The following is a 72,089-nucleotide window of genomic DNA, read 5'->3' as shown; positions in this document are numbered from 1 at the left end:
TTACAGAAGCTTAAGGCAAGACTTAAGAACAGAGAAGAAAGCTTGAGAGCTCTTAGAATGATCAGTAGTTGAGTGTTTGAGGTGTGTGTTGGTTATGAGCCAAACATGCCTATTTATAGTGTTCAATTTGCCTTAGGATCATTACACATTGGTCTACCACTGATCATGGATGATGGGCAGGTGTCCCATGGTACTATGGGTCGAGTAGAGGGCGCCCATGCCTCATTTATTGGTTGTTTGATCGTTCACTAGCTCAAAAGGCATGAAAATCCAAAGTTTCTGCATCTGGGCGTCCCACGCAGCCCGCATGGAGGATCCATGCATTTTGTACGCGGGCCGCCTGATGTTTAAAAATCAGGCGCGTATCTTAGGGGGCTCGCGGCCCGCCTTCACTTAACCCAGAACATAACGCGGGTCGCGAGAGGTTAGATTTTCAGGTTTTTTAAATCTTTTGTAATCATGACGAAATCCTGGTAATTAATAACGAAATCTTTCGTAATTATTAACCTGACCTTTCGGTTTTGAAGGGGTAACTTTGCGATTTGGCCCTCGATTATTTACAACTAAGGGCCTCGAGTTATTTACCCGCATTGCTAAGTCCCCAGTTAGTTTATTAATTATTCGGAAAGCCTTAACTTTCATTGTTGACGCTTTTAACCCTTCTCATACGAATTCGATCATAACTTTCTCGTTTTAAAACAGAACTTCGCGGAATTTATACAGTATATTCTAGTGAGCGTATAATACTGTTACAAAGCCTCGGGAGCGTTAAAGGGTCACTCAGAGGTATAAAACATGTTGACACAGTTAACCCCTGTAGCTTGTAATCTCTCACTTTCTTCCGTGTTTCGCTTCCGTACGATCCATGATTTATTCGTTTGAAGGTACAAGCACCACTTAGGGTTACTATACAGTATATTTACCCTTGTTTGACATTTATAACCCTCGAATTTATATACTTTCAAGGTTTGTCAATATTAGTCCTTTATTTAATATCAATGCCACGTGTAAACAAATGACACGTGTTAACACATCATTGGACACAAAAATTCGAGGTGTTACATCCTCACCCCCTTAAAATAAATCTCGACCCGAGATTTACTCAAATAAATAAGGGTATTTTTCTTTCATTGTGGCTTCGACTTCCCACGTATATTCGGGACCTCTACGAGCATCCCATTTGACCTTTACAATCGGTACGTGTTTTCTTCGAAGCTTTTTCACCTGTCGATCTTCAATCGACAAAGGCTTCTCTACAAACTTTAAGCTCTCATCTATATGCACATCTGTGTGTGGGATCACCAATGATTCATCGGCGAAGCACTTCTTGAGATTGCAGATGTGGAACACATTGTGAATTCCATTGAGCTCTTCAGGCAAGTTCAACTTATAGGCGACTGATCCGACACGTTCAATGACCTCAAAAGGTCCTATGTATCTCGGACTCAGCTTACCCTTCTTGCCGAAACGCATCACCCCCTTCCAGGGTGACACTTTAAGCAACACCTTTTCACCTACTTCGAAGTGAAAATCCTTACGCTTCGGATCAGCGTAGCTCTTCTGCCTATCTCTGGCAGCCTTGAGACGTTCCCGAATCTGGACAATCTTGTCCGTTGTCTGGAAAACTATCTCCGGTCCTGATAATTGGACCTCTCCCACTTCCGCCCAACAAACAGGCGATCTACATTTCCTACCGTATAATGCCTCGAAAGGCGCAGCCTTTATGCTGGTATGGTAGCTATTATTGTAGTAGAATTCGATTAGGGGTAGATTCTTATCCCAGTTACCACCTAAATCGATCGCACATGCACGAAGCATGTCTTCTAACGTTTGGATAGTACGCTCACTCTGACCGTCCGTCTGTGGATGGTAAGCCGTACTGAAGTTCAAACGCGTGCCCAAAGATTGTTGGAAACTCTTCCAGAAATGAGACGTGTATCTAGTATCCCGGTCGGAGATAATAGACACAGGTATGCCGTGTAAGGCTACAATCTTATCAACATAAAGTTGGGCTAACATATCGGAGCTATACGTCTCCTTGATGGGTAGAAAATGAGCTGATTTAGTCAGCCTATCGACTATGACCCATATCGTGTCATTTCCTTTCCTGGTTTTTGGTAACTTGGTAATAAAATCTATCGTTACGCATTCCCACTTCCACTCGGGAAGCTCAGGCTGTTGTAGCAAGCCAGACGGCTTTTGGTGCTCGGCTTTGACTTGAGCACAAGTCAAGCACTTGGCTACGTGGGCGGCTACAGACTTTTTCAAGCCTATCCACCAATAGTTTGTCTTTAAGTCCTGATACATTTTGTCTGCTCCCGGATGGACAGAATATTTAGAACTATGGGCTTCCTGGAGGATAACATCCCGTAGTCCTCCATAAATCGGAACCCATATTCGTCCGTTCAATCTAAGGATTCCATCCTTGCTAAGAGTTAACTGCTCTTCAGTTACTCCTAACTTTTCCTTAGGATAATTAGCTTCCAACACAGCCTCTCGCTGTGCAGCTAAGATCCTTTCAATCAAGTTATTTCTGACTTCAATGCTCTTGGCATTGATCCGAATAGGTTTTACCCTTTCTTTCCTGCTTAGGGCATCAGCGACTACATTCGCTTTGCCGGGATGGTACCTGATCTCACAATCATAATCATTCAGGGTCTCCATCCAACGGCGTTGCCTCATGTTCAACTCTTTCTGGTTGAACAGATGTTGAAGGCTTTTGTGATCAGAATAAATCACAAATTTAATACCATAGAGGTAATGCCTCCACAATTTCAATGCAAATACAACGGCACCCAATTCCAAATCATGGGTGGTGTAATTCTTTTCGTGCACCTTTAATTGCCTTGAAGCATAGGCAATCACCTTGCCTTTCTGCATAAGCACACACCCCATGCCTGTGTGTGATGCATCGCAGTAAACTACGAATTTATCTGTACCTTCCGGTAGTGTCAACACAGGTGCGTTGCTTAGCTTCTGCTTCAGAATTTCGAAAGATTCTTGCTGCTTTGGGCCCCAAATGAACTTTTCTTTCTTCTTGGTTAGGGAAGTCAAGGGCGCAGCAATCCTCGAAAAATTCTCAATAAATCTCCTGTAGTATCCTGCTAACCCCAGGAAACTACGAATTTCGGTAGGCGTCTTTGGCTCTCGCCAATTCATGACTACCTCTACCTTTGCGGGATCCACCTGGATACCACGCTCACTTACGATGTGACCCAAAAATTGAACCTCTCGTAGCCAAAATTCGCATTTAGAGAATTTGGCGTAGAGTTTCTCACGCTGTAGCAATTCGAGGATACAACGGAGGTGGTTCTCGTGGTCAGCTTGGTTCTTTGAATATATAAGGATATCGTCGATGAAGACGATGACAAATTTGTCCAAGTACGGCTTGCAGACGCGATTCATGAAATCCATGAACGCAGCCGGTGCATTTGTGAGCCCAAATGGCATCACTAGGAACTCGTAATGACCGTAGCGAGTCCTAAATGTTGTCTTGTGCACGTCTTCGTCTCTGACCTTTAGCTGATGATAGCCCGACCTTAAGTCGATCTTCGAAAAGTAGCTCGCTCCTTGCAGCTGATCGAACAGATCGTCGATCCTTGGCAAAGGATATCTATTCTTTATGGTAACTTTGTTCAGCTCACGGTAATCGATGCACAACCGCATCGATCCGTCCTTCTTCTTTACAAATAGGACAGGTGCTCCCCAGGGAGACGAACTAGGTCTGATAAAACCTTTTGCCAACAATTCGTCCAACTGGGTCCTTAATTCCTTCATTTCAGTCGGAGCAAGCCTGTAAGGCGCTCTAGCTATAGGAGCTGCTCCAGGTATGATATCTATTCTGAATTCCACTTGTCTATCTGGTGGTAAACCAGGTAGTTCTTCGGGGAAAACCTCGGAATATTCAGAAATAACAGGAAGATCCTCTATCTTCGGCTTGGGCTCTTCAATTATCACCTGAGCCATGTAAATGACACAGCCTCTGTTCAAACATCTAGATGCCTTGAGCATAGATACGTCCTCGGGTAATCCATAATGCGTGTCTCCTCGAATGGTAAGCGATTCACCACTCGGAGTCTTTAGCACTATAAGCCTTTTGTTGCAAACGATTTGGGCCTGATTACGGGATAACCAGTCCATGCCTAGAACTATGTCGAAACCCGCTAGTTTGAAAGGAAGTAGAGATAGAGGAAAAGAATGGTTCTTAATTGACATTTCACATCCCTCTAGAACAGTGGAGACGGTTTCTATCGTGCCGTCTGCTAACTCTACCTCGTATTTTACGTCTAGGGTTTTGATAGGCATATTCAATAGTTCGCAAAATTTTTGGTCTACAAAGGACTTATCAGCGCCAGAATCGAAAAGTACTCTTGCAAATATATTATTTACGAGAAAAGTACCTGTAAGAACATTGTCGTTCAGCACTGCCTCCTTTGCATCCATACGGAAGACTCTCGCATTTGTCTTCTTGTTCTCTTCTGGTTTCCTGGCATTCTTGGGACAGTTACTCTTGATATGCCCCTTTTCATTGCAACCATAGCATGTTGCATCCTTGATTTTCTTGCAGTCCACCGTCTTATGGTCCTTGGACTTGCATAGTCCACAGGCAAAAGACTTTGGCTGGGACTGTGAATTCGACCCAAACCTGCATTTTCCAGAATGGGGTTTCTGGCAGATTTTGCATTTGGGCCTTTCTCCAGCTTGGCCATCTTTCTTTGCTTCAGTCCCTCTCTTGCCTTCACCGTTTCCATGGTGTTTCTTTCCTGACCTACGTGAGGTGTCGTCCTCACGTTTCCTCTTTTCCGCCTCCTTGCTCCTAAGCGTCCTCAGACGGACAGCATCTAAAGTGAGAGACAAGGAAAGGTCAGTTACTGACCTGAAGGTCGTCGGCCGAGAGGCCTTCACACTAGCCTTTATCGCAGGCTCTAAGCCCCCAATGAAACGGGCGATTCTCCTGGACTCTGGTGTCACAAGGTACGGGACCAGGCGAGACATCGTATTGAAGCTCGTCAAATAGGCCTGGCAGTCCAGGTTTGTCATCACCAGTGACACAAAATCAGACTCGATCTTCTCTACCTCATGCTGAGGACAGTAGTTTTCCTTAATGAGAGTAATAAATTCCTCCCATGTCATCTTGTATAGAGCAGACTTACCGGATGCCTGTACCAACGCTCTCCACCACGCTAGGGCCTCGCCCTTAAATGATTGTGACACAAACTTCACCACATCCTTCTCCGCACACCCACTGATGTCCACAATAGTGTCCATCTCATCCAGCCAGGTGATACAATCCACAGCACCCTTCTCCCCTGTGAATTCCCGGGGCTTACAAGACACGAAGTACTTGTAGGTGCAGCCCTTGGCACCGGACGCATCAGTATATTCTCGTTCACGACGAATACTATTCTCAGCGGACGAGTGATTATCGTCATCTTTCTTGGGTTTGGAGAGTGGTTTGGATTGTGACTTTGGTTTGGAGGGTGGTTTTGATACGATTCTGCTATGAGACTCAGTGTATTGACGATCCAGAGCTGCCTGAACAGCGTTGTCAATCAGAGCCTTTAGATGTGCGCCTGTCAGATGCACTTGCGCATTATCGTAGTCATCTTCGTTTGTATGGCTGTTTTCTCCGTTGGGATCCGCCATCGTAACTTGTATCTGTTACAGAAGATAACATAATTTTATTTAGAAGCTTATTATGGAATTGTCTTTTATGACAATTTGTTAACCATGGTAACAGAGACCATATCTGATTAACTTATTACGCACTTAGTTTTAGGATTTGAATATATCCTATTTTAGCTATAACAATAATATTGGCGGCCTAAAAGCCTAATCACCAGGATGTTTTATAATATTAGCCGAGATTTCAGAGAATCAAAGGCATAGAGGTTTGAACCGTAGTTATTTTACCCCTTTCTGACAGGGAGTCATAAACCACCACTGTCTTTTGTCCTTTATGAGACAATTATTACGGCCCATAGGCATTACATCGCTAATGGACGTTTTAATAAGATTGGCCCGTAGGCACTACATCACAAATGGATGTTTTAATAAGGTTGGCCCGTAGGCACTACATCACTAATGGATGTTTTAATAAGGTTGGCCCGTAGGCACTACATCACTAATGGATGTTTTAATACGGTCGGCCCGTAGGCACTACATCACTAATGGATGTTTTAATAATGATCATCTCTATTGATGATTTAACCCATGATTTATTATATCATTAATTTGGGCTTTGGAATCCTTTAAAGGATTATTGTATAAGAATGACGTGTGTGATTTTAACGAATCACATTTGCCATGATCGTCAACATGCTTGCAGAGGTTAACAGGGAATCTGAATCTTTTAATTTGGTCGTACCATCTTGGCCGGATCTTAAAAGACACCAGGCTAGGTTTCACTCTTAAGATTCTTTATTTAGGTAGATCAATTGAAAAGGAATGGTTTTGATTTATTTCATGTATAGTGATAACAAAATGAAATTCATAATATAACATTCCATAATTTTTAATACGATTACATACCGCCCTAAACGGGTCTTTTTAAATAGTACATACCTCCATAGAGGTTTAAAATAAGTGACAAGTCCACGCAGGGACTAGTATAAGATAGGTGTCCATGCAAGGACTAAAAGATAAGTCCACGTAGGGACTGAAATACGATAAATGTCCACGCAGGGACTTCTTTTTAAAATAAACATTACGTTAGAACGTACATAAGGGCTAATGGTCACGTTTCTTCTTCTTGCCCTTCAGTAGGTTCGCTAAGCCCTTGAGGAATCCTCGGTGGCTCTTTTTCTCTTCCTCGAACTCTCTCTCCACACGATCTAGTCGGTGGAGTATCTCTTCATGCTCAGGAGGAGAGAAACATGGTTGTGGCGCTTGTTGCGGAACTGGAGGTCTGGGAGGTATTGGATACCCATGAGCTGAGTAGTCCGGTGCTCCCATGTTCCCATGAGCTCCGTCGGGATAGCGTGCATTATATCTAGCCGACACCACATATGGGTCGTGCTCGTAATTGTAGTTGTAATGTGCTTGTGACGGTTCGAACGGGTTGTAAGCCGTTGGACCCGTGTAAGCAGGTATGGGTTGGTCATACCCAAATGGTGGCGAATTTGGTGCAGCTGGTGCGGAGTTCGCCTCCTGTATAGGACTTGAAGGTCCTTCTTCTTGTAGTGGCGGATAGTGGCTACTACTAGAGTGTCGAGGGGTGCTGAAGTGGAAATCCCCTCCTCCTCGTGTGGACATACGAGCATTTGTCCTCCTACGCCTTGGCGGATCAGGCACTACTGGCTGTACCGGTGGCGGAGGTGGTGGCGTAACTGCCACGAAGCGTGATTCCTCGGAGGGATCCCACGGATGTCGCAGTTGTTGTGATGTCTGCTGAGGTGGTGTGTAGCACCACTCATGTCGGTCGAACAACGCTTGGAAGCTATCTGGTCCCTGATAGGGTGTCCCATGGAAGGATGACCCATCAGAGACTTCTATTGGATGCGTGGGCGTACCACGAGCAGGTTCTGTTGGATCACTATCCTCGTCCATATGATCTTCGGAGAAGTGATCTTGTGGCCCTAGTGGAACAAAACCTGAAGATTCCTGGATGTAGTCAGCTGGATTAAACTGACCTCTGAAGTATGGAGTAGGGTCGTCAAAATTTCAGTGCGATACCGAACGCTGTAGAGGTATGAAGGAGGGTTGCGGGTTGTTGGGATCATTCTCTGAATTTGGCCCGAATGAGTGCCGGTATGATGGCGTCGAGCTGTGCGAGGTGGAATGCCTCGCAGGTTCGTAAAGGTCTCTTCGCCTCTGCGGTTCTTCACTCCTTGTAGTCGAAGGAGCTCGCGTACCTGAAGGCCCGGCTTCGTGATCGTGATGAGTAACGATCTCTCCTCGGCCTCTTCTTCCCCTTCCTCTTCCTCGGAATATCACTGGCGGCATATTTCCTGCTTTATAAAACTTTAAATACCAATAATAAAAGAAAAGACAAAATTGGAATAACAATTCGAATTTTTTTTTTCCTAAGTTCTTGTCTAGACTCAAGTATGTGCAATTGTGTCACTGAGATTAAACACGTTAGGAAAGTGTTTAATTCACTCAATGTTGGCTCTGATACCAACCTGTCACACCCCAATTTCCACGTGTATCACCAGTGGGCCCGGTGGGGGATTACCGTGACGTAGTTGGCAACAATATAGTCAAACCACACAATTATATGAATGCACAGCGGAAGCATAAAGATAAATATAATTCAACCTTTTGAATGTAATATCAAGTGTATTAGAGAAGTCGAATTGTATCCACAGGGGAACAAAATAATAATAAAGTATTGTTCAGTCAGGTACAGCATCAAGCTTGCGAGACTTATCACGATGCTAGGAAGCTATTACCAGCCAATTACGTGTAGTACCTGCACTTAATCTTTTTGGGAAAATACGTCAGTTTACACTGGTAAATACGTTCAACTGACACATTTGAAAATGTTTATTAAAATTTATTTGAATGCACGAGGCACAAACTCTTTTATAACTTGGGAAAATTATTAAAATCTTGTGAACGAATTACATGTCCTTTTATGCGTTCAGTAGCCCGGATCCTGTCCGGGTTAAATATTAATAGACACACCACATTGCGTAAAACCGTAGTGTAAAAACCAACGGCTACGTCTTTTAATAATAATAATGTCGACATAATATACCGGGTGTACGCCTACACCGGGATGTCGAGGTCGTGGCCATTTCGTAAAATGATGCCAAGGATATCCGGGACAACGGTCATTAACCCCCCAAAGGCTTTTAAGTAACAAGACTGTTTAAATGAGCCGATCACATTATTCAATTAACCACCTAAGCGATGGAAGATATGATGCTCAATCAAGCGGTATTAATATACCGTATCCCAAGCCCGTATAAGGGAAAATAAGTTAAAGTATTTACCTTTGCAAGTATATTCCTTAATGGATTACGTCACAGATAGCTTTTACTGGGGCTCCTATTCTAGAACGAAGGTTTTAATTAACCTATTAGAATCCTAACGGGTCTTTATATTGGCCGTAGCCTAGACCGGTTGGTTCCGAAATATAAATACGGTTTAATCGCGCGAAAAGGCGAAAACCGAGAATGGAGTGTGATTCTGACCCAACAAGTTCAGAGACTTGTTTTATATGGGTTTAAGGTTCACACTCTGGATTTCGGGGTCAAAATAATATGGTTTGACCCATATCGGCTAATTTATGAAAACTAGTTTCATAAGCCGAATCGTGCGCGCAATAGGTGCAACGGGTAACCGTAGGAGTCCTACGCTTGTTTCCTAAGTTAATATGCTTAAAAGAGGTTGTGGTATCAGTAGGATACCTTCCGTGATGCCCGTAACGAGTTTAAGTTAATATTATGCCCCGTGGGGGTTTTTCGGTTATTTTAAAGACTTTTAAAGAGCTTTTCGAGTTCTACAGGAAATCTGAGTTTCCCGAACAATTTATAAAGTTTAAAATACTTTATTTATTATTTAAAATCAGTAGCAACTGGAATCGGGTCAAAAGACCTTGTAGAACTCAAGTTTTGGCCGAAAAGGGCATTTCGGTATTTACCGAACCGTAGCCATTACCGCAGGTTATGAGCAAGGTAAAAATTATTAAAAATCTTTAAAATTCCAGAAATATTATTTTACAACAGTGGGTAAAAGTTTTGGTGACGAAATCTTGGTTTAGATAGGCGTTATGCTAATTGCGCCGTTTATTACAAAAGTTTACTTTAATTGCGCTTTTTAGCATAACTCTCAATCTAAACCTCGGATTGACGTGAAACTTTAAGGACATGCTTATAATTTAGTAAGCAAGGTTATGGTCCGTTCACGCGTCCGAAATACTCGTTTTATTTTAAAAAGGCCGTTACGGTCAACTTTTAGGCGATTAACGGAAATGCGTAAAAGACTCAGACAAACAATGAACCGGTCACAGAGGGTTATACCATCATGTAACCTGGTCCTAAGAGAGTCCTAAGGCATATCTATACCTCACTAAAACGGGTCAGAACTGAAGTCAATGCAAAAGTCAAACTTTTGCGACATTCGGCTCCGAACCGGGTCAATATAGCAAATGGTCGATTCAAACGAGCGTAGACAAGTTTATATACTTAATATCATGTTTTATAAGTGCCAAAACAGGTTTCATATCATCTGCATTACAATTTATACAAGAATCACGAATATAGCTTTCTGTTGACTTTTTGTGTGCACGTTTGACTCGACATTTGACATAGTTAGAGTGGTGATCAGGGGAAACCCTTTTAGGGGTTTATTACCCACATAAATACCAACTCATAACTACTTTTGTTTCGACAATTCACTGGACCATTCGTGAATTATCGCTATGACAACCGTTAGTTACAACGGTTTGGTTTATAAGCTAAACTAAGCAAAAACAGAACTATGGAATGTATGGTATACTTACAGAAGCTTATGGCAAGACTTAAGAACAGAGAAGAAAGCTTGAGAGCTCTTAGAATGATCAGTAGTTGAGTGTTTGAGGTGTGTGTTGGTTATGAGCCAAACATGCCTATTTATAGTGTTCAATTTGCCTTAGGATCATTACACATTGGTCTACCACTGATCATGGATGATGGGCAGGTGTCCCATGGTGCTATGGGTCGAGTAGGGGGCGCCCATGCCTCATTTATTGGTTGTTTGATCGTTCACTAGCTCAAAAGGCATGAAAATCCGAAGTTTCTGCATCTGGGCGTCCCACGCGGCCCACATGGAGGATCCATGCATTTTGTACGCGGGCCGCCTGATGTTTAAAAATCAGGCGCGTATCTTAGGGGGCTCGCGGCCCGCCTTCACTTAACCCAGAACATAACGCGGGTCGCGAGAGGTTAGATTTTCAGGTTTTTTAAATCTTTTGTAATCATGACGAAATCCTGGTAATTAATAACGAAATCTTTCGTAATTATTAACCTGACCTTTCGGTTTTGAAGGGGTAACTTTGCGATTTGGCCCTCGATTATTTACAACTAAGGGCCTCGAGTTATTTACCCGCATTGCTAAGTCCCCGGTTAGTTTATTAATTATTCGGAAAGCCTTAACTTTCATTGTTGACGCTTTTAACCCTTCTCATACGAATTCGATCATAACTTTCTCGTTTTAAAACGGAACTTCGCGGAATTTATACAGTATATTCTAGTGAGCGTATAATACTGTTACAAAGCCTCGGGAGCGTTAAAGGGTCACTCAGAGGTATAATTAAACATGTTGACACAGTTAACCCCTGTAGCTTGTAATCTCTCACTTTCTTCCGCGTTTCGCTTCCGTACGATCCATGATTTATTCGTTTGAAGGTACAAGCACCACTTAGGGTTACTATACAGTATATTTACCCTTGTTTGACATTTATAACCCTTGAATTTATATACTTTCAAGGTTTGTCAATATTAGTCCTTTATTTAATATCAATGCCACATGTAAACAAATGACACTTGTTAACACATCATTGGACACAAAAATTCGAGGTGTTACAGTTAAGAAATTGTTCGATTTCATGGTGAGTGGAGAAATTAGCGACGGAGAAACTGTTTGACACAGACATGCATCAGGAAAGAAGCATAAAATGATTCCTCTCAATTGAATAGACAGACACTTGCTTCGTACGACTCACTTGAATCGTCCCGGAAGTACTGAACAACAGAAATAACAGCTTCGATTTCATCAGCTGCATCGTTTACCGTGGAATGCATCCTTATTTTTGTAAATCGCACAAACAGGCATGCCTTGAACGAGTCTAGAACACTCGTAATCCTCAGCCGGCTTTGAAACCGGACGAAATCTGTAAATCGCAAAAACAGGCATGCCTTGAATGAGTCTAGAATACTCGTAATCCTCAACCGGCTTTGAAATAACAGCTTCGGAATCTATTAAGAGCAAGATAAGAAGGATGAGATATCGGCAGTAAGCTCGAAGAAGTTTCTCTCAGTCAGGTGTTCCAATAGATTCTCTCTTTTAACAATGTCATGTTAATTGTTTTAGATGACATGCTTGGTAACAAAGAGGAACACTTTCTTCTGTTTTATTTTTTTCTACTTTTAGAAAGGTTTGACCATCTCACGACTGTAATAAAACGGAACACAATCCCAGATTGTCTAGAGAAGCGCTTTTATCATGTGTCATACGTTACAAGATTCTTCGAGAAATAGAAAAGGAAAAAATACGGAACGACAAGGGTGCTGGTCTTTTCTCCCATGTGTGATCCAGAGGTCGGTCTCGGTGGGCATAAGATCCGTGGGCCCTATTGTCATGTGTCATATTAGAGTAGTATGAGTCTGAGTCCATTGTGCTTCGTGTCAGGTTTGTATTTCCCATAGCCACCGTTTCCGTAGTAAAAAACGGTTGCGATTTTGCACATTCAATCTTCATTGCTTCATTATAATTAATAATGTGGTCTCGATTGAAGATGTAATTGCAAGACTGTTTGTTGGGCTTCCAATGCTTACACAGGGTGATAAACAACATTGATATTGAACAGATTATTGAACCAACTACTCGAAATCCCTTTCGTTTCTCGAAATTGAACGGATTATTGAACCAAGAAAGTCATTGGACTACCGCAGATGAAGTCAAATGTGATCACACTTGGACATCAGACGTAAATCTTGAAGAAAGATCCATGGGCCCAATTGTCGGATCTGTGACTCCATGGAAGATGTGATTAAGGTAAGCGTGTCATGTCATGTGTCATAAAACGGAACATAATCCCAGATTGTCTAAAGAAGCGCTTTTATCATGTGTGATCTAGAGGTCGATCTAGGTTGGGCATAAGATCCGTGGGCCCTATTGTCGGATCTGTGACTCCATGGAAGATGTGATTAAGGTAAGCGTGCCGTGTCATGTGTCATAAAAAGGAACATAATCCCAGATTGTCTAAAGAAGCGCTTTTATCATGTGTGATCCAGAGGTCAGTCTCGGGTGGGCATAAGATCCGTGGGCCCTGTTGTCGGATCTGTGACTCCATGGAAGATGTGATTAAGGTAAGCGTGCGTATCATGTGTCATATAACGGAACATAATCTCAGATTGTCTAGAGAAGCGCTTTTATCATGTGTGATCCAAAGGTCGGTCTGGACCGTGATCTTCATATTCTTGGTTCAAGAAGTTGGTCAATGACATGATAGATAAAAATCTTGACGCGAAATGAAAGGGATTTCGAGAAACCAAGGGTGTATACAGATCTCTATTCGGTCATCTTTCCAAGCTTTTACACACGAATATGTGGTTCCCAATTTGCGGAACATAATTCTAGATTGTCTAAAGAAGCGCTTTTATCATGTGTCATATTAGATGCGTATCACGTGTGAGAAACTAGCTAGGACTAGACCCCTCAAGTTGTCATTTGATAATCACACCTGTTTCCTACAATCCCTGTTTCCAACTTCTTGAAATCTCTTCTGTTTCTCGGGTTCGCATTCGACATAACACAACAAAAAATAAACTTCAAAAAATCAGTGCCTTGATATGCATCGTATAGGCCTATACGATGCGTATCAATCCCGCCGCCAGACATAACCCGCACCTGTCAGTCTGCCATGTCCTTTACTTTATTTCAATACGCATCGTATAGGCCTATACGATGCGTATTGAATTGAAAACGTGTGCATATAGACAGGGGGTGTGCCATTAGAAAACCCCTTTCAAATACCCTTTTTTCGAAAATTTTGTTTTATTTGTTTTTTGTTTTTTTTACTGGCCCCACTTGAGAAATAATATCAAACTTCGCTTACAATAAAACGTCACTTTGATCTTATGTTAATGTCGGGCCGTCTATCAGTGGGTGCAGGAGGTGCTTGCGATTAGGGCCCAAATCAATATAGGGCCTGAAAATTTCTTAAATTATATATATATATATATATATATATATATATATAAATCCTGGATGTTTGTATAAATAAGGGCCTATTAAAAGACCCAAAGTTTTTTTTAACTAAGGGCCTGTTAAAAGGTTTTTAAAAACGGCCTAATTAACAAGCCCAAGTGACTAGTCTAAACAAAAATAAGGGCCTGCTAGATCAGGTAAAGGAAACAAAACATCGCACTGTCGCAGGCAGTATAGTGCATCGCACAGGGAATTGGAACGAGGGAAACTGGAAACAGAACGTCGATCATATGTTTTTGTCGTTTTGATTTCATATGTTTTTGATGTCATACGTTTTTTATTTCATAATATATTAATATGTATGATTCGGATTTCATATACTATAAAACTTCATGTGATTGAATGAATGTTTCTGGTTAATATTTAGAAATTATGCCTCCCGTTTCTAAATACAAACACCTATCCGGCCATCAAAAACGTAAGAAGAGAAAGCTAGAGGAAGAGAAAAGAAAGGCGGACGAAGTAAAACAAAATCGAATACACAAGTTTTTTCAAAAGAAACTCAAAATTCTAGTTCTAACTTGAGTGACGATAATGTAGGTGAAGAAGAAGATGTGAACGTAGATGAAGAACCACACTGTTCGCTTAGCTCGTAGGTTCGATAATTTAATCATTTTTGCTACACTATTTTTGTTAATTTGTTTTATCTATCTCATAACAATTATCATAGTACTATGGGTTTTTAGTATTTATATATTTGATTGAATGATTTATTAGTTTATATTATACGAAGATTTGGGAATAGGACCCAAATTTTTTAACTCGAACAGGGCCAAAAAAAAATTTGTAATTTTCGGAAACGGACCTGTGTTGATAGTACAAAATTATATTTATGATTGAATTAAAGAGAATATTAACCCAGCTTTTTATTATTTAGAAAATCATAACTACTCTTCTTGTTTTAGAAATTCGAGACCTGCTTCTTTTGTTTACCCAACCCTAGTTCATTTTATAACAACACTATATCTATATCTGTCACTGTAACCTCTTTTTGTCTCTACAAACACAACTCAAACAAACCCTAACTCTTTTTACCAAAACAAACACAACCGACAACTTAAAACCTTTATACTACACTTCAAATCGTCGCTTAAACTCTGCAACTCAGATCTGAAAATCAGTTCAGATCTCAACCAAACACTATCAGAAACAGCATTTTCTTCTTCGATTTATAGAACAATGAACAATCAGCAACGATTAACGTCACATTTCAGATTTGGTCGAACTCAGATTCAAAAATATTCAAACTTAGATCTTCGTTTTTCTGTTTCAGACTAACACAAACAGATTAACACAACTCTAAATTTCCGGTTCAGAAACGATACTCTATTATCAACAACACTTCACCATCAAAATCATATCTCAGATCTTAATCGATTCTCAACAAATTGCAACTCAAATCAGAACCAATTCAGTTCTAAAATCAGGTAAGGAATTCAGATCTAAAAACGATAACAGATTCAAATCAGATATTCATCGCATATAACCAGATTCAGTGATGCGCATATGAAGAAAAATGCAGTTTTTTTTTTTTTTTTTTTAATCATTTTGTTGTTTTTCTTAGATTTTAACAATTCTTAAAAGAAAATTTCGATTGAATGAAATCTGTTATGATATAATGAACAATATATCCTGAGTCTTTATATGTTATTTTCAATCTGAGATCAATAATGAAATTGAAACTCCATGAAATACGTTCAAACACTTCCCAACATCACAGAATCAAATCCAAATATGTAAATTGTCTGAAAAGTATGATTTCGAACTGAATCAGATCTTGAATTCAAATCTGAAATTATCAAAACCTGAAGAAACACAGAACTAATTTTAGGTTTATTAGTTTGGTTTATGTTTCGACCATAGAGGTTAATCTTCTTAATCCTTCCTGAGCTGAAGCCTTGATCCTTCCTGCAAAACAATCAACACCCCGTTAAGCTTGTTAAGAGGGGAATATGGGGGTTTCCCTCTTAACCACTCTCCGGCGTGAGAATAAGTATTTATTTTGAGGTAATAAATGTGCGTTTAAGAGTGAGAGAGCAGAGAACATATTGGAAATAAAATATTCTCCACTAATATTCTCCTCAATTATCTCATATTCTTTAGTATTTCCATGCATATCCATTTCCATTTTTCTTCCTTTCTGTTCGTTTATATTGGAATGGATTGTAATGCTCTCATATACAGAAATAAAAATACACAAAGGTTCCTCTATACCATCGTAAATTTAGATGGTATCAGAGCAGCTTTAACCCAGAAAACCCAAACTCAAATCAATCATGGCCAGAGATGAAGAAACCAATAAACGGAAAACCGAGGGAGAATCCTTGGATTCGAACTCACCGTACTATATCCATCCGTCCGATTATCCCAAACAAATGCAGGTAAACGATGCATTGAATGATGGCAATTACAACGATTGGGCACAAGAGATGGAGAATTTTCTCTTTGCAAAAAATAAAATTGGGTTCGTGGTTGGATCGATCAAGAAACCAGAGAAGGGATCGCAGACCTATATGCCGTGGATGCGTTGCGATGCCATGATAAAAGGATGGCTAACGACTGCCATGGAGAAGGAGATTAGAAGCAGCGTGAAGTACGCTAACACGGCTGCGGAGATATGGTCCGATCTAAAGGAACGATTTGGAAAAGAAAGCGCCCCTCATGCGTATGAATTGAAGCAAACACTCTCAGCCACCGTTCAAGGCGACACTTCCGTCTCAGCCTATTTTACTAAACTCAGAAGTATTTGGGATGAGATGCAATCAGCCTTCCCTATTCCTCGTTGCAAATGTAGTGGGTGTTCTTGTGATGTAGGAAGAAAGTTAGTTGAGCATAAAGAAAGCGAGAGACTTTATGAGTTTCTCATGGGTTTGAACTCTGATTTCTCAGTCATCAGAACACAGATTCTCACGATGAACCCGACACCAACCTTGACCAACGCCTACCACCTTGTCGCCGAAGACGAAAGACAGAGAGCTATAACATCCGAAAGGAGGCCTTCTACCGATGCTGTTGCCTTTAAGGCGTTCGTCCCGGGACGACGGGAGAACAACTCCAGCCAACGACGTGATAAACCCGCTTCAAAGGATGTGAAGCATGCTGCTGATCACTGTACCTTCTGTGGTAAAGATGGACACACCCGTGATGGGTGTTTCAAGCTAATAGGATTCCCCGAATGGTGGCCGGGTAACCGAAAACGTGAAGAAACAAAACCTAAGGTGGCGTGTGTTGAAACGAATTCAAGCCCTATTCCAGGTTTGACAAGTGAACAATATGAAATGTTTCTTAAGCACTTTGGAGACAACGAAAACACAAACAAAGGTACAACACCTATGACATGCATGACAGGTAAAAACGATAATGAAGATGATTGGGTGGTAGACTCCGGTTCAACCGAACGTATCACCTACAACAACCACATCCTTCAAAACAGGACCCAAAGACCGTTTGAAACCCCGGTGGTTATCCCCAGCGGAGATGCTATACCCGTTGAAGGGAGGGGTGAATATACCTTACCTGGGGGAACCAAAATAAAGGATGTCTTATATATTCCAAAATTCACATGCAATTTGTTGTCTGTAAACCGACTAAGTAATGATTTACAATCTGCGATAACCTTTTTTCCGGATTTTTGTGTCATGCAGAAACTCCATACGAGGAGCTTGATTGGTGCGGGTAAGTGCAAAAGAGGTTTGTACCGGATGGGGTTATTCGAAGACGGAAGGAGGGCTTTGATGACATCCGGGGACACATGGCATAAAAGGTTGGGACATGCTTCTAACGAAAAGCTTACTCATATCGATTTCCTTAGTAAAGTTCCTTTCAATAAATTGTGTGATTCTTGTTCAAAGGCGAAACATGCTAGACTTCCTTTTTCGAACAGTAATATTAAGACAAGCGGTTGTTTTGAATTGTTGCATTGTGACATTTGGGGAAAGTATCGCACCCCTTCTTTTACGGGTGCTAGTTATTTTTTGACCATCGTTGATGATTTTAGCCGAGCCGTTTGGATTTTTTTGCTGAAATTTAAACATGAGGCAAGTAGATGCATTATAAACTTCCATAATATGGTAAAAACACAATTTGGAAAGATGATCAAAAGAGTTAGATGTGATAACGGGGGAGAATTCACGTCTAATGAAATGAGAAAATTCTATAATGAACAAGGTATTATTCTAGAAACAACTTGCCCTCACACTCCACAACAAAATGGGGTTGTGGAGCGGAAACATAGGCATCTTTTAGAAGTTGCACGTGCCCTCAGATTCGAGTCTAACACACCGAAACGGTTTTGGGGAGAGTGTGCGTTAACCGCCGCTTACATTATAAACCGATTGCCCTCCAAGATTCTTGGAAATAAAACCCCATATGAGATTGTACTAGGTCATAAACCGAACTATGATCTCATGCGAGTTTTTGGATGTCTTGCATACGATAGAAGTACGGAAACGAAGGGAGATAAGTTTGAAATGAGGGGGAGACCCGGGGTTTTCTTGGGATATCCACCAGGGACTAAGGGGTACAAGTTATATGATATTGAAAATAAGAAAATGGTGACTTCCAGGGATGTTCGATTTCATGAATCCTTTTTTCCTTTTGGAAAATTAGACATTAGTAAAAAGGAGTTTGAGTCACCTTTTGGGCCCACCTACGAAGAGGAACCAGGCAATCAAAGAGGTATTACAAGTGAGGAGGAAATGGACCCCACTAAAAAGGTAAACCTTGACTTTGATTTACAACCTCATGTTGAAAACACAAGTGGTGAAATTGATAATTCACTACTTCAACAAATAGTGGGTAATGAACCTTGTGCCACTCAACAACCTTCACTTGACCAAGTTGATGAAACTGAAACTAGTCATAATGAAGACACAGAACACGTTCGAACCAAGAGGACTAGAACTCAACCAAGACATCTAAATGATTTTGTTGTTCAACTTCCCCCATCGGTCGACCATGCACAAGCCTCGCCTAGTCAAGACTCCTCAGCGGTACATCCCTTATCCAATTTTGTTTCTTACAATAAATTTTCTACATCTCACAAAGCCTTCTTGGCGGCTATCGATTCAAACGATGAGCCTAAGTATTTTCATCAGGAAGTGAAAGATGAAAGATGGAAAGATGCCATGAAGAAAGAAATACGCGCCCTCGAGGAAAATGGCACGTGGACTCTTGAAGAACTTCCTAAAGATAAACGTGCCATCGATTCTAAGTGGGTGTACAAAGTAAAATACAAACCGAACGGAGAAGTTGAAAGGTACAAGGCTCGACTTGTGGCAAAGGGCTTTACTCAAATGGAAGGAGTGGACTACCATGATACGTTCGCATCGGTAGCCAAACTGGTTACGGTTAGAACTTTGCTTGCAGTTGCGGTAAAAAGAAATTGGGCAATTCACCAACTCAATGTCAATAACGCATTCCTACACGGGGATTTGCATGAAGAAGTATATATGAAGATCCCACAAGGCTTTTCTAAGGAAGGAGAAACAAGAGTATGTCAATTATGGAAGTCTCTCTACGGCCTAAAACAAGCGTCAAGGAATTGGTATCAAAAATTCACAAGCGCCTTAACTGACCTTGGATTCACTCAGTCAAGGGCTGATCACTCGCTTTTCATTCAACGAGAAAGAGATGACTTTATCGCTGCTCTTATATACGTGGACGATGTAATAGTGGTCGGTAACAATTCCGTCAAAGTTCACAACATCAAAGCCAAGCTTAACAAGCTCTTCAGCATTAAAGATCTCGGTAATCTGAAGTATTTCCTTGGTATTGAAGTGGCCCGCACCTCGGAGGGATTGGTTCTAAGTCAAAGGAAATACACCTTAGACATCCTTAAAGATTGTGGCCTTCAAGGATGTAAACCCAGTTCAATCCCAATTGAACAAAACCACAAGTTGGGCAGATGTGAAAACGAACCAAAAGTAGATGCTAATCGGTACCGACGCATCATTGGTAGGCTCCTTTACTTACAAGCGACTCGACCCGACATTGCATATACGGTGAACGTGTAGAGTCAATTTGTTGCCGACCCAAAACAGCCTCATATGGATGCATTACATAAGGTATTGAGATACCTCAAGGCCACCGCTAGGCAAGGCATTCTTTTGCCTCAAAATGGAGGTTGCAATCTCATGGCATATTGTGATTCTGATTGGCTGGGATGCCCAGATACGAGAAGGTCCAGAACCGGCTATTTACTTCTTCTTGGAGGCGCTCCCGTTTCGTGGAAAACTAAAAAGCAATCAGTTGTTTCGCGTTCATCCGCAGAAGCGGAATACCGGTCTATGGCATCCACTGTTAGCGAGGTCTTGTGGCTTCGATGGCTCTTAACGGAACTTGATGTGACTTTACCGGGACCAACCCCATTGTTTTGTGACAACCAGGCCGCTCGTCACATAGCTAATAACCCAGTTTTTCATGAACGAACTAAACACGTGGAAATGGATTGTTATTTCGTTCGGGAACGTGTTGATTCTAAAGAAATTCAACCACATCACATAGATACTACAATGCAGATAGCAGACCTTCTCACGAAAGGATTGGGGACTCAACAGCTTAGATTCCTACTTGACAAGTTGGGCACTCGAGACTTGCATGCTCCAACTTGAGAGGGAGTATTGGAAATAAAATATTCTCCACTAATATTCTCCTCAATTATCTCCTATTCTTTAGTATTTCCATGCATATCCATTTCCATTTTTCTTCCTTTCTGTTCATTTATATTGGAATGGATTGTAATGCTCTCATATACAGAAATAAAAATACACAAAGGTTCCTCTATACCTTCGTAAATTTAGAGAACATACTGAATTAACCTGTACATGAAGGTCCCTATTTATAGCCGGAGTAGTGTAGAAGGAGATGGGGTGATGTGCCTTGGGCCTGGGGTCGACAACAAGGAATATCCCTTCTGTCTCTTTTATGACGGCTGTTAGTGTTTCTAGAAGATTACCGGAACTGGCGCTCCTTGAGTGGAGCCACGGGTCCGGGTTATCGTCCTTGTTGTCTCCCTAACATCAGCAGGTGAGTGGAGATCATCGGGCAGGTGTCGCCGCCCCCTGATTGGTGCCATGTAGGCGTCCTTGTGTACCTTTTTGTCTCTTGCACGATTGTTGATCGTGGAACACGATAGGATACAGCCTGTTGAACGCTGATTGGCTCATTCCTCTGCCACTCGTACCTTTCGTGCTACCTGGAATGAACCTGCGCCGCTATCATCGCGCGGAATCTTGAGTATGTCCAAACAGCCGGCGCAAGGTCTAGGGAGTGAGGGCCTTCGTCCAGGACGCTAAGTGTAGAATTGGAGCTTTAACCTTACTTGGGTATCGCGCGTGACTTAGGTTTTACCTATTTAGTCGGCACGGGGTTTGTAGGCTTGTTAGATTGATGTATTAGGAGTATGGTCTCGCGCGCGACCTGATTGGTCTGCGCGGCTTTTTAGGACCATACCCCTTCAAGTCCCCCATGTGACAACTGTGCTGTATAATCGATGTACAATGTAAAACAATATTAATTATCAATAAAACAATGTGTTTTGGTGTTATTATATGTGTTTTGGTATTATTATGTGTGTATTTGTGTTTGATGATTTTACAATTTGATTCGAGTTCGATTTGAAGCTTTAAATCGCTTTCTGGAAGGTTATACGCAAACTGGTGCGTAAACGTAATCAGTTTAACGCGACAAACACTCCGGGATAGTGACATAGGCTTAACATACCTTAAATAACCTTTACATAACTTAGAAATAAGTTTTGGATGGTTTGGTGTGTTGAAATCAAGTTTATTCAATCGCATGGACTATTTGTGTCAAACTGCGAAAGTATGCCGATTCGTGTGATAACGAACATTCCGAAACTTGATCATAAGTTAAAAATACCCTAAATATCCTTTACATAGCTTAGAAATAGGCTTTGAGGGGTTTGGTATGCGAAAATAAACTTATTTGATCAATAGGGACTAAAAGCGTCAAAAAGTGCATAAGTTTGCATTTTCGCGCATATCTTACGTTCTGAATATATCCGGACATCCAAAAATTTATGTAATCATTAAAATATCGTATTTTAGTGATTGGCATGCAAAAACTCCATTCGTCGCGTAATTTGGATCGTTTTTGCGTTCGTTACGATTTCCGTCGTAATTAACCGAACAACGCAACCGTACGACCAAACGAACCAACATCCGAGATACTTTTGAGCACATTTCAAGTTCCCTATACTTTAACTTCATTTTAGAGCCTTGAAATGGGGTTAACGGGGCTTAAACGTGCCAAAAACTGACTTTTTATCATGCAGGGACCATTATTGTCAATCTGCCAAACCTTGCTCTCCCGGGCTGCGTAAGAGAGCTCTCTCTCTCTCTCTCTCTCTCACGGGCACGACAGACAACCAGCTCAGATTCATTGCATTTGGACCATTTCAGCCAGTTTGATGGTTTTAAACCCCTGATTTGGATACCATTTGATTGTTTTTATGTGCCCCATGTATTGTAAAACCATGTGCCCACATGTATGGTCAAGATCAAGGCACGAAATGCGAGAAACGAACTTAATGGTACTCCGAAATCTATAAATACACAAGCTCTCATTCCATTTTCTGCACACCTTGATCTGAATTGCTCTAAGTTGGAGTTCAAAAACTTCATACCTGAGTAGTTTGATCAAGATCTTCCTAGCTTGGACCCTTTGTAAGTATTCTTTCATGCTTTTATGCGTTTTTAAGCACGAAAGTCAAACTGTGTTTGAATTTCTACTTTGACCAGGTTATGGTCAACACGAAGTTCGTTTGAACTTCGCAACGTGAGCGTAATCACGATGGTTATAGTCCTTAGTGACTATACCTACTAATTACCACGTTGATTAGGTGTAGTGACGAGTCATAGTTTCGGTCAAAATGTGTATTTACGCGTAATTTGTAACAAAACTATTCTTGTGTATCAAATCCGTTTGTTTTGATATCAAACTTGTTTTCTAACTTAGTTATACATGTTTCAACATGTTTAGCTCGTCACTTTTAGTCTAGTGATTGTATAGAGTCGTAAGTCAAGCGGTCTAAACCATCGCTTAGACTTTCGAACTAGACCCGTTTGGTCGATCATTAGGATCCGACCAAGCATATTATGTGACCGTAGTTTCATAGGGAATAACCTTCCGAGGTTATACCTTATGGTCACTTAGTTTAATTAGTTGTATGATAGGTAGTTTATATGCCTTAGGAAAATGACCAAAATGCCCTTTTCATGCATTGTAGGATCGTTGTGTGACCCAAACGAGTTGTTCATAAGAGATCTTTTCCAATACGAAAGGCGGAAACAGACGTATCAGAGTTATTTCAGCTGATTTGCACAAAGAATCACTTTAATTGTCTCTTGTATTAATATCAGATCGTTTTACAATGTTGGAGACACTTCGGCAGAGCTTCGCTACCGGAATCCAAACGTTACAAATGAAATGAACAAAGCACATATATATTGGCTGCCCAATTCTCATGGAATGGACTCATGCGAGTTGACCAGTTCCAATTCGTACGAAATGGACATGTTCCATTTCGTGCGAAATGGCCACAACCTACATATTTCTCGTTTTTCTCGTATAACGTGCCCTGATCTATCTAACCTATTACAAGACTCGATACAAGACGAAGTCGACAGACATATGAACCAACAGACTCCCCCTTGGATGTTGACGAAGTCTTCGGTGTCGAGTCTTCAGAATGACAAGTCTTCAGTCTTTATCAGTCTTCATGCTCTCTTCAAAGTATCTTTATCAGTCTTCATGCTCTCTTCAAAGTATCTGACATTGTAAGCATCCTTCAATCTCTATCTCTTCTTCTCTCTCTCTTCCAGAATCTCAACCTGTCTCTATCTTCTTTTGATTAGATCTCTTGATTCCTTAAGTTCTTTAGCATCAGCAGCTTGCGTGGACAGTAGGATTCAAACCTGGCTCTTTACCATTCAAACTCCCCCTTGAATGTTGATCCATAATCTGTATCTGGCTCTTATGTCTTCAGACTCCCCCTTTCGAAAAGCTGGGATCGCAGTCTGGAATTCACAACCTACAGGCTTTGAATCGGAAACCTGGCTCAAACTCTGCTCACACTTTACAGCTTTCACAGATTCAGGAACGTTTCCTGGCTCTCCGTAGCAACAGGATCTGGAACCTGGCTTAAATCTGCATATCCACATGCTGAAAGTCCACAGGAATCGGAATCTTACTTTCGCATATCTTTCAGAAGTCGTAACCTGGCTGCTTCTACCTGCACAATCTCTACCTAGAAATAAATTTCACAAATTCAAAATTTGACAAATTTAATCTCTGCTTACCACCTGTAAAATCAATCTCAAACCATCATTTGTAATAATACTATTTTTCTCATTACAAAACTATTTCTCCCAAACCTGTTGTTCATCATGTTTAGCACTTGGAATTTTGAAAATTAGCTTCTCAAACATCAGTTGTCGAAAATAAGATGAAAGAAAATCTTTTTGATTTTTCAAAAAAATTTATGCTAAAACACACTGAAAATCTTTTTGGATTTTTGTTTTTAATGAAATGCAGTAAAGAGATATTTACAGACAATATTTTTGTGAGTTTGTGTAAGAGGATCATATCAGTTTATGAGACAAATCACTAACACCGTTAAGCTTTTAACATTTTAAGTTCTAAACGATTCACGTAGATTGTCAGTATACTGATCCACTTGAATTTTTACACAAAGATCAATTGTTTCAAGATACGAGATTAGTGTTTTAATGCACTTAAACTTATTCGCGTGTCCCACCTCAGAATATACTCCCGTATCCAGACTTCTATATTCAGTCTTACAGGTGAGTGTACACTAATGATATCTGTAAACGGGTAAATGAGAGACCATGAGAGCTCAGGTTAGAACTTCCGTTCAGGCAAAGAGATGATGGCTCGACTTTAGGTGTGTCCCGTTTGGGGATCTTTTCTTCAACAGCACATGATTAGCATTTTTCAGTGTTTCATTATTTTTTATGCTGAGGGTAAGCTTTAAGTTTAAAACAGTGCAGAGCATTATACGAGGACTAGGCTATTGCTCCCGCAAAATCAGAAGTCCTGGTATAATACCCCAGATATCATCACGCACAAAGACTTAGTATGTCAGAAATAGAAAGTCTTTCAAACAAGATTTCGGGGGTTACCCATATATCCGAGAGATATTCCCCATGAGATAAGTAATTATTCGATATTTAGGTTTATATCTCGAAAACAATCTACTGAATGTGTAAAAACCTATTGGCATATCGTCATTGAGACCGTTTATCACATTTGACTTTCCAATTCTTTAGCGTGCTGTGATAGTCCACTGATGTACTATCATTTCCTCTTTTTCACAACAAAACTCGTATTTGATTTTTCGACGTTTTTGGATTTTGGATTTATCATGTTTTTGGATTTTTCAAATTTTCGAAATTTCTAAAAATTTTTACTCCCCCTAAAATCAAAAATATGTTTCAATTTTTGATTTTCAAGGAAAATTTGAAAATAAACTGTACAAATAAAGTGACAAACTCATTTTCAACCTTTAATTCTCCATCCACTTGGCATAAACAATCAGAACTCCCCCTGTCAACAAACTATTTTCCTATTATGATTTCAAAACACTTAAGTTTGTTTTAATCAAAATGGTTTTTCCGGAAAATTAGTTTTGTTGATTTCACTTGTAAGATCGGGGATTAATTCATCACATTGTTTTTCTTTTTCAACCATTTGTATGAGAGTTAAATCAAGTTCAACTTAATGACCTTGATTAACCACTTGTAGGGTAAAACCCCCTTTTCAACCATTTATAGGCTCACTTATCAACCATACCATTTGTAAACCGAAATATGACAGTTTTTGAGATTATTGAGAAAGATGCCGATTCATGCTCCACGATTACCAACTTGGGAGCTCCGGCAAGTCCAGATTTTTAGTCATGATAGGTTCTATCCCATGACGATTCGAACATGGGTGAACCATCTTCATCTGGTTTATTACCTTTCTTTTTCTTCTCATAAAATTACTTTACCTCTTTGACCTTCCCGTCAACCATTTTTCCAAAAATATTTTGAACGTTGGGGTTAAAGGCTTTTTCAACATCAAATTCTTTCTTTTTAGAAAAGAATTGATTTGAAATCTCAACTTTTCCAACTTTTGATTTTAAATTTTCAGCCCGAAATGGTGGAAAATTTGCATCATCCAATGGCGGAACTGACTTTTCTTCTTTTAGCTCAACTTGTGGCTCCTCTGACTTTGACGAGTCAGATTCATCGGCAGAACTAGCATCTGATTTCTTAACAACCCATTTTTGGTTGTTAAGTTTCACTTTTCTTTTGTAAAATGTCACACCTCGACCACATAAAACAACAAATCATGGCGGAAACGTCGGGGAGTGTTGTATTGTTTCACAACCATGGCATTCAAAATTATATTTTATTAATCAAACAAACGAGTTAGATTGTCTTAAAACAACTGAAATAAAGAGTACATAACAAGTTTTATCTAGTCTAGCTTCATTTTATTGTCACTAAGGCCCAAGTCCACCCTAGCATATCACGAACGTCCTATGCATTAGCTCCTGAAACACATGTGAAAATATGTACGTCAGCATAAAAATGCCTGTGAGATACATAGGTTTTGTGAAAATAGGATTCATGACTTAAGTTTAAGAAAATGTTTAAGAAAATTTAGTCATGAACCTTGTAAATTGTTTTATTTTGTAAACCATTTGAAAAGCGATAAAATCAGATGATATGTATGAATAAAAAGGAATATGTGTGGTTAAATAAATAACCAGGTAAAATAAGTTGTATAAAATAAACTGATTTGTAAAACAAGGTCTTGTGAAAATATGTTATTGGTAAAAATGTATAAATCCAAATTGAATGATTTAAATAACGCTACAACATGTAATACAATACAAGCACTTATATATAGGAAGTACCAGCGGCGTATCCACCATGCTTGTATCACATTACATACGTCTCGTTACTTAAACCACTTACCCAAACAAACCACCAATGTAAATTTGCCCATGTCCAAATCAAATTGTCAAATGTCATTATGAAAACCATGTCAAAATGTCTACGTCAAATGTCAATCGTGTAATGTGTAAACAAAATGTCATGTATGGCAAGTGACATATGTATCAACTAAACCATAGGTGAAAATGCACAAAACAAGGTATTGAAGTAAAATTCAGTTTAAATCAACATTATGTTTTGTGGAAATGCATGCTACACTGAATACAAACATTTATATGGTATTGTAAAATTGCATACATCCAAGCCTTGCGACTGTGGTGATAAACCTTTAAACAAATTAAGGGTTTATCTGTGTTATGTTTAAATTGAATTCGGTCATTCCTTCTATCCAAACATACCCAGGATGTTAGGAACGGGAGTTGTCAATTCCTATGGTACCATTACCTACTAACGAGCGGCGTGATCAAAGTTAATGAATGTATATTGTCCCACTTAAACAAACCAAATGTCATGCCCAAAATGTAAGCATGTGATGAAATGAAAATGTACTAAGCATGATGAACATACATAGCATGAAAATGTCATGTAAAACGATGTACTAAGTATGCATACAATGGACATACATAGCAAAAACACAATGAAAGCATGTACTATATGTGTACTATTGAACATAACAAGCATATGGTATGAAAACATGGAAAGCATGAAAGTAACAAGTAGGCACATGTGTTTCACCCCAAAATGTTTGAAAAACAGTAAAAGAGGGGTACTATGTACTCACTTGAGATTGCTTAGAAGTCCAAGGATAACCATCAAGCAATGCTAGAAGATCACGGAATCAAACGACACCTATATAGGTATCTACATTAATAAACGGACCTATTCGGAGGATCGGGTAGTACGAGGGTTTGTGAACCAAATAAGTGTGGGAACTTATGTAATATGATTCAACAAAGCCTACATATTAAAACGAAACCTAACCTAAGTGCTTTTGACCCGTTATGACCCGTTTAGGTAGCTTATGCTACTTTAACGCGTCGTTCGCGTAAAACACGTTCGGAATGCCTAACTAGTCCTATGACAAGCAAGATATGCCTTAATATGCTTAATATTGTTGCTAAATCAGTTTAGATACCAAAAATTATGTTGCATGGGTTTAAAATGAATTTTAGCGTAAAAAGGGTATTTTGGTAATTTACCTAAGGCACATACATTACCTATCATACAACTACTTAAACGACGTGACCATAAGGTATAACCTCAGAAGGTTATTCCCTATACAACTATGGTCACCTAATGTGTTTGGTTGGATCCTAATGATCGACCAAATGGGTCGGATTCGAAAGTATAAGCGATTATTTAGATCGCTTTCCTATACGACCCTAGACAAGCACAATACTAAAAGTGACGAGCTAAACATGTCGATACGTATTTAACAAAGTTAGAAAACAGGTTTGGTATTAAAACAAACGGTTTTAATACCCTAGAGTAGTTTGGTTACAAAATACGCGAGAAAACGCATTTTGGCCGAAACTACGACTCGTCACTGAGCCTAGATAACGTGGTAATTAGTAGGTTTAGTCACTAGGGACTATGACCATCGCGATTACGCTCACGTTATGATGTTCAAACGAACTTCGCGTTGACCATAAACTGGTCAATGCAGAAAGTCAAACAAAGTTTGACTTTAACGCTAAAACGAACAAAAAAACGAAAGAATACTTACAACGGGTCCAAGAATGGAAGCTTTGATCCGAATATTCTCAGGTATGAAGTGATAAACACATCAACTTAGAGAACCAATTCAGATTCAAAGTGTGGGTTTGAGAGTGAAGATGGAGGTGGGTGGGTATTTATAGGAAAACCAAGACCGTTAGGATTGTTCCTCGATAAACGAGCATTAATCTGGACCGTCCAAGTGAGCACAAGGTTTTGGAAAACTAGGGGTGCCTCAAAACCATCAAATGGTATTGAAAATGTTACAAAATAGCCCCTAATCTTCAAGTTACATGCCGAAAATGGACCTGCAATTGCAAAAATGGAGTTTCTGCCCAGATCAGTTGCTCGCGTAGCGCCACGGGGTAGGCATTTGGTGCTCGCGCTACGCTAGCATGTGCCAGATACAGCAAAGTTTCAAAAATGGCAGAGATGGTCCCTGCATGTGTTTAAGGCCCTTTTTGATGCGTTTAAGCCCCGTTAACCTCATTTCACGACTCGAAAATGAAGTTAAGGTATAGGGAACTCAAAACATGCTCAAAAATATCTCGGATGTCGGTTCATTTGGTCGTACGATCGCGTTATTCGCTTAATTACGACGGAAGTCGTAACGAACGCGAAAATGATCCAAATCAAGCGACGAATGGATTTGACAAGCCAATCATTAAAACATAATATTTTAATGATTACATAAATTTTTGGATGTCCGGATGTATTCAGAACGTAAGTTATGCGCGAAAATGCAAACTTATGCACTTTTTGACGCTTTTAGTCCCTGAATGAGCATTAAGTTTATTTTAGCACACCGAACACCTCAAAGCCTATTTCTAAGCTATGTAAAGGATATTTAGGGTGTGTTTAACTTATGATCAAGTTCCGGAAGGTTCGTTACAGTTCAAATCGAAATACTTTCGCAGTTTGTCAATTTTAGTCCCTGTAAGCGAATAAACTAGATTTTGCCATACCAAAGCCTTCAAAACTTATTTCTAAGTTATGTAAAGGTTATTTAAGGTATGTTAAGCATAAATTGATGTTCCGGAGTATTTGTCGCATTAAACTGATTGCGTTTACGCACCAGTTTGCGTATAACTCTCCAGAAAGCGATAAAGAGTTTGAAATCTAATAAAAGTCAAAACATAAAAAACATCAAACACAAATAAACAAACATTGGGATCAAATAACTTTATTTCATTGATAACTGAATTGTTTACAATGATTAGAAGCACAGATGTCACAGTCTCCCCTACTTGTGGAAATTTCGTCCCGAAATTTGTTTAGAGGAAGCTCGTGGGAAAAGATGTGGATACTTCGCCTTCATTTGATCTTCACGTTCCCAAGTAAACTCAGGTCCACGTTTAGATTCCCAGCAAACTTTAACCAACGGAATGCGCTTGCGTTTAAGCCATTTGACTTCACGATCCATAATTTCCACAGGTTTCTCAACAAAATGTAGTGTGTTATCAACACGGATTTCGTCAAGTGGTATGTGGAGGTTCTCATCAGCTAAGCACTTTTTGAGATTGGATATGTGGAAGGTTGGATGAACATTACCAAGTTTAGGAGGCAATGCAAGTCTGTAGGCTACCTTACCGATTCTTTCGACGATCTTGAATGGTCCAATGTATCTAGGTGCAAGTTTTCCTGTCTTTCCAAATCTGATCACACCTTTCCAAGGTGAGACCTTAAGTAATACACGATCACCGACCTGGAATTCCAAGGGCTTGCGTCGTCGGTCCGCGTAACTCTTTTGACGGCTTCGAGCTGTCTGTAGGTTATCATGAACTTTCTTAACCTTGTCAGTCGTCTTTAGAATGAGGTCAGGTCCAGTAAGCTGAGCCTCACCTATTTCATTCCAGCAGACTGGTGAACGACATTTTCGACCATAGAGAGCCTCGAAAGGAGCCATGTTGATGCTGGAGTGATAACTTTGTTGTAGGAGAATTCAATCAATGGAAGTTGTGAATCCCAACTACCGCCAAAGTCGATCACACAAGCTCTAAGCATATCCTCCAAAGTCTGGATTGTTCTTTCAGTTTGGCCATCTGTTTGTGGATGATATGTTGTGCTCAAATTGAGTTGGGTCCCCATAGAAGTTTGCATGGTTCTCCAAAAACGAGAAGAGAAGCGAGCATCTCTATCAGAAATAATGTTCAAAGGAACACCATGTCGGGATACAATTTCATCCACGTAGATTTTGTCCAGTCTTTCAGCAGAAAAATCCTCACGGATTGGCAAGAAATGCGCTGACTTAGTAAGATGATCAACAACTACCCAGATGGCATCGTGACCTTTCTTTGTGTGCGGAAGTTTGGTAATGAGATCCATAGCAATGCTTTCCCATTTCCAAACTGGGATTTCTGGTTGCTCCAAAAGACCATAAGGATGTTGGTGTTCAGCCTTAACCTTGAGACAAGTAAGGCATTTTGAAACGTACAAGGCAATGTCTTTCTTCATACCCGGCCACCAATACTGAGTACGAAGATCCTTGTACATCTTGTCTATGCCAGGATGAATAGAATAATGAGACTTATGGGCTTCATCCATAAGTAAAGTGCGAAGATCATCTAGACTTGGGACCCACAAAGGGTCCATGAAGTACTACGATCCATCTTCCTTCAGAACAAGATCAGGCTTAATGTGATAGGGTAATTCCTTACCCATCAAATCTTGTGAAACACAAGCATGTTGAGCCTGAGTAATGCGTGTTTGGATATCAGATTGAGCTTGAATAGCAGATTGATCATGAACAAAATGAAGCATAGTACGTTCCTTACAACTCAATGCGTCAGCCACAACATTCGCTTTACCAGGATGGTAGCGAATCTCGCAATCATAGTCGTTTAGGAGTTCGACCCAACGTCTTTGCCTCATGTTGAGTTCTTTCTGATTGAAGATATGCTGAAGACTTTTGTGGTCAGTGAAAACCACACATTTTGTACCGTACAAATAGTGTCTCCAGATTTTGAGAGCAAAGACAACTGCACCCAACTCAAGATCATGAGTGGTGTAGTTTCTCTCATGCACCTTTAACTGCCTTGATGCGTAGGCTATGACTTTGTTCCTTTGCATTAGAACACAGCCAAGACCTAATTTCGATGCATCACAATAAACGACGAAATCATCATTACCCTCAGGCAGAGTTAGAATAGGTGCATCACAAAGCTTCTGCTTCAAGGTCTGAAATGCTTCTTCTTGTTTAAAACCCCGTTCAAAGGGTTTGTTCTTCTGAGTTAGAGCAGTTAGAGGAACTGCAATCTTTGAGAAGTTCTCGATGAAGCGGCGGTAATAACCCGCAAGACCAAGAAAGGAACGAACCTCAGTAGGAGTAGTAGGCGTATCCTAATCCTTAATCGCACTGATCTTGGAGGGATCTACATGAATACCTTGTTCGTTAACAATATGTCCCAAAAATTGAACTTCTTTAAGCCAAAATTCACACTTGGAGAATTTGGCAAAAAGTTGCTCTTTCTTTAGGAGTTCCAGGGTAAGACGAAGATGGTGTTCGTAATCAGCTCGCATCTTAGAATAAATCAAGATATGATCAATAAAAACGATGATGAACTTATCCAAATAAGGCGTACAAACCCTATTCATTAAGTCCATGAAAACAGCAGGAGCATTGGTCAAACCGAATGGCATGACTGTGAACTCATAATGCCCATAACGAGTGAGGAATGCTGTCTTGGGAATATCTTCTTCATGCACACGAAGTTGATGATACCCAGAACGAAGTGCGATCTTCGAAAAGCAAGTTGTAGGTCCCGAAAAACCCGTGATATCACTCAACGGTTCGATCGAATGCGGAAAGTAAGATCAAACCGAGAAGAACAAAAAGAAATATTTTAATACAAAACATAGTGTCGCTGATTAGATCGCACACGGTTTCAACGAACCGTCTGGTACGATCTTCGAGAACCTTGCACACAATCCTTAGGATTGTCGGGTACAAGGTTCTCCTTTGGGGATTACATGGTGACACTATGGAGAGCTCTGCTAAACAATAACCTAGACATGACTATTTATAGGAGCCACTACCCCATTAGCCCACATGGCCTAGCCCAAGCCCAAGACTTAATCTAAACCCAATAAATATAAATAAATACAATAAAGATAAAGCATAAAACTCTTAACCTAACAATCTCCCCCTAGTTTTATGCTCTCTTTATTACGGTCAAGATGGTCTCCAGTCTTGGGTCTTCTCCTTTTAGTGGCCCAGCAATGAACATCAACGTATCTCGGATGAGGCTTGATCTCGGATGGATTGCGGATGATGTCGGATAGAAAGAAGGATAGTATCTCGAATGACAGACTGTTGTCCGTGATGATGAAATAATGACGAATGTTTGGCAGATTGTATTTCAATACGTGGCCCAATATCAAAAATGAGACCATTTTAGGGCCCAACATGTGCATTTGGACAATATGCAACACTAGTGGCCACATATCATTATCCGCCATCAGCATCTTTTTACGATTGGGCTCACAATTTTAGAAAACAAAATGATTAGCTAATCATTGGGCCAAGTCTAGCCCATGCAAAAGTTTAAACCAAACCTAGCTGTAACCTTTTGCAGCCGACAACAAGCCAAGTGCTCCAATCATGACCGCTAATCAGCTCCATCATCCAACGATGTAGATTCCTTAGGGTTTTCTTTTTTTTTTTTTTTTGACAATTTTGATGGGACATCATTGGTAGCCGCCACATTCATTCCACCAACACTCTAGACCTGCTGATATCATCACCTTCGTCCTATTCAATTGATATTTCATCGGAAAATATCAATTTATCCGAAATCATCAATGGCAGTCGTCAACCACAAACCCAACATTCTCTGACGTTTCGATATTCATCATTGTTTAACCTGCACCGTTCCTATTTGAAACCCAGTGTCCTCCGACCACCGTACCTTCGGTAACGACCATTACCCGAACAAAAACTGCATCACAGACCACCTTCATCGAACCATCACCGGAACTTGCAACACAGAACTTCATCTCTGATTGAACTTCAACGTTCTCCGACAACCGTCCGACGAACCAGCTGCATCATCGTCTCCGACGTCCGGTGTCTGCCATAACATCATCAACCGCTCATCTTCTCGTCCGTCATCACTATAACCTTCATCTTTTCCGACGACATCTCCGATAACCACCTTTGACCACCGTCACTGTTCCATCAACGTTCTTCATCATCTTCGATACATCGACCACGGTTCAGATCTGAAACTCTCTCCGAAACGTATTTCGTATGAACGTTTCGTTCATCTTCACCGTTCACAGCAATCATCACCATAACAGTCTCCGTCTCCGATCATAATAACACCAGATCTTGGATTTCTTCAGATCTGTGAATGAACATCAGATTTTTTTCATGAACCGAGATCTCTTCCTTTTCAAACAAAATCCCCTCGACACTATGCAAAACTCCTTCTCGTTCTTCGAGTGATATCAAAACCGAGCCTTTGAAAGACTTCAATGGCTCTGATACCACTTGTAAAACCCGTGAGGATCTCAATGATATCAATCTAACCTTGTGAGAGCGCGGAAATCAAACACAAGGTGATTCAAGAACTAATATTTAAGATCAAATAAGAAACAATAGATAACAAATCAAACCGAAACTTGCATTCAACTAGATCGATGACTGATACAAGATCGAATGGAACTCGGTTCCAATTGCTTTGTGTCGCCTGCCTTCTACTCGTGATCAACAACCCTTAATCAATAGATTAAGGGTGTTTAAATACTAGACATGTTAGGGCCGAAACCTAGGCCCATGCGACACCTATTCTAGCCCAACCCACAATGTTTAACCCAAAACATAATAAACTAATTACAAGATCAATCCCTAATAATATTAACCTACATGAATAAACCTTCAGGTTCCAACAATCTCCCCCTAGGTTTATGCATGCAGGTTCTTCTGACTTCAGCTGCTTTGATGACCACCACTCATATTGTCTTTGTATCCACCAAAACCCTTCTTGTGAATATGCATGACAGAAGCTACTGCAGATGTCCAACCCTTAGCAATTTCCTCATATTTTTCAGTAGCTCTGATTTGGTTGCTTGCCAAGACTTCAAGATCTTCAACTGCAAGATTCAACAAATCAATCTGATCTACCAAACAGTAGCTTTCATCTCCATCACAAACGATCACAGCTTGACCGAGACGTTCATTATATGCCCAAAAGTGCATTGTCTTCAGCGCCCCTTTTGGAATCTTTCTCACCAATCGAATCGTCTTCTCTTTGTCAGTAGCGGGCCAGTGCACTATCTTCATACGCTTGTTCGTATATGGATCCCTGATCCCTTTTGCTGGTTTAACAGTAGAATCTGCTGTACGCATCGAAGGAAAACCGTTGGCAACTTCCCTTTTCAATCTCTCGAAGAAAACATAACCACGACCATTAGGCTTATCATCCACATAAGGTTTATTTGTCAAGTCTATCAAATCAACCTTAGTGAAAGATTGAAACTGCCCTGAATGTTTGTACCATTCAACCGGTCCAACTTTCCTCTTAATCCACCATCTGTTACGATCATGATCATAACCCCAGCTAACAACACCAGATCGATTCCCTTCCTTATCGTAGAGAGTTTCACCAACATCCATCAAATGATGTGTAGCGCGTGCATCTTCATCATCTGGATTAGCATTTTTGTTCTTCAGAATTACAAACTCTCTTTTCTTCTTCAACCTCTCTGCTTTCGCTTTCTCTGCTTCTGGATCAGTAACCCTTTCAAAGTATCTTTCCATAGCAGCAGCCTTTTCAGCATTATCTTTCTCAAAAGCTTTCTTTCTGTTCTCGACATCGGTGGGATCAGAAAACTCTTGACCAAATTTCTTCTCAAGCTTGCCTCGCAGATCATAAACAATATTGAACAATAGGCTAACGTCTCCTTGCAGTTGCTCAATTTGTTGATCTTTCTTCACAATGGTATCTTCAAGCTGAATGATCTTTGCATCTTTATGAATTGAATCTTGTTCAAGCACAACCAAACGTTTCTTCATTTCCCTCATGCTTATAAACTCATCATCATCACTAGAATCACTGTCAAAAGGCATTCTAAGTGGTTCTACAGGCCTTTTACCACTTGAACTGCTCGGTTCTTCATGAATAGTACCAGAAGGTCCAGCACTAACAGTTCCAGAGGGCCCAGCTTCTACATGAGCTTCAACATTAGGCACAGCTTCATCTTGAACTTCAACATTCGTCATAACTGTATCATCACCTTGAGTATGAACCCCAGACTCAAAGATATTCTCTGTAGTGGTGGTGGTATCATCGTCAACGTACTTTTCAAAATCGAAGTCATACAAACCTTCGGTATCATCAGCAACAGTCACGGATTGATCTTTTCCTTGTTCGATAAACATTCCGGGTCTAGGATCCCTCCTTTTCCTTTTTAACGGAATAGAATCAGAATCCCTTGAGCTTTCTTCTGGCTCTTCAGTAGATACTGACAGATTGGGAGGAGGATTTCCCATCGTGTCAGTCACTTTCTTTAACAGCATCGCCAAATTCTCAGCAGAAATCACTGGATTAACTGTAGAAACAGCATCAGCATTAACTTCAGGAGGAAGGTCTATGTTATCATCATCTGAATCACACGTAATCTCAACACCTTCATCGTCAGAGTTAATAGTGATACGCTCTGGCTCAGGCTCATTTTCATCTCTCCTTTGAATGTCATGTTCTTCAGCAACAATGGCACGTGCAGGTACGGCTTGTGCCCTGACTGGATTCTCAACAATGACTTGGGTCTCTGCAAACTGACCAAACTTCTCCAACTCAATCAGACCCTCAAACTTCTTCTCTGTTCCTTTCTTTGTTGTAAGGGTACCAAAGCAGGAAGGACCCATGGGCTTTAACTCCAGCGTGTTACCCGATCTTTTCAATTCAGGATAACGAGCATTTAGAATCATCTGCACAAATCTAGGATACATCAAAAACTTATCCTTTCGTAGCCCAATAGCGTTTCTTTTCATTGCTTCTAGAACATATCGTGAATAGTTGAACGGCTCATTTGTAATCACGCAAATCAATGCAGCCGTCTGTGTTGTGTTTAGTTGATCAATTCCCCCTCGGTTCTCTGTCATGCACAACAGAAACATGTGCAATAATAAACGCCAGTACGGATGAACAAACTTCTTAACCAGGGGAGGAAATCTTCCTTCATAGCTTAGTCGTGGCAAAATAGCTTCAATCGTTCCAGCAGCAAGCTCGATTGGATCCGTTTCCTGATCATTGAACTGCAACACATCCCTGATAACCTGCTCCGTCACAATAATCTTTGTCCCTTCGATTTCAGCAGCTATAGCTCCTTTTCCTTCAATAATTTCCACCTTTGCAGTCTTCCAAAAATCTCGTATAAGACTTTCATACACAACCGGATTGTCTCGAAGAGCGTGAACAATACGGCATGTATTTAGGCCTTTGATCAAAGACGTGAACAGCTGCTTGTGCTTTACAGGTGGAGGTGCCAAATATGCTACTTGATTGTGAGACGCGATAAACTTTAAGTCCATTTTTCTGCACGTCACACACAACATATAAGTTTCCATTCACAACAGTGATAAAAATTAAAAATAAAACAAACACTGTTACTGTTCATTCGAAACCATGAGTCGCAACCAGGATAACTGAGTCGCAACCAGAAGATTGCGAGTCGCAATCATGAGTCGCAACAACACAAAATGAGTCGCAACCATGAGTCGCAACAGGCCAAAATGAGTCGCAACCATGAGTCGCAATCTCGAGGTTGCGAGTCGTAATCATTGGTTTCGAGTCCTGTTGTTCGTGATTGCGACTGGAAACTTCATCGGAAACTTCAAAACTCATCGGAAAATTCATCGGAATCTTCATATCTTCATCGGAATCTTCATAGATTCGCCGGAATCTTGAAACAAAAATTCAAAATTCCTGCAAAATCTTGAATAATGACGTCACATTACCTGTTGATGATCTGATCGGATTGCGAGTCGCAACCGGAGTTGAGTCGGAATCTTGATTGCGGCCGGAATTTCGAGAGAGAATTTGAAAGAAGATTACGAGTGAATAATGTGTTCTGACTCGTAATGACCCTTTTTATGTGAGCACTGTTTCTCATGGGCCCAAGTCTATTGGGCTTGGGCCTGATGGACTTGTGCTCAATAAATATTTTCAGCACTTGGGCTCAATAAAGTAATTTTCAAAAATGATTTAAACAACCCAATTAAGAAATTGATTTTCAAATAATAACCCATCAAACCCATTGAGCATTATTTTGCAAAACAAAACCTAAAACAAAAATAAATAATAAAATATTATTTACAAAAATAAAATCAGGAAATTTGCATAGATATTCAGGGATCAAATCACAAGGTTTCGGGCATGACTTCACTTATCAACACTGATCTACTAGAGGATGATCTAGACAATTGCCAGTATATTTGTCCTCTTAAACTCATCTCCCTAGATCTTTTCCATATAACTGCCTGTATCTCTTTTTATCATGTTTTGATATTTTTAATAATGAGCACCCAAACAAATACTAATCAAATCCTGGAATTATGCACAGCTCACTCTATCATGCAAGCAGTTTCCCTACCACATATTTCACAAGCCCAATCCAAATTTCTGAAATCTTAACTGGGAATAGGTTGAGAAAAGAACAGAATAGATCTTAGAATGAGATGATATAATATACAGATCAAATGAGTTTTCTCAATTTGATATAGGTTTATTGGGTTTCTTTTGGGCACTAGAGGGCCTCTTTCGGGTGTTAATTGATCTACAGATCGACAACGTACAGCTAGGTCAGCATGTATCTGGATGCAGCAGAAGCTGACGTTGCCTAGCACCTCCAGGTCAGCATGTATCTGGATGCAGCAGAGGAGGTACACGACTTTTTCAGATAAGATTTCAGAATCAGACCAAAATTGTGTGTATCGGGAAAAGCATACAAACATTCAAATAGACATGAGCTAATTCCAAGTGATTTTCTTTTCTGAGGTCATGTACTGGTTTAGTTCTGAACAGAAACAGCTATTGTTTCCAATCTTAAGGATAGAGCCTACCAACACATCATACTAGAGTCAAACAATTTCGATACTGGTCTTACATGAGTCAGCCCTTGACCATAAAGTGAAAATTCATTTCATTTCCCAGTCCAGCCATACTTCCTTTTGAAACTCTTTTTGTATTTTTTTAATTTTTCAATGTTTTTGTATTTTTCGATTTTTCAATGTTTTTGTATTTTTCGATTTTTCTCCCCCTAAATTTGTGCATAAATAAAAACTACCTAAGAATAGAAAACTTTATGAACAAATTTACCTACGAAAAACAAAACAAAACAAAATATGCTCAATCAGTAAAACGGATCATTTTTAGAAAATCCACAAGCACTCTGAATTTCGAGCTGCTGACAGGTTTAGTGAACAAATCGGCAGCATTTGCATCGGTGTCGATTTGTTCAAGCGTAATCAGACCTCTGTCAAAACAGTCTCGAATGAAATGAACTTTAATATCAATGTGCTTGGTTTTGGAGTGAAAAACAGGATTTCTAACAATTTGTATTGCAGCATCATTATCGCAGTAAATAGTAGTGTTAAGATAAGTCAAACCATAATCCTGCAATTGATGTTGCATCCACACCACTTGAGAGCAAGAAGCAGAAGCAGCAACATACTCAGCTTCAGCTGTAGATATCGCCACCGTTTGTTGTTTCTTGCACTGCCAAGAAATGAGCCGATCACCCAAAAATTGACATCCCGCAGAAGTGGATTTCCTGTCACTGTCAGTACCTCCAAAATTGCTGTCAGAGAAAGCAAACAAGTCAAAATTGGAATCTCTCGGATACCACAGGCCAAACCGAGGTCGGCCTTTAAGATACCGAAAGATCCGTTTAACAGCAATAAGATGAGAAGTTTTAGGATTAGCCTGATAGCGTGCACAGTTGCAAACAGCGAACATGATGTCCGGACGGCTAGCTGTGAGATACATCAATGACCCAATCATTGACCTATATTGACGTTGATTTACAGACTCTCCTTCTTCATCTTCAGTCAATAATGGTCTCTCAGCCATAGGTGTTTCAGCAGGCTTTGCGTCCGTGAATTTGAACTTTGTCAGGACATCATCCACATACTTCCCTTGATGAATCAGAATTCCTTGTGAACTCTGCTTGACTTGTAGACCCAAAAACAGTGTCATCTCCCCCAGAGCACTCATTTCAAACTTTTTCTTCATAACTCTCTCGAACTCCTTGCACAGATCCTCGCTTGTAGATCCGAATATGATGTCATCAACGTAGATTTGAACCAAAATTTGATCACGTCCTACCCTCTTGATAAACAGAGTCTGGTCTATGGTGCCACGCGTATATCCATGAGCCAACAGATGCTCTGTTAGGGTGGCATACCAAGCTCGAGGAGCCTGATGTAACCCGTACAACGCCTTGTCTAACTTGTAGGCATAATCAGGATGATCTGGATGCACGAATCCTGGCGGTTGCTCGACAAAAATTTTCTCCTTCACATCTCCATAGAGAAACGCGGTCTTGACATCCATCTGATAAACAGTGAATCCCATGTATGACGCGTACGCCAAAAAGATCCGGATGGCTTCAAGTCGTGCAACCGGAGCATATACTTCATCATAATCCAGTCCTTCGATTTGCCTAAATCCCTGAACCACCAGTCTTGCTTTGTTTCGAACGATGACACCTGCAGAATCCTGCTTGTTTCGAAATACCCATCTAGTTCCAAGCTTACGTTTTCCTTTTGGCAACTTGACAAGCTTCCATACTCCAAGTTTTTCAAACTGGTTCAGCTCTTCATGCATAGCATCTACCCAGCCAGGTTCCTGCAAAGCTATATCAATGGTTTTAGGTTCGATTTGAGACAGATAACAGGAATATAAGCAAGTATTAATGACTCCCGATTGACTCCTGGTCAAAACTCCTGCATTTACAGGACCAATCACATTCTCGATTGGGTGATTGCGTTGAACGCCTGTTGGTATAGCCAAATCAGGTACAATCTCCTCTTCAGTGGTGGTGTTGCTACTCTCCCCCTCATCAGGTACACTTGTAGTGTGAACTACAGGTGAAGTGACAGTACAATCCTCAGGAATTGGATCAGGAAACATTGCAGTGTCACTGGTTGATGCACCTTCAGGGGATTGATTTACCATCGGTGTCGGTGTAGGATGTTGCGTGAACACCATTCCCGGTGGATCAACAGTATGATGCTTCACATTTTCTTCCATCTGTGCTTCGTCCTCTGTATCTTCAAACGACAATGGTTGTTTTGGAACTGATTCACCTGCAACTGAAACATCACTTGACAAAATGTTAAATGATTTAAACAGAGCAGAATAATCATATAACCAATCTGGACCGACTCTAGCGTCCGTAGCATTCTCTTCAAGCCATTCGATGTTGCACGACTCAACGACTTTCCTAGTTACTTTGTTGTATACCCTATAAGCAGAGCCTTTAGCATATCCAACAAAGTAGCATTCGTCACCTTTGACTTCAAACTTTCCATTTGAGTCCATTAGTAATAATACACATGGACATCCAAAAATACGAAAGTGTGAAACCGAAGGTTTACGTCCTTCCAGAATCTCATAAGGGGTTTTCATGTGACGTTTATTAACTAAAGCATGATTCTGGATATAACAAGCCGTGCTAACAGCTTCAGCCCAAAAGAAGCTAGGAAGCTTTGAATCAGCCAGCATGGTACGTGCTGCCTCAATTAGAGTACGATTCCTTCTTTCAGCCACTCCATTCTGTTGTGGAGTGCGAGGCGCACTGAACTGTCGATCAATTCCCTTTTCACTGCAGAACGTATCCAAAGTAACATTCTTGAATTCTGTCCCATTGTCTGATCGAATAACCTTCACCTTAGTACTCGCTTGATTTTCAGCCAATGTAATGAACTGTTTCACCAGTGCAGCAGTTTCGTTTTTGTGACTGAGAAAATACACCCAAGTGTAGCGAGAGTAATCATCGACTATTACTAGACAGTAAGCTTTCTTCCCGATACTCAGCACATTCACTGGACCAAAAAGATCCATGTGAAGTAGTTCGAGTATAGCTTTTGTTGACGGTACTGGTTTAGTCTTGTGAGGTTTTCGATGAGCCTTTCCTTTCGCGCAAGCAACACACTTTTCCACCAACATGAAATCCTTAATTGGAAGATCTCGTACCAATTGACCTTTAGCTAGACGATTCAGATTTTTCATATTCACGTGCCCAAGTCGACGATGCCACAAAAGACCATCATGCTCTGAAATCTTCGAAAATAAACAAGTGATCTCTTCACACGGTTTCTTGTTCATATCAATGACGTATGCATTTCCTTTTCTTTCAGCTGTCATCAAGAACCAGTCTTCTGGAATAACGATCCCAGGCTTCAGAACATGACATCCCTTCTTCGTAAAATGAACTGAATTCCCTCTATCACAAATCTGCGAAATGCTCAACAGATTGTGTTTCAGTTCTGGAACATAATTGACATTTTCAAAGCTGAGAACTCCGTTTTGTACAGTTCCTTTCAAAGTGATTCTGCCAGATTCACCTCCCGCAAATGAGACATATCCACCATTAAATTCTTTGACATTCACAAGTTGGGATAAGTCTCCTGTCATGTGCCTGGAACAGCCACTATCCATGTACCAGAGGCGCACGGTAGTCCTCCACAGCTGTTCCTGCACGAGTAGCGGGATTAGTTAGATTTAGGAACCCAGCCCATAGTGGATCTGGGTTTTCCTTGAGCATCGAAATACGTTACTCTCTGCCAAACTAAATTTTCTTTGTTTAGAAATTTTGAAACATTTCTGTTTGCGGCCTTTTGATGATATGACTTCATAGGATTGGATTGCATGCCATTGACCTTAGGTTTCCAAAACTGTTTTGACCAGTTAGAATTTAAACTTTCAAAAGCGTTACCAAAAAAATTTCTCTGATTACGCTGAAAATTTGTTTGTCGGTTCTGATTATGGCGTTTGGCTGCATTCCAATCCTGATCAGAAGGTCTAGTCCTATGATGATCGTTGTTCTTCATCGTCTTAGTCCAAGCAGACTTCATAGACTCCGAACATTGAGATCGATTAGACGTAACTTTCTGATTTCGCCCTGATGGTTTCTTGTCTGGTGTCCTTGGGAGTTTACCACAATTTCTGGCAATGTGACCGGCAATGCCACAGTTAAAACATGTTTGACGTTTCACAATTTGAACATTTTTGACATTAGGACTCTGCTTGTTCGATTTCGTGTGATTCAACGTTTTAGTTTTCTGACCATGTTTGACTTGTGGTTTTTCTTTAATCAAATTTTCTTCTGATGATTTCACCTTTTTACCAACCCCCTTTTCTTTTTCACTTAATCTTGATTCCGAATTTGAACATGTATTAGCTTCATCCAAATGCGTTTTATCAACACATTTATCATCTGAAACTGATTCAGGTTCACTTTCCGAGCAAGAAGAAGTTTCAACAATATGCTCTTCCTCAATGCATTTATCGAGTGAAACAGATTCAGGTTCACTTTCTGATCCTGAAGATGTTTCATCAACATGCATTTCCTCAGAGCATTTACTTTGTGACACCGATTCTGATTCATTTGTTAATTCGGTTTCCAATGGGGTCCCACTAGATTCAACATTAGGGACACCCACTGAGACAGATTCAGAAGAAGAATCAGGATACGCTTGATTTTCTTGAGAAATAGTTTCAGTGGTTTCACTGAATGCATCCTTAGGGACCGCACCTGTAACATTATCACAAGCTGAAACATTTGAAATGTTAGCATCACAAGCATTAGCTGAAAAACAATCATCACCACACATATTGTTCAAATCATCCACACAAACATTATCAGTTTTGCCCAAAACAGCAGGCTCACAAGACGAAACAAACGCAGAAAACGACGCAAACAAAGAACTAGTAAAAGCAATGTCAGACTCAGTTGGTTCAGAATAATGTTCAAAATAAGGTTCAGAAACGTTTGAAATAACAACTGGTTCACTCCCAAGAACATCATCACATCTTACTTCAGAGCTATCATCTGCACATGACAACGAGATGTTAGGATCAATTGTGCCTTTAGGAACAAACTTTAAAGGCGAGGACTTTTGTGGCTCAACAGGTTTGTTGTGAACAGACGATTTGCTAGATGAGCCATAAGTCATTTTTCTTTCATTCAAGATCTCCTCCTCAGACATTGGCAAATAAGTGTAATTGTTATTGTATGGAGGAGGAGTCTGATTGTAACCCAAACCCGACCCTTTCTTTTTAGAGTAAGCCAATTGTTCATCACACAGATTTTTTACTAACTTACTGGAGGAATCAAATTTCTTGATGTTTAATTGATTGATTTGGTATTTGTCTCTTACATTCTCCAGTTCCTTAGTTACTTCACATAATTTTTCTTTGACTATCATGAGTTGGGCTTTAGCTACACTGACATCGTCCTTTAGTTGAACGATGTCCTTACGCTGAGCTTCGATTTTCTCTTTGAAAAGTTTTTCATTTTTCGTTAAAGTGAAATTTTTCCTTTTAATTTCATTGTAATCTTCGATTAGCTCAGCGTTGTGTATTCTATAAGCCTCAACACGTTCCCTACATTCAGGAGTGCAGAAAACTGAAATTACCTCCTCTTTGGTGAGACCTTTGACAGGTGCTGACAGGATTTGAGTCATGAAAGCGAAATCGTCAGCAGCAGTCTCTTCCTGTGGCTCAGGGTCATGCTCGCTTGAGGTCATGAAAGCAATGTTAGAAGTTGCAGTTTGATTATCTGGAGCTGATATGTTCAGACGCTCAATCTCTGAAGACCAGTCAAAGTTGACATTTGGCTGCACCACCAGCGCTTGTGCTAATCCTTGCGGCTGAGGACTTCCAGAAGCAGCTGCATCTGCTACACTTGTAGTGGACACAAGAGCCCTTTCTCGATTAGGAGTAGCTGGTTGAGCAGGAGTTGTAGGATTTTGATCTCTATTCATGGGTGGCTTTGGGCAGTTTCGAGCATAGTGTCCTTCCTCATGACAGTTGAAACAGCGAAGATTGAAAGGCACTTTAGAAGCTCCATTCCAAGCGTTACCCCACCTGTTTTTACCCGTTCTCTTCACAAACTTTTGAGCTCTGAATGCCGCCATTGCCATTTGCCAGGTAATGTCCATTTCTTCAACATCATCTGGATGAATTTGCGACAAATCATCAGGACTCCACTTTGGTGGATCAAGCTTCCCTGCAATAAAAGCATTCAAACAGTTGATTACAGAAGCTGCTATGTCTAGCTTTTCCTTTGACTGACTTGCGAAGAATGCCATCATCTCATTGTTCGTAGAGTGAGCGGAAGCAGGGGCAGCAGCAGATGCCTTTCCAGCATTTTGAACTGAAGCTGGAGAAGCTGGAGAGACGATTTGATTTGAGGATCCAGATTGAGAGACAGAGGAAGTATTGCGAAACATCTGAAAGCCTCCTTGTGATAGAAGAGCTGTGTTGCTGTCGCTAGATGTGGTGGGAGCAATTGAGAAACCAGCAGCCAGCATGCTATTCTTGTAGTTAGTCTCTCTCTGCTTATCATCCAATTCACAAGCTTTGATGTGTGAAATCATTTCTGACAATGTACATCTTGCAAGATCTTTGGTTTTCTTAATCATGGCCACATGATGATCCCAACTCTTGGGCAGTGCATTTAGGAGTTGTCTGTTGGTGGATGCGTTTGAGGTGTGAATTTCTTCCATTTGCATTTGAGTCACCAGTTTAACAAACCTTTGAATCTGATTATCCACCGTCTCACCATAAATATGGTTGAAGTTGTTGAAGTTTTGTTGCAGCAAGTTCCTTCGACTTTCTTTCATGTCTTCATTCCCTTCATACACTTCGACCAGAGAATCCCACAATTCCTTGGCAGATTTGCAGGTGCGAAAACCCATGGCAATATTAGGACCCAAACCCATGGTCAAGTAAGAGAAAGCTCGATCATCTTCTTCAACAATAAGTACATCATCTTCAGTGTATAGTTCTCGAGGCTTCTTTATTTTAACATCAGGTTCTGTAGGGCTTTCCATCATAATTTCCCTAGGTCCCCTCAAGATGCTGCGCCATAGCTTGTAATCTTTAACCTTAAGATGCTGTTCAAAGCGCCACTTCCACTCGGGAAAGTCATTGGCATCAGTTAGCCTAGGAATGCGTGATGTGGTTCCAAGCTTTGAGTCCAGTTCTTGTTGTTGAGTTAGGGCAGACAGTTCACTGTTGTTTGACGACATGGTTAATTAATTAATTGGTTAATTAATTGATTAATTTAATTAAGTCCAAAGTCAACAGTCCAAATTGTCCGTAACACACTGTCGTTGCGAGTCGAAACGAGGTTGCGAGTCAAATTGATGTTGATTGCGAGTCGTAATGAAGATGGTTGCGAGTCAAGTCAACTGTGAATACGAGTCGTAACCAAAGTGGTTGCGAGTCGTAACAAGGCAGGATGAGCCGAAACCACGGTTGCGAGTGAAGATCAAACAGCTGGTTGCGAGTCGTAACTGGGCAAGATGAACCGAAACCAAGAATGATTGCGAGTTGTAACTGAGGCAGAATGAACCGAAACCAGCAACTGTTGCGAGTCGTAACTGAAACGAGATGAGCCGCAACTGGGTGATTGCGAGTCGAAACCTGCAAAACAATAAGTGATAAGACCTGTTTACTCGCAATCCCGACTTTTCAGCAATTTCCAAAATTCAAAGATATTGTAATCTTTGAATCTGTTGAAACGAAATCCCGAAATTTCAGCAAACACCAATACTGAAATCAACAAACCAAAATCAGTGATTTTTCAATGAATTTGTCAAGAACAGTCGATAAAAAAATCTGCAAACACTCAACAAACCGGATCAGTAATATATGCAATTTCTTGAATCCGATTGATATCAAACCGAGCCCTTGAATGGCTTCAATGGCTCTGATACCAATTGTAGGTCCCGAAAAACCCGTGATATCACTCAACGGTTCGATCGAATGCGGAAAGTAAGATCAAACCGAGAAGAACAAAAAGAAATATTTTAATACAAAACATAGTGTCGCTGATTAGATCGCACACGGTTTCAACGAACCGTCTGGTACGATCTTCGAGAACCTTGCACACAATCCTTAGGATTGTCGGGTACAAGGTTCTCCTTTGGGGATTACATGGTGACACTATGGAGAGCTCTGCTAAACAATAACCTAGACATGACTATTTATAGGAGCCACTACCCCATTAGCCCACATAGCCTAGCCCAAGCCCAAGACTTAATCTAAACCCAATAAATATAAATAAATACAATAAAGATAAAGCATAAAACTCTTAACCTAACACAAGTAGCACCCTGTAACTGGTCAAAGAGATCATCAATGCGAGGTAGGGGATATCGATTCTTGATGGTAAGCTTGTTCAGCTCACGATAATCGATGCACATTCTGAAAGATCCATCCTTCTTCTTGACAAAGAGAACGGGAGCACCCCAAGGTGAAAAGCTCGGACGGATAAAACCTTTATCAGAAAGCTCCTGAAGCTGCTTAGACAATTCTTGCATTTCAGATGGTGCAAGACGATATGGAGCTCTGGCAATAGGATTTGCACCAGGTACGAGGTCTATACGGAACTCAACTTGGCGTGCTGGAGGTAGACCAGCTAACTCTTCAGGGAACAGCTCCGGATAATCCTGAACAACAGGGATATCTTGAATAGATTTACCTTCGTTTTTATCTGCTGTAACATGTGCCAAGAAGGCCACATAGTTCTTTCGCAGATACTTCCGAGCTTGAAAATAGGACATAAGCTTGAGGCTACTAACAGGTTTCTCACCATGAACCTGTAGAATCTCGACAGACGAAAGCGAAACTCGAACAATCTTCTCAAAACAAACTACCTCTGCGCGATGCTTGGCTAACCAATCCATACCTACAATAATGTCGAAGCTTCCAAGTTGCATAGGCGTGAGGTCAATAGGAAAAAGATGGTCGTTAAGGTTCAATTGGCAGTTGCGAAGAACCGAATCAAGAACAACGGGTTCTCCATTAGCAACTTCTACTGTCAAAGGCTTACCTAGTTTCGTTCTAGACACGCGAAGCAATGGCTCAAAAGATAACGACACGAAACTCTTATCGGCCCCTGAATCAAAAAGAACAGACGCAGGTTGATTATTAACAAAGAACGTACCGTTCACCACCTCATTGTCTGCTTGCGCCTCAACAGCATTCATATTAAAAGCTCGTCCACGAGCCTGAGCCTGAACTGGATTTGCATTAACCAGCCTTGGACACTGGTTTCGATAATGGGTCAGGTCTCCGCAATTAAAGCACAAGCCAGGAGGAAAGTGGGGTCGTGTAGCTTGCTGTTGAACAGGTGGTTGAGCTACCTGATTTCGAGCAGAACGACAAACTTCTTCAAGATGACCTGACTTTCCATAGTTGGTACAGAAACGGCACGGGAGTTGCTGTAGATGGTGACTATTGCACCTATTGCACAAAGGTGCATTCCCTTCATACCGCTTCTTTGCTGGAGGCTGCGCTGGCTGATTAGGAGCTGCCTGGTTCTGTTGGTCAGTCATGGCAAAATTCTGGGAAGCCTTTCGCTTCCTAGAGCCTTTTGAGGAACCAGAATCCTTCCCCTTCTTGTTTTTACCTTTCTTGCCATCCCCTTTGTCAGACTCCTGTTTCTTACCCTTCTTGTCACCCATTCTGTGCAACTTACCCTTTCGAATCTGCGACTCAGTCAACGTCGCAGCTAACTTGATTGCCTGAAGGACAGTGGTAGGATTATTACCAGTAACGATGTCTTGTACGGGGTCAGGTAGACCATCGATGTATCTCTCGATAGCCTTGTCGAGTGGGGTGACCATTGTTGGGCATAATAAGCTCAGCTCTTCATATCTATCAGTATACGCCCTGTGCTCACCACTAACCTATTTCAGATCTTCAAACTCCCTCTCCAATTTTCGCAGCTCATGACGAGGACAAAACTCCCTCATCATAAGAGTTCTCAGTTCAACCCATGTTTGTGCTAAAGCAACTTCAGCACCACGATCTCTCATAACCCCGTTCCACCATGTAAGCGCCCTCTTCTGAAATACACTAGAAGCAAACCCAACCTTTCGGTTTTCAGGACACAGAACATGACGGAATGTACTCTCAATGCTCTCAAACCATTGAAGGAGCCCAGTTGCCCCCTCAGTACCACTGAACTTGAGTGGTTTAGCTAAATTGAAGCTCTTGAAGTTACAAGGAGCGTTATGATTGTTTTTGGCTTGGTTTATCTGAGCGATAATGTTTGGGAATGCGGCAGCCATGTGCTGTGCCAGAATGTCTGCCATTTCGGCATTAGACAACGGGTTCTCACGTCGAGGAGGCATGCTAAAAAGAGGAAAACACGAGAGGAAACGAGTGAGATGATTAGATGAAAAGAATGAGATGAAACAAAATCAACAAAGCAAGGATGGTGGTCATTTGTCCGTATCACAAAGCAAACAAACGACACACAGTGACTAATCAAAGTAAATGGGCTCATAAATAATGCTTAGCGAAGACATGCTCGCCTATAAGTGAACACTCACCCCAGGAGTTCCCAGGTAAGAGTGACTGGTCCGATTATGTGGATTTGTACGAACACTCTAGCCTTAGACAGAAAACCCAGGGTACAGGCATTCACCCTTCCAGTTTGCACGTGTTCACACTATTTAGAAACCAAAACTTTGACGAGATTTTGAAAACTTGGAAGGCACAAGGCCCAAAAGGATCATTCAAAAACAAATGACAAAGTTTCAAAATCAAATTGAAAAATCAAAAGGGTTCAAAACCATATAAGAAATCATTTAAAAACAGAAGATTGTTTTTCAAAAAATCATTTCCGAAAACCGGGTTCTTGTTTTGGTGATCACCTAAGGATAGGTGAAGTGCATGTTTTAAGATCTAAACACAAGATAACTTGTGTTGGGGTCGTAGAAAGGTTATAGTCTAGATCAAAGCATTACTAATAACCTAATTCTCTATAACCATTGGCTCTGATATCAACTCTTCTGTCACACCCCGACCACGTAAAACAACAAATCGTGGCGGAAATGTCGGGGAGTGTTGTAACAGAATTATTGTTTCACAACCATGGCATTCAAAATTATATTTTATTGATCAAACAAACGAGTTACATTGTCTTAAAACAACTAAAATAAAGAGTACATAACAAGTTTTATCTAGTCTAGCTTCATTTTATTGTCACTAAGGCCCAAGTCCACCCTAGCGTGTCACGAACGTCCTATGCATTAGCTCCTGAAACACATGTGAAAATAGGTACGTCAGCATAAAAATGCCTGTGAGATACATAGGTTTTGTGAAAATAGGATTCATGACTTAAGTTTAAGAAAATGTTTAAGAAAATTTAGTCATGAACCTTGTAAATTGTTTTGTTTTGTAAACCATTTGAAAAGCGATAAAATCAGATGATATGTATGAATAAAAAGGAATATGTGTGGTTAAATAAATAACCAGGTAAAATAAGTTGTATAAAATAAACTGATTTGTAAAACAAGGTCTTGTGAAAATATGTTATTGGTAAAAAATGTATAAATCCAAATTGAATGATTTAAATAACGCTACAACATGTAATACAATACAAGCACTTATATATAGGAAGTACCAGCGGCGTATCCACCATGCTTGTATCACATTACATACGTCTTGTTACTTAAACCACTTACCCAAACAAACCACCAATGTAAATTTGCCCATGTCTAAACCAAATTGTCAAATGTCATTATGAAAACCATGTCAAAATGTCTGCGTCAAATTTCAATCATGTAATGTGTAAACAAAATGTCATGTATGGCAAGTGAAATATGTGTCAACTAAAACATAGGTGAAAATGCACAAAACAAGGTATTGAAGTAAAATTCAGTTTAAATCAACATTATGTTTTGTGGAAATGCATGCTACACTGAATACAAACATTTATATGGTATTGTAAAAATGCATACATCCAAGCCTTGCGACTGTGGTGATAAACCTTTAAACAAATTAAAGGTTTATCTGTGTTATGTTTAAATCGAATTCGGTCATTCCTTCTATCCAAACATACACAGGATGTTAGGAACGGGAGTTGTCAATTCCTATGGTACCATTACCTACTTACGAGCGGCGTGATCAAAGTTAATGAATGTATATTGTCCCACTTAAACAAACCAAATGTCATACCCAAAATGTAAGCATGTGATGAAATGAAAATGTACTAAGCATGATGAACATACATAGCATGAAAATGTCATGTAAAACGATGTACTAAGTATGCACACAATGGACATACATAGCAAAAACACAATGAAAGCATGTACTATATGTGTACTATTGAACATAACAAGCATATGGTATGAAAACATGGAAAGCATGAAAGTAACAAGTAGGCACATGTGTTTCACCCCAAAATGTTTGAAAAACAGTAAAAGAGGGGTACTATGTACTCACTTGAGATTGCTTAGAAGTCCAAGGATAACCACCAAGCAATGCTAGAAGATCACGGAATCAAACGTCACCTATATAGGTATCTACATTAATAAACGGACCTATTCGAAGGATCGGGTAGTACGAGGGTTTGTGAACCAAATAAGTGTGGGAACTTATGTAATATGATTCAACAAAGCCTACATATTAAAACGAAACCTAACCTAAGTGCTTTTGACCCGTTATGACCCGTTTAGGTAGCTTATGCTACTTTAATGCGTCGTTCGCGTAAAACACGTTCGGAATGCCTAACTAGTCCTATGACAAGCAAGATATGCCTTAATATGCTTAATATTGTTGCTAAATCAGCTTAGATACCAAAAATTATGTTGCATAGGTTTAAAATGAATTTTAGCGTAAAAAGGGTATTTTGGTAATTTACCTAAGGCACATACATTACCTATCATACAACTACTTAAACGATGTGACCATAAGGTATAACCTCGGAAGGTTATTCCCTATACAACTATGGTCACCTAATGTGTTTGGTTGGATCCTAATGATCGACCAAATGGGTCGGGTTCGATGTGACAACTGTGATCTGTAATCATCGTATTATGTAAAACAATGTCCGTTATCAATAAAACAATATGCTTTGGTGTTATTATGTGTTTTAGTGTTAATATATGTGTATTTGTGTTTGACAATCTTACAATTTGATTCGATTCCGATTTCAAGCTTTAGATCACCTTCTGGAAGGTTATACGCAAACTGGTGCTTTAATGCAATCAGTTTAACGCAACGTACACTCCGGAACTGTGACATAAGCTAAACATACCCTAAATATCCTTTACATAACTTAGAAATAAGTTTCGAAGGATTCGGTATGGCAAAAAAAAAAAAAAAAAAAAAAAAAAAAAAAAAAACATGACTATTTGAATTAAAGAACTATTTACAACAAAACTGCGAAGCGAACGTTGGTGACCGCCCGGATAATATTTAAATCCCAAAAATATTATGTTATGACTAAAAATTTATTTTTTTTAATCAGGTCTGTGTTGAAAAATAAATTGAAACGCCTAAAAACGTTATTTTTCAAGTGTAAGCTCGTAACGCGTGTTTCCGCGCGACACAGTGCTTATACTGCAAAACGCAGACAATGCAGCCAGTCTTGGCAACTGAAATTTATTTCCAGTAATATTTTGGCGAGTTTATTTTTATAGTATAATAAAAATAATTTAGAACGCCATAACCGGGATTTAAACGCTAGATAAAATACCCGGTATCCAGTTAAACACTCGTTTTAGCCTACGTATGGCATGTTTATATAAAAACATACACTTCACCCCCTCCCCCCATACATCTTACGGTTATATATATATATGGGGACCCACCAAATTTTGCAAGATATGGCAATATTTCCTTTGATCTTTGTATTGCCAAGTGTTAGTGCATGCCATGTCCATATCTCTACAAAATCTCCTACATATATCTTCACAATCTAACCAAGATCATTCACACTCAACCCTAACTCTCTCTCTCCTCCTTCAACCGTTCCCAACTCTCTCTCTCCTCCATTTTCATTTCTTCAAACCTTCAGACATGGTTCTAGTGAATCAAGTCCCTTTCTAGTAACTTTCATGCTAGTATGAAGATCTAAAGGCGATTCCAAGGTGTTGTCAAGTGATTACAAGATTCCTATCATCAAAATCTCATCCTACAACCTACTTGAATCTTGAAGGTATAACATTATGCTTAAATCATACTTTTGATTCTTGGTCGTTCTTGACGATTGAAGTTTCTCTTAAATCTTGGGATTTTCACTAAACCTGAAATCTAAAATGAAATGGGTCTTGAAAACAAATAAAAATGGTGATGTATATATGTATGTATAAACCGTATATATATATGTGTGTGTGTGAGTCTTGAAGTTCGATTTCTTGTTAAATACTTGTCTATATTGTTACATGTTCTTGAAGGATGATAAAAATGCAAGTATTTGGTGATTTATGTATGATATGTTAAATATACGTTACATCAGCAAATACATCTGAATATCACATATTTTATGCATCTAAACCCATATAAAAAGATGATGAAATGTTAGTGTGCTTTAGGCACTTGTACATGTGAATATATGTTGATTTAAAGCTCAAGAAGTGATAAAAAAAATGGTTGTATGACAAAAATATTTTTGAACAGGTTATAAACACTAAAAATAACATTTTTTAGTGTAATATAATGGCATAAAACTTTGACATAGGTTTGGTAGCATTGCATGTTGTACATATAGCTTAAAAAGTGATAAAATATATGAAATTTGCATGATTTATATGCTCTATTTAAGACCTGCACTATTGTGAGTATAACCATTATTTTATTCAGTAAATAACATGGGTTGTGTCAAAATTTCAAGTCGTTTCGATTTGGGATGGTTCGGGTAACGTTTGATGCAAAACTATGCGGTAAAACGGTTAAAAATCGTCTTTTCGGAGGATTTTTATTAAACTGTTTTTGATCAGTAACCAAACTGATATTTTTGATATAAAAACAAGTACTTCAACTTATACTAAGTTTACTTGGTGTTCGGTTAGTCATACGTGACTTCCGACGCTCAAAAATGTTACCGAAACGCTAAAATAAGTGTTTTTCGACATAACTATAATGGGTTATTCATGAGTAAATTTTATGTGTTACAATGTGCTATATGTTTTATAATATGTGTATGATGACATGATAATACTTGACAAGATTACTTGTTTTACGCTAAAGTACATATACGCGAATATACCAAAATAATCAAAAATAAGAACTTTTGGACGAATCTCAAAGTTATGTGAAAATTCCAAGTAATCGGAGAAACTTCGTCATTTTTATGAATTTCGTTTATTAAATCATTCTTATTTAATTTAGGACAAATAAATAATTTGAGGAATTGTGTTAGCATATAGAAACGCACCCAAAGGTGAGTACATAGTCCCCTCTTTTACTGTTTTTCAAACATTTTTGGGGTGAAACACATGTGCCTACTTGTTACGTTCGTGCTTTCTTGTTTTCACATCATATGCTTGCTATGTTCTTTAGTACACTTATAGTACATGATTTCATTACATTGTTTTGCTATGTATGTTAACTTAGCATACTAGCACATTGATTTACATTACATTATTTTGCTATATATGTTTACATGGCATATTAGCACATTGTTTTACATGACTTTTCTGCTTTGTATGTTTACTTAGCATACTTAGTACATTGTTTTCACATAATCTGTTTACATTTGGTATGACATTTGGTTTGTATAAACGGTTCTTTACTACATTCATTAACATTAGCTACGCCGCTCGGTAGTAAGTAATGGTACCATAGGACTTGACAAATCCCGTTCCTGACACCCTAGGTTTGTTTGGGTGTAAGGAATGACTAAATCCGAAAACATTTTACTTTGATAACCTTTACTCTAAGGTTATCCTGCCGTCTCAAGGCTTGAATGTAATGCGTTATCTTACCACATAAATGGTTGTATCAATAAAACAAGTTTTTACTTGGCAAAACATAACTTTTTGATTTATTCAAAATACTTTGTTTTGTTCCTTTTTACTTATGGTCATGGTTGTAAAAGTCGCTAGGCGCTCCATAGTCGGTCGACCAGGGAGTTGAGAGTACTCGGCATAGGCGGAGAGTATACGGGGAGTACTCGGACATGTTAAATTATAAAGAAATTTGTTTTCGGAAATTAAATATATGTCTAATATCATAAATTTACTAATATTTATAACAAAATACATGAAAATGATATTCATTATTTAATATGATAGTCATATAATTTATATTTTATTATTTTTTAAGTCAAACTTGGCCCACATTGACCTACTAGATCTGATTTTGGCTGAGTTTGACCGCGTTTGATTGATTCCGAGTAATTAGGCGGAGTCAGAGAAAGTCGCCTCGGCAGCCTACCTTGTAGTGACTACTCGGGGAGTACTCGGCCTTGAAAACCTTGTTTTACAACCATGCTTATGGTTAAGTATTCTCATTTTGTTACTTACCATACATAACTTTTGTTTACATATAACTACATGACTACATTTTGGGTTTTAAACATTGACAATGGTTTAGACAAGAACATTTGATGATTGGTTTGAACATGAACTATATGCTTTGGTGGTTTGTTTAAGTGACTTAAGTAATGATATGTGTGTAGTATGCTACAAGCATGGTGGATACGCCGCTGTTACTTCCTATATATAAGTGCTTGTATTGTATTACATGTCATAGCGTTATTTAAATCATTTAGTTTGGACTTATACATTTTTACACAAATAATACATTTTTCACAAGACTTCGTTTTACAAAAACAACTTGCTTTATACAACTTATTTTACTTGGTTATTCTTTAACCATACATAACTCTTTTATTTATACATATCATCAAATTTTATCGCTTTTCAAATGATTTACAAAACAAAACATTTTATTGGGTTCATGATTAACTTTTATTAAACACTTTTCTTAAACTTATAAGTCATGAATCCCATTTTCACAAAACCTATGTTACTCACAGGCATTTTTATGCTGACGTACCTATTTTCACATGTGTTTCAGGAGCTAATGCATAGGATGATCGTGACACGCTAGGGTGAACTTGGGCCTTAGTGACATAAAACAGAACTAGACTTCGTTTAATTACGTTATGTACTCCTGATTTCAGTAGTTTTAAGACAATGTAACTGGTTGGTTCTTGTTTGAAACAATGAATTCCACCCCTGGGTGATGAATAAAATAATATTTTAATTACCTTGGTTGTGGAACAATAATTCTGTTACAACACTCCCCGATGTTTCCGCCACGATTTGATGTTTTACGTGGTCGGGGTGTGACAGAAGAGTTGGTATCAGAGCCAATGGTTATAGGGAATTAGGTTATTAGTAATGCTTTGACCTAGACTATAACCTTTCTAGGACCCCAACACAAGTTGTCTTGTGTTTAGATTTTAAAAACATGCACTTCACATATCCTTAGGTGATCATCAAAACAAGAACCCAGATTTCTAAAACGATTTTTGAAAAACAATCCTCTATTTTTCAAAAGAATTATTTTATTGTTTTGAACCCTTTTGACTTTACAAATTGATTTTGGAAATTTATCATTTGCTTTAATGATTCTTTTGGCCTTGTGCATTCCAAGTTTTCAAAATCTCGTCAAGGTTTTGGGTTCTAAATAGTGTGAACACGTGCAAACTGGAAGAGTGAATGCCTGTACCCTGGGTTTTCTGTCTAAGGCTAGAGTGTTCGTACAAATCCACATAATCGGACCAGTCACTCTTACCTGGGAACTCTTGGGGTGAGTGTTCACTAATAGGCGAGCATGTCTTCGCCAAGCATTGTTTATGGACCCATTTACTTTGATTAGTCACTGTGTGTCATTTGTTTGCTTTGTGATACGGACGAATGACCACCATCCTTGCTTTGTTGATTTTGTTTCATCTCGTTCTTTTCATCTAATCATCTCACTCGTTTCCTCTCGTGTTTTCCTCTTTCTAGCATGCCTCCTCGACGCGAAAATCAGCTACCCAATGCCGAACTGGCAGAAATCATTGCACAGCATATGGCTGCTGCGTTCCCGAATCTTATTGCTCAGTTTAACCAAGCCAACATCAATCAGAACGCTCCTTGTAACTTCAAGAGCTTCAATTCGGCTAAACCACTCAAGTTTAGTGGTACTGAGGGGGCAACTGGGCTCCTTCAATGGTTTGAGAGCATTGAGAATACTTTTCGTCATGTTCAGTGTCCTGATAATCGCAAGGTCGAGTTTGCTTCTAGTGTTTTTTAAAAGAGGGCGTTGACATGGTGGAATGGGGTTATGAGAGATCATGGTGCTGAAGTCGCTTTAGCACAAACATGGGCTGAGTTAAGGACTCTCATGATGAGTGAGTTCTGTCCTCGTCATGAATTGCGAGCGCTGGAAAGGGAGTTTGATGATCTAAAGCAGTTTAGTGGCGAGCACCGGGCGTATACTGACAGGTTCGAAGACTTGAGTTTGTTATGCCCAACGATGGTTACCCCACTTGACAAGGCTATCGAGAGATACATTGATGGTCTACCTGACTCTGTGCAAGACATAGTTACCGGTAGTAAACCTACCACTGTTCGTCAGGCAATCGAACTATCTGCAACGCTGACTGAGTCGCAGATACGAAAGGGTAAATTGCATAGAAAGGGTGACAAGAAGGGTAAGAAACAGGATTCTGACAAGAAGGATAGCCAGAAAGGTAAGAACAAGAAGGGGAGTGATGCGGGTTCTTCGAAGGGTTCGAGGAAGCGGAAGGCTTCCCAGAACTATGCTGTTACTACTCAGGCTCAAGCTGCTCAAAATCAACCTGCGCAACCTTTTGCCAAGAAACCGTACTTTGGCAATGCACCTCTGTGCAACAAGTGTAACGGACATCATCAACCACACCACCAGTGCCGTCAATGCATCAACTGCGGAAGATCTGGTCATCTCACTGCTGCATGCCGCATTCCTGTCAATCAGAATCGGGCAGCTCAGAACCCGGCTCAACAAGTTGCCCAGCCTCTTGCTCAGCAACAAGGTCAAGCAGCACGACCTCACTACCCACCAGGTTCTTGTTACAATTGTGGGGATCTGACCCACTATCGAAATCAGTGTCCAAGATTGATCAATGCAGTTCAGAACCCGGGTCCAGCTCGAGGTCGAGTTTTTAATATGAATGCTGCTGAGGCACAGGCAGACAACGAGGTGGTGAACGGTACGTTCTTTGTTAATAATCAACCTGCGTATGTTCTTTTTGATTCAGGGGCCGATAAGAGTTTTGTGTCGTTATCTTTTGAGCCTTTGCTTCGCGTGTCTAGAACGAAACTAGGTAAGCCTTTAACAGTCGAAATTGCGAATGGTGAACCCATTGTTCTTGATTCTGTTCTTCGCAACTGCCAGTTGAACCTTAACAACCATCTTTTTCCTATTGACCTCACGCCTATGCGTCTTGGAAGTTTCGACATTATTGTGGGTATGGATTGGTTAGCCAAGCATCGCGCAGAGGTGGTTTGTTTTGAGAAGATCGTTCGTGTGCCGCTCCCGTCAGGTGAGATCCTTCAGGTTCGTGGTGAGAAACCGGCTAGTAGCCTCAAGCTTATGTCTTGTTTTCAAGCTCGGAAGTATCTGCGAAAGAACTATGTGGCCTTCTTGGCACATGTTACGGCAGATAAAGACCAAGGTAAGCCTATTCAAGATATCCATGTTGTTCGGGATTATCAGGAGCTGTTTCCTGAAGAGTTGCCTGGTCTACCCCCAGCACGCCAAGTCGAGTTCCGTATCGATCTCGTGCCTGGTGCAAATCCTATTGCCAGAGCTCCGTATCGTCTTGCACCGTCTGAAATGCAAGAATTGTCTAAGCAGCTTCAGGAGCTTTCTGATAAAGGTTTTATCCGTCCGAGCTTTTCACCTTGGGGTGCTCCCGTTCTCTTTGTCAAGAAGAAGGATGGATCTTTCAGAATGTGCATCGATTATCGTGAGCTGAACAAGCTTACCATCAAGAATCGATATCCCCTACCTCGCATTGATGATCTCTTTGACCAGTTACAGGGTGCTACTTGCTTTTCGAAGATTGATCTTCGTTCTGGGTATCATCAACTTCGTGTGCATGAAGAGGATATCCCCAAAACAGCATTCCACACTCGATACGGGCATTATGAGTTCACAGTCATGCCATTCGGTTTGACCAATGCTCCTGCTATTTTCATGGACTTGATGAATAGGGTCTGCAAGCCTTATTTGGATAAGTTCATCATCGTTTTCATTGATGATATCTTGATTTATTCTAAGACGCGAGCTGATCACGAGCAACATCTTCGTCTTACTCTGGAACTCCTAAAGAAAGAGCAACTTTTTGCCAAATTCTCCAAGTGCGAATTTTGGCTTAAGGAAGTTCAATTTTTGGGACATATTGTCAACGAACAAGGTATTCATGTAGATCCCTCCAAGATCAGTGCGATTAAGGATTGGGATATGCCAACTACTCCTACTGAGGTTCGTTCTTTTCTTGGTCTTGCGGGTTATTACCGCCGCTTCATCGAGAACTTCTCAAAGATTGCAGTTCCTCTAACTGCTCTAACTCAGAAGAACAAACCCTTTGAATGGGGTTATAAGCAAGAAGAAGCGTTTCAGACCTTGAAGCGGAAGCTTTGTGATGCACCTATACTGACTTTGCCTGAGGGCAATGATGATTTTATTGTTTACTGTGATGCATCGAAATTGGGTCTTGGCTGTGTTCTGATGCAAAGGAACAAAGTCATAGCCTACGCATCTAGACAATTAAAGGTACATGAGAGAAACTACACCACTCATGATCTTGAGTTGGGTGCAGTTGTCTTCGCTCTCAAAATCTGGAGACACTATTTGTACGGTACAAAATGCGTGGTTTTCACTGACCACAAAAGTCTTCAGCATATCTTCAACCAGAAAGAACTTAACATGAGGCAAAGACATTGGGTCGAACTCCTAAACGACTATGATTGCGAAATTCGCTACCATCCTGGTAAAGCGAATGTCGTGGCTGATGCATTAAGTCGTAAGGAACATACTAAGCTTCATTGCGTTCGTGTTCAATCTGCTATCCAAGCTCGATCTGATATCCAAGCACGCATTACTCAGGCTCAACAGGCTTGTGTTTCACAAGACTTGATGGGTAAGGAATTACCCTATCACATTAAGCCTGATCTTGTGCTGAAGGAAGATGGATCGTACTATTTCATGGACCGTTTGTGGGTCCCAAGCCAAGATGATCTTCGCGCTTTGCTTATGGATGAGGCCCATAAGTCTCGTTATTCTATTCATCCTGGCTCAGATAAAATGTATAAGGACCTTCGTACTCAAAGTGCCTGGTATGAAGAAAGACATTGCCTTGTACGTTTCAAAGTGCCTTACTTGTCTCAAGGTTAAGGCTGAACACCAACATCCTGCTGGTCTTTTGGAGCAACCAGAGATCCCAGTTTGGAAATGGGAAAACATTGCTATGGATCTCATTACTAAACTTCCGCGCACTAAGAAAGGTCATGATGCCATCTGGGTAGTTGTTGATCGTCTTACTAAGTCAGCGCATTTCTTGCCGATCCGTGAGAATCTTGTTAGTGCATTATCTGTCTATCGCCTCCGTCAATCTAGTCCGTAGCAGAAAACCGAAGAAAACGAGAGTTACATTGTTATATTTTAGTGATAGTTAGTAAAAAAGGCAAGGTGGCATAATTGTAATTAATGAGATTCCTCATTAATCCTTGGCCTATAAATAGAACTCTAGGGCTTCTAGTTTAGAACTTTTGGAGCTTTTGTCATTTTCACAACTTAGAGAGAGGAAGCTAGAGAGAGAAAGCTAGAGAGAGAAAGTTCATTGTACGTGATTCAGGTGCTGTACACTTTCAGATTCGTTAATAGAATCACATTTATATTACGTCTCGTGTGTTAGCTCGCGTTCGTGTACGGATTCCGCACGTCACACGTTCGATTACGCAATCGTTTCGGAGTCAAACCGGTCCTAACAAGTGGTATCAGAGCAGGAGCTCGATTGCACTGATCTTTCACACGATTTCGCATAGGATTACATCAGATTCAGATCCGAATTTCATCTAGTTCTTCATTTTTTTCATATTTTTCACGTTTTTACTGATTATCGTCAAATTGATCAGGTTTTCACGGTCCGTTTCAGCTGATTTTTGGATATGTTGTGCGCCTATACCTGATCTAAAACCCTACCAAGTTTCAGATCGAAACTCCAAACCGTTTAGGAGAAATCGAGATTTTTTCGTTCGAACTCGCGTCAAAAGTTGCAGGTCTGAACCGCTTATTTGAACATACTTGAACCGCTTTTTCGTCAAAGGTTCTGGACCGCTCAAAATTTGTTGCTTGAACTGCTTATTTGGACAAGATGTGAACCGCTCCAAAATAACATTGTCTAGTTCGCTTTTTCGAACATGGTGAACCGCTCATCCGGACAGATTAGAACCGCTCCAAAATTAGTTGGTTAAATCGCTTATTGAACAACTGTTTGGTCCGCTTATTTGACATTGTTGAGGCTCGCTCATAATACACGTTTGGACCGTTCATATGTCATAGGTGGGATCGCTCTTTTGTCATCTTCTTCGCAAAATCCTCTGAAACAAATATTGTCGGCTAAGTGGTGATTTGTTAAAGCATCGGATACTCGCAAAAGCAGATTCCCACTCGATCCATTGTCACATATTCATTCTGTTGATTTTTGTTGACTCACTTGATCAGATACCTATCCAATTCAGTTGATTGCTAGTGATTGAACTAATCTTGTTTGTTTGTTTGATTCTTGTAATTCGAGATATTCAAGGTTCGCATCATGGCTGAAATTAAAGAGAAAACTCGAGAAGAGATTTTGAGTGAGAAGACTTACAAAGAATGGAACGTGGTCCACAACAGAATGGATGACATGCAGGAAGAGTATGAAGATGCTGTCAGCAATCGAAGATGGGATAAGAAGAGAGAATGTTACTACAACAGAGAAGGAGAACCAGTTGTTCCAAAGAAAGATATAATTTTTAATGATGTTCTTCTTGTTGTCCCATTGAGAGCTGAATACTACAGAAGAGTGATGAAGGATGATGCATATGTTAAACAGTATGAAAAAGATATCAGATATGCTATGCTGTCATGTTTGAGAAAAAGGGATGAAGAGAGAATGAAGAAAAATGTTGAAGAGATGGTGGAGAATTTGAAGAAGGTTGCTGAAACAGAAGTTGTTGAAGCAGAAGTTGTGAAAGAAGCTGTTACTGAAGAACAGCAAATTGAAGAAGAAGTGAAGAAAGAAGAAAAGAATGAGAATGAGAAAGATGGTGATGCTGGTGAGGAAGTCAGTGTTGAACAAAAGCTGAATGATGCTGAGATGAAGCAGGCAAAAGATGCTGAAAACACCGAAGTGCCAATCACTGAGGTACATTCTGATTCTGAAATCTTAAAACCATTTGAACAGTGCAAGAAATGCATGGAACCGTGCAGAGCTTGTACTGAAAAAGATGAGCAATTCAGAACAAGAGAATTTGAATTCACAAAAATCGAAAACATTTTCAAAGCAAAATGCAAAGAGATGTTAGAAAAAGAAAAAGCTTTTAACGAAAATGATGAAAAACTTTCAGAAAAATGTTCAAAGTTAGAAAAAGAAAATGAAGTTTTGAAAGAAAACGTTTTGAAAATGAAAAATGAATGTGAACGAAAAGAGATTGCTTGTCAAGAAATGAAAAAGGAATATGACTCAATGAAGTTATCATATCATGTTACGAAAGAGTCATATGATAAAGTAAAGGACGAAATGAAATATGCTCAATCTAGAATGAATTATCTTTCTGAAACAACCAAAGAGCTTAAACGAATGTATGCTATAAAACAAGATGTTGTTAATTCATATATCAAAGATGTTGCTAAGCTAAAGCGACAGATTGCTGATTTAGAACAGGATAACAACAAGTTAAAAAGTTACCACGTGTCGTCATATGTGCTTGAACGAATTTTCAATATAAAACCGGGAGATGGTGAGTCTGAGCAGAACAAGAAAGGCATTGGCTCAGAGTTTCATCAAGTTCCACCACCGGAAAAGTTTGCATTTTATGATGAGGAAAAGGTCGAAAAAGCTTTCAACATGGTAGACCAATTGCCAGACAACATTGACATAACCTATTCCAAATCTGATGATTCTCATGATTCAGAGGTGGTAGGTAAAGTCGTTGAAAGTGTGTTGAAAGAAGAGTCGGTTGATACAGGTAAATCTGAATCACAGGATGAAGATGAAGGAAATCTTCATGATGCATATCTGAAAAACACAAAATCCGAGAAAAATTTGAATGATGATTCAAAAGGATTGGTTTATACCATGATTGGATCGGACAAATTATTCTTAGATGTTGTATTCCCGATTCAGAATGTGATTTCAGAAAAAGTTGACAAAGTTTTCAAAATGGTTGAGATTGAGAAGTCTGAGATTTCAAAGTTTGTTGGTAAGAGTCATAAAGGTTCGTATAACAAACCTGGTTTCAAAAAGAAAAACATGAAGGCTGGGTTGGGTTATAAGAAGAAACAGAATCGAAACAAAAATGAAATGCCAAATTTTCAGGCAAAAATGAGTTTTGTTCAAGGAAACAGTTTGGATGAAGAAAAAGAACTCAAATTGAGACAATCTAATGCTGAGTTTGAGGCTCAAAAGAAAACGCAACAACCACAGGTTAAAGATGTGTCCATGAGAACATGTTTCAAATGTGATCAAAAAGGACATCTTGCACGCAAGTGTCCAAATCCAAAACCTGTGGATGTTGATCAAAAGAAGATTGATGCTGAGAAACAGAAATCTGAGAATGTGAGACAAAGGTCACCCAAATTTGATTCGAAACAAAATTGGAGGTATAATACAAACAATTTTGCTTCAAATCAAAATTGGAAATCAAACCAGAACAGGTTTAATTCAAGACAGACCTGGAACTCTCACACACCCAGATTCAGAACAACACAAAGGTGGAAAATTTCAGTTGATATGACAAAACCCCAACAGTTTTGGAAACCACAAGTTGTTGTTCAAAATCAAAATGTTCAAAAAGATTCACATTTTTACAAACGTGGTACACCGAAAGGTCAAACATGGAGTGTTAAGAAACATGTTGATTCGATAAAAGATGAGAAAGTTGAAGTTAAAATTGAGAAAGTTTTTGTGAAAAATGACAATGAATTTCCAGCATTGAATGAAAATTATTGTGTTGAAATGCCTAAGGTTCAACAGACCTGGGCTAAATTGTTCAAGTAATTCAATTAGTTGAATGTGCAGGTGCTCAAGGAATCTGAAGATTGTGAGTTTGGAAATTGGAGCAGCCTGGCACACCAAGAGGAGGAGAAGGCTGCTGGACCCTGTGTTGGTTGAAACAGGGAGTTTATATGTTTTTTTGTACATAAATAAACAATATTTCAAAAACTCTAAAAATTTGAAAATTAAAAACCAAAAATATGTTTTAGTTTATTAAAATTTGAAAAACCAAAAATATGTTTGTTTTTAATTTTTGTCAAAAATAGAAAATTCCAAAAATATGTGTTGATGGAATACGCCGAAACCCTCACGGCTGAACAAACATGATTACATTCATCAGATTGAAAAACGGTTTTCAAACTGTAAAAATCAATGTGTTGTAAATCATGGGGGTAATTTCTGCTTTTAGTGTAATTCAGTGCAGTGCATGATTAGCAGAAAATGGATGGCGAGACAAAGCTATCTACATCGGTTATCAAATTTCTTTAATGATTTTGCATTTTAGGGGGAGAAAAATTGTCAGAAAATACAAAAACATTAGAAAATTTGAAAAAGCCAAAAACATGATCAAAAATTTGAGTGTTGTGTAAAAAGAGGAAATGATAGTACATCAGTAGACAGTTACAGTATGCTAAAGAATTGTAATGATTAAATAGCGTTAAACAGTCTCACTGATGATATGTCGATAGGTTTTTATACACTTAGTAACTTTTTCGGGATATAAACTTAAATTCAAACTTGCTTATTTCGTGGGGAACACTACTTGGATATATAGGTAACCCCTGAAATCTTGTTTGAAAGGTCTCGTATTCTGATATACTAGGTTTTTATACTCTATGATGTCTGGGGTATTATTCCGGGACTTCTGCTGAATGGAAGTTCTGACCTAGTCCTTGGATAATACTTTCACCGAATGCTTGAAACACAGCATAAACCCTCAGCATGCAGATGAAACAATAAAATTGATAGTCGCTGCTGTTGTAGCTAAAAGATCCTCTAAAGGGGACATACCAAAAAGTCGAAACTGATATCTCTCTGCGCATACGGAAGTATCGACCTGAGATCCCTCAGTCCTCGCATACCTAATTTATGTACAGATATCATTGTAGTATTAATCACCTGTAAGACTGAATATTGAGATTCTGGATACGGGAGTATATTCAAGAGGTGGGACACATGAATGAGTTTAAGTCTTAAAACATCTAAATCGTATCCTGAATTAGTTGAAATGTGTATGAAAATTTAAGTGGATCAGTATATTGACAATCTAAGTGAATTGTTTAATTCTTAATGTGTAACTAAGCTCAACGGTACTTGTGACTTGTCAAAAACTGATATGATCCTCTGACGCATACTCAAACAAAAATATTGTTTGTAAATATGTTTGTATATATTTCTTTACTGCTTTATATTTTCAGAAAATACAAAAAGATTTTGATTTTTGCTTTATTTTCGATAAACCGATGTCTGAAATGCTGAGTTTCAAAATCTAAGTAAGCTGATTGTGTTTCTGAAAAATAAAACAAGTTCATTAATTTGATACTTGATTTAAAATCAAAAATTTTCAAAAACAGTTTGTGATATCTCCAAGGTCATTAGTTTGGACTTGGAAGATTAACTGTGAGGGAGTTGGATTCTTTAACACTGCCAAATCTATAAAGTTTGTTGATAGGGGGAGTTGATTAGAGAATTTGATTGATAATTTCAAAATGATTGTTACTTATAAATGTCTGAGTGTTGCAGATGTTATACCAGACTACGATCCCGAAAGCTGAGTCTAAGGGGGAGTCTGAAGACGAGCTCAACGCAAACGGAAGCGTACAAAGAGCCAGGTATCATTCATGGAAGAGCTTGTAACCGGAAAGCAAGGTGTCGATCCCAAAGCACGGAAGCTTGACGAAAGGGGGAGCCTGACAAAGAAAAGAGTCTACAGAAAGGAGAAGCTGAAGCTGAAAACAGATCCACCGGGATTATGTTTGAGCAAGGGGAGTCTGTGTAGCTGAAGATGTTAAAGCTTCAAGAAGACTCAGAGAGAGAGAAAGAAAAGACGCTACGAGTTGACTACAGATTGACTACAACAATATCCAAGGGGGAGTCTGTTAGTGCATTATCTGTCTATCGCCTCCGTCAATCTAGTCCGTAGCAGAAAACCGAAGAAAACGAGAGTTACATTGTTATATTTTAGTGATAGTTAGTAAAAAAGGCAAGGTGGCATAATTGTAATTAATGAGATTCCTCATTAATCCTTGGCCTATAAATAGAACTCTAGGGCTTCTAGTTTAGAACTTTTGGAGCTTTTGTCGTTTTCACAACTTAGAGAGAGGAAGCTAGAGAGAGAAAGCTAGAGAGAGAAAGTTCATTGTACGTGATTCAGGTGCTGTACACTTTCAGATTCGTTAATAGAATCACGTTTATATTACGTCTCGTGTGTTAGCTCGCGTTCGTGTACGGATTCCGCACGTCACACGTTCGATTACGCAATGTCGTGATTTCATTGATGATGTAACAAATACAAGCTCCGTGAATCACCTTTTGCCACATTAGAGCTTGGAGAGCTTAGGTGCTTAGAGAGAGAAACTAGAGAGAGAAAGTGGCAAAACGTGATTCACGGAGCTTGTAATTGTTACATCATCAATGAAATCACGACATTAGTACGTTATTGAGTGTTCGATCACATACGTTCACGGATTCCGCACGTCGAACGTACGTTACGCAATCGAACGGTATCGAAACCGGTCCTAACAAATCTATCTGCTGCAGATCTGGCTAAAATCTATGTGGATGAAATTGTATCTCGACATGGTGTTCCTTTGAACATTATTTCTGATAGGGATGCTCGCTTCTCTTCTCGATTTTGGAGAACCATGCAATCTGCTATGGGGACCCAACTCAATCTGAGCACAGCTTATCATCCACAATCTGATGGCCAAACTGATAGAACAATCCAGACTTTGGAGGATATGCTTAGAGCTTGTGTGATCGACTTTGGTGGTAGTTGGGATTCACATCTTCCATTGATTGAATTCTCCTACAACAATAGTTATCACTCCAGCATCAACATGGCTCCTTTCGAGGCTCTCTATGGTCGAAAATATCGTTCACCTGTCTGCTGGAATGAAATAGGTGAGGCTTAGCTTACTGGACCTGACCTCATTCTAAAGACAACTGACAAGGTTAAGAAAGTTCGTGATAACTTATAGGCAGCTCGAAGCCGTCAAAAGAGTTACGCGGACCTACGACGCAAGCCCTTAGAATTCCAAATCGGTGATCGTGTATTACTTAAGGTCTCACCTTGGAAAGGTGTGATCAGATTTGGAAAGAAAGGAAAACTTGCACCTAGATACGTTGGACCATTCAAGATCGTCGAAAGAATCGGTAAGGTAGCCTACAGACTTGCATTACCTCCCGAACTTGGAAATGTCCATCCTATCTTCCACGTATCCAACCTCAAAAAGTGTTTAGCTGATGAGAACCTCCACATACCACTTGACGAAATTCGTGTTGATAAAACACTACATTTTGTTGAGAAACCTGTGGAAATTATGGATAGTGAAGTCAAGTGGCTTAAACGCAAGCGCATTCCATTGGTTAAAGTTCGCTGGGAATCTAAACGTGGACCTGAGTTTACTTGGGAACGTGAAGATCAAATGAAGGCGAAGTATCCACATCTAATCTCACGAGTTTCCTCTAAACAAATTTCGGGACGAAATTTCCACAAGTAGGGGAGACTGTGACAACTGTGATCTGTAATCATCGTATTATGTAAAACAAAGTCCGTTATCAATAAAATAATATGCTTTGGTGTTATTATGTGTTTTAGTGTTAATATATGTGTATTTGTGTTTGACAATCTTACAATTTGATTCGATTCCGATTTCAAGCTTTAGATCACCTTCTGGAAGGTTATACGCAAACTGGTGCTTAAATGCAATCAATTTAACGCAACGTACACTCCGGAACTGTGACATAAGCTAAACATACCCTAAATATCCTTTACATAACTTAGAAATAAGTTTCGAAGGATTCGGTATGGCAAAAAAAAAAAAAAACATGACTATTTGAATTAAAGAACTATTTACAACAAAACTGCGAAGCGAACGTTGGTGACCGCCCGGATAATATTTAAATCCCAAAAATATTATGTTATGACTAAAAATTTATTTTTTTTAATCAGGTCTGTGTTGAAAAATAAATTGAAACGCCTAAAAACGTTATTTATCAAGTGTAAGCTCATAACGCGTGTTTCCGCGCGACACAGTGCTTATACTGCAAAACGCAGACAATGCAGCCAGTCTTGGCAACTGAAATTTATTTCCAGTAATATTTTGGCGAGTTTATTTTTATAGTATAATAAAAATAATTTAGAACGCCATAACCGGGATTTAAACGCTAGATAAAATACCCGGTATCCAGTTAAACATTCGTTTTAGCCTACGTATGGCATGTTTATATAAAAACTTACACTTCACCCCCTCCCCCCATACATCTTACGGCTATATATACATATGGGGACCCACCAAATTTTGCAAGATATGGCAATATTTCATTTGATCTTTGTATTGCCAAGTGTTAGTGCATGCCATGTCCATATCTCTACAAAATCTCCTACATATATCTTCACAGTCTAACCAAGATCATTCACACTCAACCCTAACTCTCTCTCTCCTCCTTCAACCGTTCCCAACTCTCTCTCTCCTCCATTTTCATTTCTTCAAACTGTCACACCCCCAAAATACCACGTACGGAAAACACCGCGGGACGTGTGACGTACCAGGATCCAAGCCACCAATCACATTGAACTCATATTTATATTTAAATAAATCTTTCATTCATTTACATAAGGTGTTACAATCGTTACATATCTTTCATTGTATACAGCGGAAGCATAACTCATTTGTTACGTATTTCATAAACCATGTGTACATAAACCATTAAGCTTGTTTTGAGATTTCATGTGTCACGACCCATGACCACTCCAGCCTTCCAGACAGCAAGTTCAACAAGATATAACTCTACAACCTGCAAGCATGCAGACAAGTGTGTCAGACGACGCTGGTGAGTTCAAAGTTTTGTTAACGCGTTTAGTTACCAAAAGTGTGTTTAAAACAGTTCAACGTTTTGTTTTGATGTTGTTATTACTCGATTACCGTATGTGGCGACTAGATGTGAATGCCTAACCCCAATGCCTCCATTTAGGCATTGGTCATGAGGTCAAGGTATCAAACAACCTTGAATAGATGTAAGGGGTCTTATATGTACACGATGAGAATGCCCAACCCCAATGCCTCTAACTAGGCATTGGTCATGAAGTCCAGGTAATTAGTTCACGCCCGTCCTTTCGGCCCGGTGTGAGGGTGCCAAACCTAATAGCGCTATCAACTAAATACCTCGTTGCTTCTTCAGCAACACGGTAGATGTATGGGGTCTTACATGATTTATACTGTGTTCAATAACCAACATCCCAAATAAACAGTTTACCCAGTATTCCCTTTAGAAACGTTTACCAGATGTCCCAAACCACCGGGACGCATGCTTGGAAAACTGAAGTGAACTCACCTTGGTTTGCTCAGTAGGATTAGTTACTTGTTCACACATAATCAGTCAAAGCCTATGATGTTCATGTATACGAAGTCAGTTTACATTCACATAATTCTCGTATACATTATAATCGTTTTGTACATTCGAAACAACGAGCACTGAATAATACGTGGCAGCTATTTGGACCCATTCAACTCCACACATCACATAAGATTCACAATAGTTCTAAACAGTTAGGTGTGCTTATACATGAAAGCCAAATTAGGTTTCCCTCATTCAACATCAATAGCATTAACAAGTTATAACATAGTTTCATCACACAGTTGTTCATAACCACACTCATGTGTATGTCACTTAGTGGCATTAACAAGTACATTAGCTATACACGAAGGTTATTTCAAGTTCTTCATTTCTAACTATAGTTGCTAGCATGCATCAATTATATAACCAGTACATCCACCATCATGGGTATCAAGGATTATTTGAAACTATATGGTACGAACAAATGGATTTCTATGAGAAGTGCTTGATTCAGACGTGTTCAATCAAAACATCATGTCACATTGGGCCGAACAATATATATCACATGCAACTAAAAATAATATTTTGGGCACACAAGATCACGTGGGCTTGACATAGTTGACTTATTTGGACTGCATGTTTTGCAATTGGACCGTTTATACGGTTGAAGTAGATTAGGATTGGGCCACTAAGCTATCACCTATTGAATGTGTATTAAATGTGCAAAGTGTCGGTTGGGCATAATACCATGCAACAAACCACTATTCTTGGCCAAACCAGCTTGCGACGAAACATCATTAAGGTGACGAAACACCATAGTTTCGTCGAAAACCATGTTTCGTCGAGGGTTATGTTTCGTCTATGGTTATGGTGCATCACAACCCTAATTATCAGTTCATCACTATCGGCACATTAAATTAGATTCATAAAACCGCTCATCATGATCAACAGTTACACATATTCATCACTCAATTCAGATTCTGCAATTCATAACACGATCCTAGATTGATATCAGATTCAGCATATATTCATAACACCGTTTTCATAATTCAATTAACATTCATTTGATTCTTGAATGATATCAATATCATGCAATCCATTCCAGCAGTATGTATAACACGATCCTAGTTCTTATTCACTGTTTAACATTATGAACATTACGCGACTAATCAGTTAAGATTTAAAATCATAAACCGCAAGCTAACGTACCGATCGAACGCAAGGACACGGGTGATGCTTCGAAGATAGCAGATTGCTTCGCTTGGGGGGGGGGGTCGTCTGCCGTCGGGCAAGAAAAAGTAGAGGAGGTGTGGCTAGGGTTTTCTTGTATAATCACCTCCTAACTTACGTATGCCCCTAACTCCTCAAACTACACATAAACAAACCCACATGTGCGTGTGGTTCAAGTATTACAGGCCCGAAGCCCAATTGTGGACCAGTTTGGTTTGGGGTTTGAATAATAATTGAATAAGATGCATGTGTGAGCGGCCCATCATCCGTACGGCCCAAACATGTGCATGTTATAATGGTCGACCCAAGCATACTTGTGTATATTTTCCTTTAGCAAGTTTATAATAGCACAAAACATAACTAAGTTCATCTAAACAAGGACCATTGAATAAGTATAATAAGAAGTTAGGATTACGAAGTTAAACGGCACAAGCCTGAAAATTCGGATTGTCACATCATCCCCAACTTGAAAGAAATTTCGTCCCGAAATTTGATAAGTAGGCACAAAGACGTGAAATGATAAGTCAGGATTGCTGCAGATTTTCCTCAGGTGCCACATCATCCCCAACTTGAAAGGGAATTTCGTCCCGAAATTCCTCAATGATATCAGTAGTTGATTCAACTGTTCAAACAAGTGGGTATATTAGAGCTCCCTTGATTATTACGCTCTCACAAGGACTTCGGTCCACGTACTGAGTTCCAACAAGCTCTTACGACGTGGATTTGGTTATGTCAACTAACCTTAACTTCTTGGTCCCCGTTTTCGATAGATTCCCTGACAAATACAACTGGTCAGTTAACCTCAGGCTCTGGTAAAGGTATCACAAGTGTTTCATCAGACTGATACTTCTTTAAATTTGAGGCAATAATATCATCGCGAACGCTATCCAATTCGCCGGTTAACTCGAATCAGCAAGCCATGTCATTGATTCGATCAAGAAATCTGAATATTCCAATGCATCACAAACTAAGCTTGCCACATTTTCTATAGCATACCGCACCCTCCAAGGGTGAGACTTTCGATTATGACACGTTCGCCTACAGCGAACTCCCAGTGTTTCCTACGCTTATCAGCTTTCCTGATCGTCATGCATTGCCGCTAAAAAGTTTCCATTCTAAGCAATCTTTAAGAGTTTCGATTACCAGTCCTGAATCTGTGATTAGGTTGCCACCCACTTTAAACCAACAGGGGGATTAGTGTTACAATCCATGCACGCCCCAAGCAGAGTTGTATACGTACTAAAACGGTAACGGCTGCAGTGGAACTCAACCAAAGATAAGTGTCCTTCCAAAAGTTTACTAAAGTCGTTCTCGCACAATCCAGACTTTGGAGGATATGCTTAGAGCTTGTGTGATCGACTTTGGTGGTAGTTGGGATTCACATCTTCCATTGATTGAATTCTCCTACAA

The sequence above is a fragment of the Helianthus annuus genome, chromosome 4 (genome assembly GCF_002127325.2).
Source record: "Helianthus annuus cultivar XRQ/B chromosome 4, HanXRQr2.0-SUNRISE, whole genome shotgun sequence".
NCBI classification, from domain to species: Eukaryota; Viridiplantae; Streptophyta; class Magnoliopsida; order Asterales; family Asteraceae; genus Helianthus; species Helianthus annuus.
Note: the sequence above shows the minus strand (reverse complement) of the source record.